Source organism: Artemia franciscana, unplaced genomic scaffold, assembly GCF_032884065.1.
Source record: "Artemia franciscana unplaced genomic scaffold, ASM3288406v1 Scaffold_1852, whole genome shotgun sequence".
Lineage (NCBI taxonomy): Eukaryota > Metazoa > Arthropoda > Branchiopoda > Anostraca > Artemiidae > Artemia > Artemia franciscana.
The window spans coordinates 1-57,748 of NW_027062985.1; the positions used below are offsets into that span (position 1 = coordinate 1).

Below are 57,748 nucleotides of genomic sequence, written 5' to 3' on the forward strand. Positions count from 1 at the left end.
AACGGAAAAGGTTTCATTTTATTGGTTAAAAACTAATTTTAGTTTTTAATATTAATATCTAATTATACGATGTCAGTTCTTCAAAACAGCTACCTAACTACTTTCAAATATAAGGACAAGAAAAAATGTTCGTTATATTTTTAAAAAGTTACGCTTTTACATTTTTTCCATCATCTATATAACTCTTTGGTTGCAGTTTTTTATACAAGATGAGCAATATCGCTAAGTTGATGACCATCAGCCCTGTCAATACTCCAAAGGTCCACTGAGATCCTCCGTATGTGTAAAGGTAAGAGACAAGAATTGGGCCCAAAACACGAGAAAAGGCTCCACTGGCCGATAAAAATCCCATCCATACATGCTGAAAGAGAATAAAAGATTCTTGAAACTTATAAAGCAAGATGTGATATACTGAAAAAGAATAAAACAGTCACAAAAATTATAAAGCAAAATGTGATACGTGCTGAAAAAGAATAAAATATTCATAAAAATTATAAAGCAAGATGTGATGCCTGTTGAAAAAGATTTATTAAGTAAGATGTGATGCATGCTGGAAAGGAATAAAACATTCATAAAATTGTAAAGCAAGATGTGATATTTGTTGAAAAAAAATAGAACATTCATAAGAATTATTAAGTAAGATCTGATACATGCTGAAAAAAAATCATTCATAAAATTATAAAGCAAGATGTGATAGTTGTTGAAAAGAATAAAAAATTCATAAGAATTATTAAGACGTGATATATACTGAAAAAGAATACAACATTCATAAAAGTTATTAAGCAAGATATGCCACGATAGAATAAATCTTATGAATAATTTTTTTTTAAGAAATTTTCTTTTCTCATTTTTTCCTTCTATGATTTTATTCGCACCTTCGTTCAGTGCCTTATTCTGCGTTTATTCTTGTTGGATTTGTTTTAAAATAAATAAATAATTGAAAAAGCCTCGACAGTTATCACTGACAATTCATGCACTGTGGTTCTCCGCCGCTGTGCAAAGTGAATTTGCTATAGCCACACCCCTAGGATACAGTATTTTTTTTTTACTGAGAACAAGCTCGATTGAATAGGATTTCAGATTTGCATTTGATGACAGCGGGCCCTAGTAATAACTGGGTTTGTTACAGAACGGGGCCCTTGCGATTAAGTTTCACTCGATGATGTTTTAGTATATTAGATAGGCAAAGCGGCATTATCGTCATTAGTAATGGCAGTGACAAAAGAGTATTATACACGGAATTGAAGTGTCACAAGGCTAGAAAATCTTCAGCAGACTAGCCTCATTTTTTGAGGCTAAGCTTGGAATATCAAACGCTAACCAAGTACATACGAGTGCCATTTATCGTATTTCAAAGAAATCTAGTCGACCAGAACCAGAGAGTATTCTGAGCCTCCTTCTGAGAAAGAAGGAGAAAGTTCTGATTCTGAGTATGATAACCAAATTTCATGCTGGAATTGTGTCGTCACCAATACTGGTGTGTCGTCACCAATGTAGATGCACCTATTTTGAAGGTAAGATTCAAACCATTATAGGGCTATCCCTCTCACTCCAATATGTTGCAGCTTACCCAGTAAGATTGTATGACCCATACTGTCAAATACTTACTTGATATCTGCAAATTGTGTGCAGATATCAAGACTATCTGCACAGATCTATATTCGACATACGCCAACAGTGAGGTCAGATTTTCCGCCTGACATCGTCTGTGCTAAGGCTTACAATACCCTACCGTTTGATCTGAGAGGTAGGAGCTCCCTTGGTTCTTTCAAAAAGAGAATAAAAAATTATCTTGTTTTTTAATTAGTTTAGTTTGAATAATGATTCTAAATAGAAAAGTGATTTTAGCCAATATTGAGTTTTTTTGTGTGGGGGTTGGATTGGTTTCCTCCTAGATGAAGAGGTGGGGACTTGTAAAAGATAAAAAAGATAAAAAAACAGCAGGGGCACAAAAACTAGAATAAAGACGGCATAGTCCGTTTCGGTAATACCGACCACGATTTGGTGAAATTTTCGCGTATCCAACCCGCATACTTTTCAGCACGTTGGACGTAATAGCGGAGCAAGTAGACGAAAGTGACGTGGAAAAAGAGAGACCCAACCATTTAATACTTGCTGAACGTGGTATAGTTGAAGAACCCAAGCAAAGAGGTGATGCTGGTGGAGGACTCCCAAAACACAAAAACTCACATTTGGAGGCATTAACTGAAAGGCCTACTGTGGATAGTGCGGCTGAAAGCCGGTAGAAGTTGGTAATTAGACTGTTTTTTGTCCGGCTAAGAAGCAGAACATCATCAGCATATGCAACGTGACTAATGCCTAAATTATCATTGTAAAAAATTGACGGTTGAAGACGTTGGAGACACGAAGCTAAAACACATTTAAAAATGCTCGGGGATAACACGGCACCTTGCCTAACGCCTTTTTTAACAGGAATATACTCCCCTGCCGTACCATTCCACTTCACCCTAACTGAAGAATTAGCATACCAATACTTAAGCACGGAAACAATAAAAAGGTTAACACCCGAGGCTGCTAGAGAAAACAAAGCATTTGAATGAATTACATTATCAAAAGCACTAGATATGTCAACAGTCAAACGATACAGGGGACTTTTTTGAGCAACAGCTTGTTTCATTAGCCGACCCACAATATGGTGAGCTTGAAAACAGCCCATACCTTTTCTAAAACCAAGCTGGAAGGGTGTAAAATTGCACTTGGAGTTAATGGCCGGTAGCAGTACATATTCAAATAGCTTACTAACAAAACAAGACACAGTGATAGGACGATAATTAGAGCAAGCACTGGGGTCCTTACCCCTCTTGACTATGGGAGATATACAACCGGACAAAAAACTATCTGGCACAACGGACTGTGCCAAACACATCTGAAACAATAATTGCAAATGCTTCAGCAGTTCAGGACAATCATAAGCAAAAAACTTGAAGCAAAGACCATCACTATCGAGAGACTCAGACTTATTCACTTGCATAAGAGCTCGGAGTATAGCACCAGATTTCACCGACAACACTTGAGATTGGTTGATACGAATTGGGAGGATTGAGTTTACAAGCCTTGTAAAATGATTTTGGAGATTAATATTAAACGACAGCAAAATATTTTTATAATGAGAAACGAAGTCACATAGCCGAAGAGACGAATTAATTGGAGGTGAACACTTAACACTGTTTATAACACGATCCCAGGATTTCTTGTCACAAGCACCATCCCAGGCATTCAGTCTCGCTCTACGCAGGGAATATTTGTACTCTCGTTTGGTTTTCTGTTTTATTTGATGTACTGAACCAGAAGAAGGACGATTACAGGCTATCCACATACGGAGCCAGAACTTAGCTTTTTGTTTAGCTATCTTCACTTTAGGATCAACTTTCCAAAAGGTATTGCGAGTAACCGTTCGCACGCACTCGGAGGGTACAGCTGTTTTAGCGGCAGAATTTAGACAGAACACTATTTGCTGATAATACGAGTTGATATCTATCCGCGTTGAAGTTGTAGATACAGATGTTTGCAATAAGTGGAAAGGCACTTTAACAGATGATAATAACTGGGACAATGTCAATACATAAAGTGGAACATTGGTATTTTCCCAATTTAACTTTGAGAACCACTTGGGAGAGTTACGTTGTACAGAGGTCGTCATGGAGCAAGATAGTTTGCACGTGATTGGTAAATGATCGTCGTTGATTTTAGAGTCTTCCACATGAACTATTGATGAAAGTAGAGTTGAATCTGACACAACTACATGATCAAGGTTGGAAGTAAGACCACCACGATTGTAAATATAAGTAAATAGAAGATCTTTATCAGCAAGATGGAATCCTCCAGGTGGTGAATCGAGAAAGATTTCAGATCGGTCGGAATTAGATAATAAGTCAGTGTTCATGTCACCGGCGAGAACCCATTTGGTATTTTGTTTTGAAAGGTCGCTAAGTAGTGTTCGTAGGCGATTACATGCTTGTGAAAAACTAGACAATGACTGCACAGTCTTTTTATTACAGAGGAAATAAATGTTTATAAATGCAGTATCACCACATTTTATCGCTAATATGTTAGCGTCGCTTTGCAATAATATCGGCTGAGTCTTGTGTCTGAAATAGATGGCCAGACCTCCTGATGGTCTTCCATGGTTTTTTTGGGCGGCTCTCAAGAAGGTATAATGGGTCCGAGAACGCTTTAGGCTATCAACATTCACTTTAGAGAGAAGGTGCTCCTGTAGAAACACAATATCATTTTCCAGTAGCTCACTTATCAGTAGATCCTTGTCTTTTGTACCATTAATATTAAGGGAAACAAAGCTAAACGGAGTTTGAGCATTCATTTATTAGCGTTGTTGAGAGCCGATCGGAGAACTTTGCATTTCAGGCTAAAACTTACGTGTTCCATAGTGCAATTTGCACATTTTGGTGAGGCTTGGCAAGGGTTTTCCTTGGAATTCACATGAGGGCCAGAACATCTGGAACACTTGGGATGTGCTGGTGAGCTGGGACAAGCTCCAATCAGGTGATCAGTACTTTGAGAGCGAAAGCATCGACGCGGAATGGATTGAAAGGGCTTAGCGCGAAAAATTTCATATCCAATACGGATTCCCGACTCCAGAACCACATTCAGAGCGGTTTTGTCGACGAACTCGAGGCGAAAAGTACGAGAGTCGCCGATTTGACTAGCACTAATAAGTCCTTCCACTGAGGCCTCCAAATCAGCTCTTGAATAATTATGGGGTATATCCCGGACCACAGCTAAAGGCTTTTTATCAATCACTCTGGCTCCAACGTTAGGGATGGAGCTAGTAACAGCTTCAGCAAGCGAGTCGGCTGAGCGCTTATCGCGTACCATCACAACCCAGCTTTTGCTATGTGGCTTAGATTTTAGACTTATGATTCCGTCGTGACCATCCAACGTTTTGAGCTTCTTCATGCAAAGGATAGGGTCGCTGAGCTCCGGGGGTGGGTTTCTTACAACGACAGCGTAGGACGGTTTTTTCGTATTTTGAGTAGGGGCTACAAGCTTAGACTGTCCCTCTGTAACCTTGGACGCAATATCACGCAGCTGTTCAAGGCAAGAATTCACCGTGGCACTGAGGGTACTGAAGGCACCGACAGGGATCATTGGCACTTCGCTGGGACATTTGATAACAAAGTCAGGAAGCCTTATGTTCTGGGAATCGCACTTTACAAGCGAAGAAATAATGTCCGAAGCACAGTTTAATGCAGCATTGGCTCCTACGCGCTTCGATGGGACTTCATTCGTAAAAAGATTAAAAAAAGCAATTTACGGGTCTCACCAAGAGAAGAAGACTCGAAGAAATCGGCCAAGTACTCTTTTATCTTATCGGGCGAAACTCCTTTAGCAAGATTTTTCTGTACAAAGCACAGGATAGGATTGTAGAAAAGTTCATTTTCGCACCAATTGCCAATTCCCATTTTCTCTAGATTGAAGGTTCACTTGCGAGAGAAGTAAGGGAAGCGTTGGAGGCTGCCTACCTTGTCCCCGCAATTTAAGGGACAAGCCCGGCGGGTACCACGGCTCTTGCAAACAGCTCTCCCCCACCCTTCTGCTTACTTTTCTCCTCTCACCTTAATCGTAACGCAATCGTCTATAATATCGGAAATTATAATTATTTTCGCAACTGCTTAATCCTGACCTATATCATATATAGATCATGAAAAAATCGATAAGAGAAATCACTGTTCCCAAGGGAATTTTCACTCAAGTCTGAAAATAATCCGCTTATTTATAATTCTTTGGACACTGAATTAATTATTATGAAAATATTGGCTATATGTCAGGTAGAGACGATAATCCTGTACCAAATATTAGTGATAGGTTCAATCCAAATATAGGTCCAAACAAGCACAAAATGAGCAGGGGACCACACCGCAATCAACATTTATATGGAACAGAAGAATGATATGCTCAAGCAAGAGGTCAGTGCCATGCCTCAGGTTATCCGGCCAAATACTATTGGGACAAGATACGTTTCCGCGTTTTAATTTGCAAACTGTTTTAGCTACAGCTGATATAGATATTACAAAAGTATTTCGCATTTTTATTAAGGTTTTCAGTTTTTCGTTAAAGCATTTATCCCGTTAAATATCCCGTTACAGCTTGGGTTCTTTGGAACCAAACACAGTAGAGCAATACCTTAACCACTCCTCTTCCAGAATTTCAGATGAGCACGTTTTTCCACTCAACTGGGATCTCTAGAAGAACTTCCACATCTCTGTTGGGTTTTTGGGGCTTACTCTGAAACCTTATCAGCTTCTTCGCTTTTCAGTCTGCCGTTAGATTTAGGCAGTTCTTCTTTGTGCTCCAAAATAGTTGGAGGATCACTACATATCTGGGCTTATCGGATTCTTTCCATATTATTGTACCCCGATTTAGCAGGTTTTTTTTTATTGCTTGACCAGGGGACACTTGTCCCAACCTGGCTTTGAGAACCAGAATGGACCTTACAACAGGGGACGGCTAACTTTTCCAAGGTTTTCATGGCGTGGCAAATTTACTCACAAAAGATGTTTAAAGCGACCAAATTTCGGACACCCTGAACTAGTAGCTAGTAGGGCACTTTAACCTTTCTCAGGATTTTGCTACAAGTGTGTTGATTCGGCACCGTATCAATTTTTTCTCACTCAGTTTTGATAAGGTTTTTGGTTGCGCGGTTGGCAGTATATTGAAAATGGACACTGATAGGACCTAAATATAGACCTAAATAGTCGGTAGAGGTATGGCTGGAATCTATGCTTATAATTTTATGAGTGGAAAGTTTGTCATCACATGGTCAATGTTACTCGTAGAGCGACTATTGTGTATATATTTAAACTGCTGATCTTTGTCACAAAAGGATATCCAGTCCGGGAGTGCTGATAGAAGGATGTCTTTTAGTTTCCCAGGTAAGCACGGCTTGCACTGAAAGTCTCCACAATTCATATGGCGTCTGTTACCATTTCTAAACAACAGTCTGCTTAAACGGATACACACTTTGGCTGAGCGTTTCTCAGAATGATCGTTATTCAGGTCTGTTGAAAGATATACATTGATGAAGAAAAAGCTAGTTGGTCCAACAAATTCCACAGAAGAGTAGAAGTCGCACCACTCGTACAGCTTACAGAGGATATTTACAGTTGTCGACTATAAAACCAATGCTACCGCTAGGTCTTCCACGCGTAAATTGTTGTTTGGCTTCATGTATAAAAATTGATTTGCGTGGAAAGACTGGAACAGAGCAAAATTGTCCTTAATATGTAGGTGTTCTTGCATTCAGATTATATTCAAATTGTAACAAATTCCATTACGGTAGCCTATTTTCACAGCGTTTTGTCCGTATATATTTCGGAAAAAGACCTTTAAATTGTTCATTTTTGTGTTTGTCCTTTTTGTTCATGGCTTTTTTTATGACTGGGCAGATCAGGCTATAGCTTTGGTGATTGTGGTTCCCGTTGGAACAGAGGGCGCACATGACACTGTTTGATCGACATGGTATTTCCATTGTCGATTTATGGGGCCTGCACAACGGGGGCAGCAGGGTTGACTGCTGCTGTCTCGAGCCAGATGTTCAAAAGACTTGCACCTAAAGCACTTTTTTGGGATTTCCTTGAATGTCGTTGCTTTGAGGTGAGTGTATTCAACATAAATACCTTGCCGGATAGCCTTGTCACGTTATGATGCATCTGCAAAAACAAGTCGAACTATTTGTGAAGTGCCATATCTTTTAGCTTCTGTGACATGGATGTTACCTGCTATTGTCTCTTCTCGGGTAGTACCTGGCGGGACGAATTTTGCAACAGCCATGAACTTTTCTCTCTGCTATTTCACTTTAATGTCAGGCATCTTAGATAACGACTAGCTTAGGGCTTGGGCAGCAGAGTCCGTTTTGATATCAGCCACAAGGCCAGACTTCGTCTGCTGAATCTTATGCACACACTCAGGGGTTATAAACTCCTCGATAAACTGTTTCTGATTTGAACAAGACTCAGTCTTTTCTGGGGCTAGACCACTAATGAAGACCTGATGACCGGTTTTACAGGTGCTGGGAGTAGGGGGCCATTCGCAAGTCTAGGGTAGAGCAGCTTTGCATTGTTCAATTATTATTTCTAGCTTTTCGACACACTCATCTACGCGGACGGTCATGGATGTGTTCACATTCTATGCGATACGGGGAATCTAAGAGATTTTCCATATCATGAACCTGATTTTAAACTCGCTTTTATTGAGTAGAGTGTTCATCAAATCACACATATCGCTGAACAGTACATAACGGCCAATTTGAGACTTTTTTTCTTTCGACAGATTTTCATTACATGTATTCACAATATTATTCAGCTCATCATGGGCTTCACGAATTTCTTCATGAGTAAAGAACTTAACGCCAGTGTTGATTACTGAATCATTCGTAATATACTGGTGCCTCAAGCATGTTTTCACGAAGTTAGTACCGGTGAATATATGTACCGATAAATTGCCATCGTCAACAAATCACGCAAGTAAATCCAATATCACCAAAGAACAAGGGAAGTGTAAGGACCCCCTCACCTATTCCTCGCAATTCGCAGGTAACTGAATACCGGTGGGCACTGTACGGCATTTACGGGGGGTTTCTTCCCCTCTTCTGCTTATAACCAATAAAATCAGAAGCACCTTAATAATATGGTAACGAAGATGGTGCTATATGAAATTGGAAAAATAGGTGGCTTGCTAAGCTATATGAGAAAAAAGATAACAATGATGAAAATACCCAGAGAGAAAGACCTATACTAGGAATTGCAGAAGGTCTCTCAGATACTACTTAGCTTAAAATCTACCTTTAGAGTTAGTAAATCAGTATGGAAATAACCTCAAAGTAATGTAAAAGCTTTACCCCATTAAGGGCGAAGAACCAAACTAAGCCAAAATAACTCTGGATGTAATATAGATGACTTACGGTAACGGTGCCATTTTCAAGAGTCAAAATTGATTTGAGAGCAACCAACCTCCCCCCCTTCCACTCTCATCATTTCTCTAGAGACTTCCAATCTAAATTTTGAGATGGCAAATTTGTTCATTGTAGTCTAAGGGTCCGGAAATTATTTCTTTGAAGAATACACTCCCGCTCGCATAGCTCTCAGGGCAAGGGTTGTAATTTATGCCCCTTTGGAAGGTTCTTATAGAAAGTGTGGTCGTGTATACTTCAGAGGGGACTCATTGGTTTGGAAATCTGAATTTGTCCTTTTTGAAGTGTCCTTTTTAAGAATCAAAGTGATCTGAGCGTAGCAATCCCCCTCCCCGTAAAAAGAACTTTGTGTTTTCCCTAAATACATCGAATAAAGCATTTTGAGACGGTCATTTCTTTGATTTTATTCAATGCTCCAAAGATTATATAACAAGAGTTATGAGCTTGATAAAAACCACCAGACCATGAGGGCGGGGGTTCTAAGTTAAGCCGCGGGTTACTTAAGGCTTTTCTTATTGAAGTGATAATTGTTTAACTTTAGAAGAGGCACATTCGATGAAAATTGGAAGTTCTAGTTCCTTTTAAATTCATGGCCTTCCAGATTCCATCACTTAAAAGAGAATCAAAAGCTGTAATACAATCTATGAATAGGGACACTGTCTGTTTCTGGTGCTTTGCCCTGTGTTCAAGGTCTGTCTTCAGGCAAATTATGGGCCTTGATTCCACGTTGTGCTAGATACAAAAATAATTATTTGTGGATGAGAGAGATCCCAAGATATTGCTGCATTTTGTCTTTAGTCCTTTTTTGAAGATCAAAGGGATGACAGAGTCTCCCCAATTATGTGGAACCATCTCTTCTTCCTATACACAACAGGTTAGTTTATGTAGCCTATCGAAAAGTGCTGTCCCTCCATACTTTTAAGGTTCAGCCGAAATAAACATCAGGACCAGGGGCTTCATTGTTTTTCAGACAATGGATGGCTTGTCAGACTCCATGCAACGTGTAGGGAGTCACGTTCACTTCTTTGCAAATACTGCTGGGTTAGTTTGGCTCCTGCAGGTCATCAGGGCTGCAACATTGATTATAGGGACGCTGATCATGATCTATTGCTGCGGTTAGCTACTGCTGGTTAAGTAGTTTGTGAAAGTGCTCCTTTCAGCGGTTTGTTATTTCAGAATTATTTGAAAGTAACTTGCCGTTTTCATCTTCGATGAACGTACTAGTTTCACTCTACCAATCTCTTGAACGCTATGTGGTTCTATGGCTGGGCTTGTGTTTGAACAAGGTATCGGCAATGACCAAATCATTTGTCATGGCAAGATGAAGAAGTCTTGATCCCCTGCTACATCTAGCTCTAAGACTTAAGCAGACTCAGCACTGGATCCTTTCCCCCCGATTCTGGCGTTAAAGTCGCCTCCAATAAAGATGAGATCTCGTTTCGTAACCTTCTTAAGTGTACATGTTGGAAGCTGGTCAAAAAGATCTGCTTCACTCTCCGGTACATCTCTGGTTAGAGCATAAACCACAACAAATGATATGTTGAATAGTTTACCTTTGAATTGCACCCTTGCTGCTCTGTGTGAGAAAGGTTCCCACTCTGGAAGTCACCTCGATGCGAGGGAGCTTATTATGACACCCACTCCACCATACGCAGATCCATCCAGGGATCCGGAACTGAAACGAAGAAAGAAAATCTTTGAGCCTTCCACAAAGCCGATGATTCGAGTTTCTATAGCGCACGTGATGTCTATGTTGTAGTACAATAATTTTCAATCGATAAACGACTGGTTGCCAGGTATTTCAAAGAACCCTATACTGAGGGGTTGTCTATGTTTCTGAAGAAGTATCTCAACTTGCCAATTTTTCAGAAAAGGCACTGGTGAAACCTTCAACGCATTACTTGCCAGGGATGCTGTAGCATGGGCTTGCCAACTTTTTGGAGAAGGTGCCACTGAGACCTTCAACGCATCGCTTGCCAGGAATACCGTAGCATGGGTTGGACTCTTTACATTGAATGTGTTTCGTGGAAACACATTTAACCATGCAGGTCTCCACTCTCTGAAGGCACCCTCTGCGGTTTGGCCTAGCAAGAATTGGGATAGGTAATTCCGGCCGCTTCTGCCTGACTACCACGATGAGGAGACCATGGTCAGATTTCTCCTATGCTTAACTAGGAACAGAAACCTAGGCTATACTGATGGGGGGGCGCACCTTCTGAACCATCAGGACCATCCAGTCTTTTTAAAGCCAGCCTAGTTAACATGAGCTTTAACCAGGAGTTGTAGCCATTACAATAAATGACCGAGGTCAAATTCAAAACGAGCAGAAAATAACATGAGTCGGGCTCAAAACCCCTATGCCGTCCCAAGGCCAGAACATAATTTGCACTTAACTGAAAAAAATTGTAAGGTTTTCACTTTTATAAGTCTAATAAATCAAACATTATTAGTGTTTTAATCAATAAATATCAGTATGTGTACATTGTGCTGACAATGCACATTCATTTGTATTTCTTTCAGTAAAGTGCAAATTATGTTCTGACCTTGGGAAGCCATAGAGGTTTTGAGCCCTAACTTCAAACTCTTATCTACACAACAGCCGAATTTTGACCTAGGGGAAAGATCACGGATGCCTGTTTATTTGTGTTTTTTCCAGAGATAATCGTATCAAACCAGCGATACTAGAATATGGAAAGAGGGCTTATTTGGACACTAATTAAAAGCTAAAGAAGGGGCACCATTTGGGGAGGGGGGCAGGGGTGGGCATTTGCCCACCCCAGATTTTCCAGGGGGCCCAAGCTGCCACCAAAAAGGGTCCTTTGCCGGCCATAATAATAGCACTATTTGCTATTAACCATTGTAAACTTTGAAAGCAGGCTAAATACATAATCTAATTCTGAAGTTCTGTCAAATTCCCGTTTCCTAAATGATTATATTAATATTATAAATTCTGAATATTTGGAGTAATTCCTCTAAGTTGATAGACTAAAATAGGTCAGTTCCTGGCCTATCATGATGGAAATGTTCCTTGTTATCTTCCAATCGCACTACATAGAAGCAATTACGCGAGCAACAAAATCGCTGTCTCAGCAACTCCATGCCGTCACCGTCGACTTGGTTATTTCTCGATTGCGCACCCTGATTCAGACCACAAGAAGCAAACTCACCGACCTAAGTTCAGATGCTTCATTTAATCGCTTTTCAAGAAGGCTAAAGAGTTTGCAACAGAACTCGAAATTGAAGTACCTTCTGTGAATGGACCCGCGACTAGACCCTCCTCTGTTGGTCAGAAAGGACGACCTTGAAGAATTCAAAAGATCACCAAGCATCGGAAACAATTTGTGACAACTTTGACGCTAGGAAAGAATTTCATCAAATCTAGAAATTGGACTACTACTCTGGCGGATGAAATGAAGCAAGAATACTTCAAAACCTTTGACTGTATACTAGCCGAATTTGACAGAAGGTTCACAGATAATTTGCCAGTGCTGAGTACGCTCAAAGCCTTGGATCCAAGCTCAACCAAGTTTATGGACACAGAGCTGCTCAAGATTTTCTCTTCTCTTTACGGCGAGCTGGATATCGACAGCATTCTTCTCGAATCTCAAGCTGGCATTGCCAAGTGTCTCTTGCTCAATGAGGAGAAAAAGCCGGAAAACTTCCTAAACATTGTCGACCATCCTCAGGGATTACCAGTGGCTTAATCAGAAGTAATTAAAGTACTTGGTATTGCTGCCACACTTCCCGAGACAACAGCGAGCAATGAGCGTTTGTTTTCTAGCCTAGAAAGAGTGAAAAACTACCTGTGGTCTACAACAGGAGATGAGCATCTTAGTCAACTCCTTTTGATATTTGCAGAGAAGGATTTAGTAAAAATTTGGGCTACAGCCAGCTTGTTGACGATTTTGCAAAGATGAAAGCTCAGTGGTTCCCCTTGTTACCTTGAATGTTGTTATATTTTTTTTCTTGTTATGTTTTTCCTTTTTGTAAATACATTTGATTGAATTAATTATGCAGATCTGTAGATAAAATAGACTCCAATGAAATAATAAGGAAATACAAATGCATACATACACGCATATACGCATATAAAAATAAATAAAATAATTTCTAAGAAGCCAATGAATTTTTAATAATTTTTTTGAACAAACCGAATGAGTGGCACCTTCGAGCTGATTCGGGCACCTTATTCCATACAATATAACTCGCAATTAAAGGATTAAAGTCTGACCTTACACAAGGAGTAAAACATGCACACGAAAGAATATACAGTGGCTCGAGATCAAGTAATGGGATAACTCTTGAACGGTTAGTTTCCTTAATGAGGTTTTCTAGCTTTATTATAAACCTTAGAAAGTAGTTTTAACAGTGAAGGAAAGGTTGACATCCATACTATTGGACAGTAGGAAACGTAAGATCGGATCAAGGAGTGAAAAAGGATTTCCAAAATTCATCCAGGGAAAATATGTTTGAGTTTCCTTAAAATATCGAGACTCCTGCATATCTTCATTTTAATCAAATCAATGTGACGCTTGAAAGACAAGTTTTCATCAACAAGAATGCCCAAAAAACGAACATATCGATCTTTAGATCTGTGAATTATCCCATTTGGCTGATAAGTTTCTGATAAGTTGGGATAAATCTGAGAAACATGCGAAAATATCAAAAAATTGGACTTTGAATAATTTAGGGTAAGAAAATTAGCATCAAGCCATGAAATTACTCTCTCAAACAAGTATTCCAAGTTTAATCGAAGCTCGGATTCACAGTTCCCCGAAGTGCCGAGTGTGCTATCATCAGCAAAACAAACAAGGACATCAGAAGATGGCGAACTATAGCTGGCACTATGGGCAAGGGAAGGTTTAGGATGACAGAGTCTACAGCAATGAATAGGTTTCTGCTTTTTTACTGCGTAAAAAAGATCATTTATATAAATAAAAAATAACACTGGCCCTAAAACTGATCCCTGAGGGACGCCAAAATTCACTTGTGATTGACAGAAATTAAATTGTGGATTAACAGAAATTAATATTATTCAAATAAGATTGAAACCAAGAAAATACATTACCCCTAATGCCAAAATGAGACATCTTCGATAGAAGAATTTCATGGGTTAAGGAATCGAATGCCTTGCGAATATCCAGGAATATAGCAGCCAGAATTAATCCCGAATCCAATTCAGAATGTATAAAATTCAAAAGGGTCATACAGGCATGCTCAGTGGAGTGCTTCATTCGGAAACCAAATTGAAAATCATGAAGAAACTCTTTAGATTTTAGAAATTTAAGCAGACGAGAAAGCATAGCCTTTTCGAAGATTTTACTAAATACTGATAAAATTAAAATTAGTCGATAATTTGCTGGATCATTCCTTGGTCCACCTTTATACAGAACAATAACTCGAGCACGCTTGAGAGGATCCGGAAAAACCCCATATTTAAATGAAAGATTAACAAGTTTGGTAAGAGGCACAACTATTGAAGGAAGAATAGATTTAACTACCTTAGTAGGAATAGAATCTGGCCCAGCTGAAGATGAGTCTTTCAAGCCATTAACAATTTTAGTAATTTCAATTTCTGTTACTGGCTCAGGAAACATGGACTTAACACAAGACGGCCCGAGGTAAGATCTAAAGTCCGACTTAGACCGAGATAAAGTAGCTGTGGAAGCGATATTATTACCAATACTAGCGAAAAATGAAGTAAATGCTTCTTGGACATTAAGCTCACCCTCTACAGTCTCATCACCAGTGACCAGACTCATAGGTAAAGAGCTATATTGAGAACCAGGTTTAAGCACAGGATTTATTACCTTCCAAGTTTTACGAATATCCTTATTACACGCAGCAAAATTATTTAGATAATAGAGAGATTTGGCTTTCCTACACAAGGAATTATATATATTCCGGTAAATCTTGAATTGACAAAGACGAATAGCACTCGTTGAAAGCGTAGCGCATTTATAATACCTCAAGAGATTATTTTTCCTTCTCCAGCTTTTGAGAAGTCCGGATGTCATCCATGGGTTTAGAGGAATAATCCTTTTAGACCTGCGATTAGAAGGTGGTACTTCACAGATGCAAAGAATAGCCTCTTTTATGGTTCCATAAAACGACTCAAATAAACAAGAAAAATCCTTGTCATTATCAAATAAGCTCCACGAATTTTTCGCTAATTTAGAACCAAGAAGAGATAACTCATTCTCACCAAACCTAATAGAATAGGAATCAATCACTTGAGTCCGGTTATTCCTTCCCCGATTAAAACTGAACCGAGAATATATGGGAAAATGATCGAAGATATCAGTAACTAAAATTGAGTTTTCCTTCAAGCAAAGCATAGAGAAGATATTGTCAATCAAAGAAGCTGTAACATTAGTTACTCGTGTGGGAATGGATGTAGCTGGTAGAATTCCTGCGGCAAGCATGGTTGAAAGAAAATCAACTGAAGCCGAAGAATTTGAATCCATCAAATTTATATTAAAGTCACCCATTATGATTAACTGACACGGACGTTTCAATATTGTGTCAAGTATTTCCTCAAGATTCCGAAGAAACAACGAAACCGCGCCACTAGGAGAACAATAAATATTGCCTATGATTAGATCAATACCATTAACTCTAATTTCTATAAATTGTGACTCAAAGATACCTTCAAAATTCCTTGATAAGTCATCCCGTAAGCAATAATACAAATTACTAGATATATACATGGCAAGACCTCCTTTAGCCATCTTGCAGCAGTTTATATGTTCCACTTTGTAGCCATGGATATCCAATAGGGTTTCATTGCCAGAATCCAAAAATGTCTCGCACAAACCAACAACATCAGGCTGTCCATCCGAAACTATTTGTCTTAAATTATCTATTGACGAGGAAAGACCCTGAATGTTAAGCTGAAGTGCAGTCAGAGAATAATTTCTTTTGGTAACCTCCTCTCCCCCCAATTCCGAAACATATTTACTATTACAAACAGGGTTTATATTAGTCAGGCTTTGATTAACCTGACCCACAGAATTATTCACAATACTAATTAGATCAAAAGGATTATTTTCAAGCTCGCAAAGGCGTCTCTCACGACTTAAAATATTGACAAAAGCAGGTTTAACTTGGAGTCCATTTAAGTCACCAGATGAACAAAAAAGACATCTTTACCTAAATCTATTAAGAAAGAAAAACCTGTCAAAGGATTTTAAACACATAAATAATTAATAGCACAGAAGGTACTATCGGGATGAACCATGAGCATGGAAAAAAAATGAAACGAAATAAAAAGAAACTGTAAAAAAGAATGACTTAGGAAAGGATACGCATCAAGAAAATATTAACCAGTCACATACTAATACATTCATGCAAATAATTTATTTTGCGTATACGAGTTTCACCAGGAACTTTGGCTAGAATTTGACCATGATCAGACCAAACACTTCTTGGGCCAAAGGTGCTACGAGCCGCGTTTAATAGATCCCGAGGCTTTTTAGTTAGGTTTTCTAAAACAAATACACCTGACTTTGCCAACTTACTTTTTGCTGCAAACACTTTACGAGCAGTATCTAAGCTTGAAAATTTTACTAGAACTGGGGCGATTTTCACATTCTCAGTTTGATTAGCAGGCATGCGGAATCGATTAGCCTTTAAGAGGTCCATTTCTTTAAAATCTTGCAAGCCCATTATTTGTGTTATTACTCCATTAAGATTTTCTCTCAGTTCCACATTGGGGTTTGGTTTCACACCGTAGAAAATTAGGCTATCAAGTAAGGCATCCTGCTCTAGTTGGTCAAACTTCTCTTCTAATTTAGAAATTTTATTTTCAAGCAAGTTCACTGCATTATAAAGTTTTTCTTCCCTTTTTTTCCCCTTTTCTTTCTCTTCATCAATGACCTTTAGCTTCCTACCTTTATCAGTGGGCAAACACGCAGGTGGATCCCTGACTCTCTCGACTCCCCAAATTCCTACCCGGGTTGGTTTTCCATCAATTTTCAATATGATACGCCTCTTTTTTTGTGTTTTCGAATTTTGACCCCTTCTCTTCGAATATCTATTGGCTGTTAATATCCTGTTTATTTGTTGTCTATAATACTATAGATAATTTACTAGAAACTGGTGAAAGTGGCTTAACAAAAATCAATTTTACCTGAGAAATGGGACCGAGGAGCTTGGCATACAAACTGTTCACCATTGCAATTCCGAATGGATACCCTATTGAGGTAAACATGTATCCAATGTAGAATTGCTCAACTTTGACCGCTGGCGTAAACTCGCACCAAGGTTGCTCGTCATATGGACATCCTATAAGTAAAAAAAAAAAAAAAAAACAAAATCAAATTTTTTTTTGAGTGTAGCCTATTTGGTCCCGTTGTTGAAGTCAGCAAGAGAAACTCGCAGAAACATAGCAGACCCCATAACGCCATCCAGGCGTTATTCATGCAAATGTAGATTTGAAGTCAAGGAGGGCATTTTATTTTTGATGGCAGAAAATTTAAGAAATTTTCCATTCTAGTGAAGAAAAACTCGTCTTGAAAAGCAAAAACAATTTTTGTCCCAGGGAGGGCAATTTTATGGATTACGGGGTTCGCTGTCTTAAAGAAAAAAAAAAGAACAAACAAGTGAATGAAAAGTGCACTTCACAAGTGCATTTATTCCATTTATTAACCACCTTATATATATATATACGTACATACACGCACATACGCACATATGCTAGGTGAATATATATATATATATATATATATATATATATATATATATATATATATATATATATATATATATATATATATATATATATGTATCTACTTTTTTAGGGATCTACTTTTTATTGAATTTAAATTGCGTAAACTATTCCAACTTCGAAATTAAATATCAAGAGTAATTGCTGTAAGGATACCTATATGACTGTTAACAGAGAGGAAAAAATTCAATAAAAGGTATTCAATATTGGTCAAAATCTTGGGCGAGCGTATTGAACCCATGGTGGTAGAAAATTTAACACACACACTTATATTGTGAACTTCATGAACTTTCAAACAGTTCGTGGTAACGAACTGTAGTAAGGAGCGACCCGGCTCAATAGAAACCAAAACTCTAAAAAATGGAATTTTGATACCAATAGCTACATTAAGAGATGCTGATTTTAAATATATAAGTTTCATCAAGTTTAGTATTACGCACCAAAAGTTACGAGCCTGAGAAAATTTGTGTTATTTTAGAAAATAGGGAGAAACACCCCCTAAAAGTCATAGAACCTTAACGAAAATTACACCATCAGATTCAGCGTATCAGAGAACCCTACTGTAGAAGTTTCAAGCTCCTATCTACAAAAATGTGGAATTTTGTATTTTTTGCCAGAAGGCAGATCACGGATGCGTGTTTATTTGTTTGTTTTTTTTTCTTTTTTCTTTTTCCTAGGGGTGATCGTATCGACCCAGTTGTCCTAGAATGTTGCGAGAGGGCTCATTCTAACGGAAATGAAAAGTTATAGTGCCCTTTTTAAGTGACCAAAAAACTGGAGGGCACCTAGGCCCCCTCCCACGCTAATTATTTTCCCAAAGTCAACGGATCAAAATTCTGAGATGACCATTTTATTCAGCGTATTCGAAAAACCTTATAACTATGTCTTTGGGGACGACTTACTCCTCCACAGTCCCCGTGGGAGGGGCTACAAGTTACAAACTTTGACCAGTGCTTACATATAGTAATGGTTATTGGGAAGTGTACAGGTGTTTTCAGCAGGATTTTTTGGTTGGGGGGAGGGGTTGAAAAGAGGGGGATATACTGGGGGAACTTTCCATCGAGGAATTTGTCATGGGGGAAGAAAATTTCCATGAAGGGAGCGCAGGATTTACTAGCATTATTTTAAAAAAAAACAATGAAAAAATAAATATGAAAAATTTTTTTCAGCTGGAAGTAAGGAGCAGCATTAAAACTTAAAACGAACAGAAATTATTACCCATATGAGGGGCTCACCTCCTCCTAATACCTCGCTCTTTACGCTAAAATATTTTTAGTAATGTCAACTATTTATTCTACGGCTTTTGTGATTCAGGGGTCATTCTTAATGAATTGGGCCAAAATTTAAGATTTATTGTAAAGAGAGAGGTACTGACGAGGGGGCGAACCCTCTCATATGTGTATAAAAACATGAGAATAAAAAATTTTTTACGTAAGCTAGTTTATAAGTTACGTATATCTTTTACTAATAAAAAGATTCGTAAAAAATTAAAAGTTCTAGTTGCCTTTTTTATTAACCAAAAAATTGGAGGGCAACTAGGCTTCCTCCCCCACTCTTTTTTCTCAAAATCATTTTCTCAAAATTATGAGAAAGCCATTTAGCCAAAAAAAAACAAAAATATGCAAATTTCGTTTTAATCATTTCTCTGCGGAGAGCCAAAATCAAAACATGCATTGATTCAAAAACGTTCAGAAATTAAATAAAAAAAAACACGTTTTTTCAGCTGAAAGTAAGGAGCGGCATTAAAACTTAAAACGAACAGAAATTACTTCGTATATGAAAGGGGCTGCTTCCTCATCAACGCCCCGCTCTTTACGCTAAAGGTTTTTACTGTTTTAAAAAGAAGAGTTGAGAGAAAGAGTCAAACTATAGCGTAAAGACCGGGGCGTTGATGAGGAAGCAGCCCCTTTCATATACGAACTAATTTCTGTTCGTTTTAAGTTTTAATGTCGCTCCTTACTTTCAGTTGAAAAAACTTGTTTTTTTCATTTATTATGAATTGTGAGAAAAACCGGTCTTCTTTAGTGTGACGAAAATAACGAATTCAGTTACTTTGAAAAGGATTATTTTGAAACTAATTTAATTGGATGAGAGGTCAGCTGTTTGACAGCATGGTGAGTAATAAACTGATTTGATTTTGGACTTTGGCTAATTGTCCATATTTGTTAGTTATACCATTATGACGGAATATGTACATTCGTCGGTGTTGAATTTCGTGCAATCAAATCTTAAAAAAGGCGTAAGTGATGAAATTATTGCTAACCATGATGTTGGTTTTTTCGATGAGAAGTCTATTATGGCGGCTAAAATAGAACTTTGGTCTCATGTTTACGAGGGTGAACGTGTGCAAAGACGCCAAGGCGATCAAGCTAATTACTGTCTCATTAAGGACATGATGGAAATCTTCCAGAAATGCGACAGCGAAAATTTGTCTTTGCCTACATACGTGATTATTTTACCTACCGAGGTTCCTGTTATTCCTGCTGTGGCTTATTCTAGCTTCGCCTTAAGGCTTGTAAGCATTGATTCGGAACTTAAGCAAATTCGTGAGAAGATTTCGTCGTATGATCTTAAATTCCCCCCTCTTAGCAGCCCTGGTGCTCAATCATTGAATCCCGATCTGACGACCGTTGTTATTTCTAAAGTCCCATCAGAATTAGATAATCCTGCCAAGAGTCGCGAAATAATAGACTCTATTCCAAGTCATGAATGTATTCATAGCATTAAGCCTTCTGGCGATAAGCTAGTGGTACGAATTGACAAGATTGCTGCAAGGGACTTTTGCAATGCCGTTCCAACTGTAATGAGAGATTGTGACGTCAAAGTAAAAGAAACGAAATATATTGGAATCATTAAAGGTATACCGACGAATTTTGATGAGGGAATGTTAATTGATTGCAACAATATTACTCATGCGAAACGAATAGGCAATTCTTTGGCTGTTAGAGTGTTTTTTGAAAACGCTGTTGCGCTCGCTAATGCACTTCGGCTTGGTATAAAGATTGGGTATGAGGTATATCGAGTTTACGAATACCAACACCCACCCAAATGCTGTTATAATTGCCAATCACCAAATCGCTTAAAATCAAATTGTGATAAAGAAAAATGCTGCTCCCGTTGCGCAGGGCAACATGAATCCTCGCCTGATTCTCCGTGCCAGGCTACACCAAAATGTGCGAACTGTCAAGGCAATCATGTGTCAGTCTCAATGAAATGCCGAATTCTTCGCGAACTTCTGTCGAAACGATCGTCCTATACTAGAAAATGAGTGCTAAGACTAACTTCACTCTATGTTCGTTCAATATTAACGGTACTAAGGATAAAGACGTTTCTTTAGATCAGAAATTAGAAAATTTTGATGTTTTATTCCTCCAGGAGCATCTCCTACCTTTAGTAAGCTTAAACTCCCTACAGAGAAGTAACGAACACTCAGTTTTTTCTAAAAGTGCACGCAAAACCTCTGACAGACCATCAGGTGGCCTAGCATGTTTAATAAAAAAGACGCTGTTTTCACCACCCCCTTTATGCTATCACGAGAGTGATTGTTATATTGCTATTCGTCTTGCCAACCTTGTCCTCATTAATGTTTATCTCCCCTGCGACCAGAAATCCCTCCGAAGTTTAACTATATTTACAAAATCTTGCGCATTAATAAAAAGTCTTTTGAATGGCATTGAGAGTTATGGACTGGATTGGCTATTAATTAGTGATATGAACTGTAATATTAACTCTTCATCAGTGCGGAATGAGCTTCTTTTAGATTCCCTACCGAATAGTTACAAAATTTTGAAGAAAGATGCCTCCCATTCCTATATCCATAATAGTGGCTCACTTTCGGACATTGACCATTGTATCATTTCTTCTGGTCTCATCTGTGGCGAAGTCCATGTTGATCAGGATGAGCGTGATTACGACCATCTCCCCCTATCACTCACTGTTACCCTTACTGCTACTGCTGAGAAGAACCTTCGTCCCAATTCTAGAAAATGGATTTCTAAAAGAGAATGGAACAAAGCTGACTGGCCTCTTTATTTTTCTACGCTTGTTAGCCTCCTATCAACGATTAAAGTCCCTTTTAATCTGTTGTGTACTAGCGTTGGGTCCCCACAAGCCAGAATTCAGCTTAATATTTATTATAGCCACATTGTATCGTGCTTAAAGAGGTCTGAAGAGGTAGCTGTTCCCCTATGTCGCTTTAGAGCACAAACAAGAAGTTCAATTTGGAAGAATGACCCAGAGCTCAAAACAATAAAAAATCGGGCTAAATTGTGGCTAAAAATTTGGATAGCTTGCGGCCGCCCTTTAAGGGGTAATGTTTTCGATATTAAACAAAGAACTAAGCTTGATTTTAAACGCTATCTTCGAAAAATTAGGTACAATGGTGCCGAATTTCCTAAGTCTCCTAGCCAGTGGAAAAAAGTGATTAATGTCGCGAAGTTTGATAGATCGCCTACGGCCGACCGAATCCCTAATGTATCATGGATCAATCATTGTAGTAACATTTTCGATACAGTGATATATGCGGCTCATTTTCGTTTTGCCAAGCTCTGTTCTAATCTGTTACCAAAGAAAATCATTCAAGGTCATGTACCTCCCGTTAGTGTTGACCGTGTCAAAAGAAGTGTAGAGAGACTTAAATCGAAATCTTATGATATAGACGGCATCAGTGCTTTTCACCTCAACACCGATTCGGAGGAATTAGTTTATCACTTGCAGTTACTTTTTCAGATGTGTTTATGCTCTTCTTTAGTCCCTGATTCTTTTTTGTTGGTAACATTACGTCAATTTTGAAACGTGGTAAGGACCCAACTAGTTGCGCTTCATATAGGCCTATTACGGTTGCTTGTACTTTAAGTAAAGTATTTGAATATGTTTTGCTCCCTGATCTCCTGTCTAATGTAGATTATATGTCTAATCAGTTTGGCTTCAAGCCGTATATAGGATGCCAACATGCTCATCGTGCTATAGTTTCGCTATTACTTGAAGCGCATAAAAATGGTTTTGAGGGTTCATTTTTGTGCACTCGATGTTTCAAAAGCTTTTGATTCAATATGCCATAGCCAACTTTGGTATGCGATTGTTTTTTGGTATTTCTTTGGGAAACCTGTTTTACCACTTTTCTTATGATTGCTGTAGCCAGCTCTTCAAACAATTTGAAAGTTTCCAAATGCTGAAAACTTGTAGGAATTTCGAGTTTCAAAAACTGTCTCTAGTTTAAGCTTTTAAAATATTACACCGAACAAAATATTTTTGCTTTTTCATCCGCCTTTTTAATTTCTTCCTTTTAAGCATCCTTTAGTTTCTGTTTTGAAGTAAGACATTAGAATAGGCAGTTAAATAGTCCCTTTTTTATTATTATAAAAATAATTAAGCTAATGTAAAAGCGTCCGGAACCTAAACATTTTGGGTTCCGCTTAAAAATATTCAGAAAAACAAAGCGTTCTGGCGCTAAGTAGCTGACTTATAAAAGTGACACTAGAAGTTAGCATGCTGGTAGGAGGTTATTATATCGCATCAGTTTTTACCTGGACTGACGGTTTCATTGCTTCCGCCGCAGCCTCCACTTCCACCGGCTTTCAGATGGAAAAATTCTGGCATAGACTGAGATTCTCCATAGAGCATCAGCATGGTTGGTACATCGTAGGCACGGTCGTGATGCACTTCGCTGATTATATCGTCTTGAACAAAAGTGATTGGAATAAATAAATAGAATAAGCTATATATAAGGGATGGGCAGACGCACCATTTTCAATCTGGCTTTTTAAAAGGAAAGGGGTTGTATAGTCTTGATAAGTTATTTTCACTTCGTAAACTGAAAAAAGATAATTAGCTTGGCTCAGATATCAAGTGGCACATTAATTGATATTCCGTGAGCTTAAACCTTTATTTATAAATATGTCTCTCATTTTGGAACCTCCAAAAAGATTGTAAAAAGAACTGAATTCTATAAAAATTACATATTTATAATATATATTTTATATATAATTATGTTATATATTATTTTAATTATAATTATATTATATTATAATTCATACTTTTATCGCACCAGTATGGTGGATGTTTCTGTCTTTCTTTTTCGGGAACTTTGCATCCCCCGTTTCTTCTATGGGAAAACTAGGTGTTTTGCCTCTTTTTCCAATTTATAAATTTTTATTTCATTTTTCAATGGCTTATGTTTTGTTCTGGGATATAAGGACACTCTGCCATTTTTTTGAAAGTCATAAGCCTGACTTTTCTACCCCAGCAAAGCCCTTCTTCCACATGCTATATAACTGGGGTTTTCGGGGATCCTTCCTTTCATTCCATTTCAGAACGTTTTAACGACGAGACTCCTGGTCGCCTTTCTTTTATATAGACCTTTTCCCTTGCATTTTATACTTTTTTGCGTTATAATTGAAATAAATTTGTTTGTCCCATATTAATTTTGACTTAATCACTCGGTAAGCTCGTTTTCCCTCGATCGAATTTTTTTCTTTTTCGGCATTTTTGTTGATATAGCTGTGGATTTACGTTATGGTACCTGGTTTCATTTTAAATGAAACACCTGGGTCCAAGTGTATGGAATGAACTACCAGTGAGCATTAGGGTGGCAGAACACGTACCTCAGTTTAAAAAGAAATTAAAATATTATTTTTTGGGAAAATATGTTTGGGGAAAGGGTGGGCGTAGGAGGGGGTAGTTGACTTTTAATCACTTTTGGCTACTAAATGAGGAGCTAGCCCCTTCAGTTTCCGATCGATTGAGCCTTTTTCAAAGTTTATACGACAACAAACGGCCATCTTAAAATTTATTTCAGATTCATTTTAGGAAAATACGAGGTGTGAGTGTGCGGGGGGGTATCCACCCTCCAATCACTTTGAATCTTAAAATGGCTACTATATCTTCTGATTACCAATCCAATTAACCCTCTCCGAGTTTATACAACCACTCTTTCTATACAAATTCTTGATGCCCCAGGGCATAACTTACAGCCCTTCCCCTGAGGGCTGTGGGGGATTGTCATCCTCAAGGACGCCATTTCTGGACCTTTTAACAACACTGAAAAAAATGGCTATATCACAATTTTGACTGGATGTGCTTGGGGAAATGGTAGGCTTGGGAGGGGGCTAGTTGCGCTCTAATCACTTTTTACTATTAAAAGAAGCACTAGTCCCTTTGGTTTCCAATTAAATTATCCTTTTTAGAAGTTTCTAAGACAACAAATGGTCGTATCAAAATACCTATGAGATGCATATTGGGACATACGAGATTGGGGGGGGGGATCAGACACTCCTCTGAATCCCAAAGAGGCACTAGAACTTCTGATTACCAATCCAATGAACCCCCTTTGAAATTTTTACGATCACCATTTGTGTAAAAGCCTTAAATACTCCCAGGGCATAATTTAAAACCTCCGACCTGAATGCTCTGGGGGGTGGATGGTCCTAAAAGACATAACTCTCAGACTTTTCAACTACGCTGAGCAAAATGGTTATCCTCGAAATGTCTATCTCAAAGAGCCTTTTTACAAGTTTCTAAGACAACAAATGGTCATCTCAAAATGCCTGTCAGATGCATTTTGGGAAATACGATGTCAGGGGGAGGGTATTCACACTCCGATCACTCCGAATCTTAAAGAGGCGTTCTATCCAATGATCCCCCTCCGAAGTTTATTCGATCACCCTTTCTATGTAAATCTTAAATGCCCCCAGGGCAACCCTTGCCCTGGGGGCTGTGGGGGAGGAGGGTGGGAGGATCACCATTTCTATATAAATTTTAAATGCCTCCAGGTCATAAATTACAAACCTTGTCATGAGGGTTGTGGTGGTGGTGGGGGGGGGTGATCCTAACAGAGATAGCTTTAGGACTTTTCAACTACGTTGAAAAAAAAATTGCTATCTTGAAATTGGGGTGATTGTATGTGGTTGGGGAAAGGGTGGGCGTGGAAGGGGATTTAGTTGCCCTCTAATCACTTCCTACTATTAAAACAGGCAATAGCCCCTTCAATTTCCAATCAAAACGACTTTTTTAGGAGTTTCTACGACAACAAATTGTCATCTCAAATTTCTATCAGATGTATTTCAGGAAAATACGAGGTGTAGGGGGGGAGGTATCCGCCCTCCTATTACTTTGAATCTTAAAAAGGTACTAGATCTTTTGATTACCAATCCAATGTGCTCCCTCCGAAGTTAAACGACCAACCTCTCTATAAACCCTTTATATGCCCCCAGGGCATGACTTAGAAGCCTTGCTCAAAAACATAATTTCCTGAATTTTTGACTATGCCGAACAACATGGCTGCTTAAAATTTTTATTGGACGTGCACAGGGAAATTATGGGAGTGAGAGGAGCGTTAGTTGCCCTCTAATCACTCTCAACTATAAAAAGAGACACTAGCCCCTTCAGTTTCCAATCGACTGATCATTTCCAAAAGTCTCTACGACAAGAAATGGTCATCTCAAGACTTCTATTCGATGGATTTTGGAAAATATGAGGTGGTGGTGTGTCCATCCTTCAATCACTCTGAATCTTAAAAAGGGCACTAGTACTTCTGATTTCTAATCCGACGAGCCCCCCTCCAAAGTTTATACGATCACCCTTTCTATATAAACCTTAAATCCTCCCAGGGTATAACTAACAACCCTTGCCCTGAGGGCTGTGGGGCAAGGCTGTGATCCTAAAAGACATAATTTTCGGACTTTTTAAATATATTGAATAAAATGGCTGTCTCAAAATTTTAATTGGATGGGTTTTGGGAAATGGTGGACGTCATAGGGGGTTAGTTGCCCTCCAATCCCTTTCGAATATTAAAAAAGGCACTAGCCCTTTGAATTTCGAGTCGAATGAACACTTCGCAGTTTCTATGACAACTTCTTTGATACGAACTGCCCTGGTTTAAAACCACCACCCCCCCCCAATTGTGCCCACATCGCTCTTTCTGATTCTTTACTTAGGCAGCTTATTTTCTTATATACCTATAAGAAAGAGAGTGGAGCATCTACATAGGATTCGAGGTCGGAAAAAAGAGGTTGGAAGCTCTACTTAGGATTTGGGGTCAGAAAACAAGAGCTAAGAGCTCATATGGCACTTGTGACGAGGCGAGAAGAGCTAAGAGCCAAGAGATCATATGGTATGAGCTCTAACAAAATTCTATGAATCAATAGATTGATTTAAAAAGGAAAATAAGAGGCTTAATTCCGGTCAAGATTTAAAATAAGAGCTCTGAGTCACAAAGTCCTTCTAAATATCAAAATTCATTAAGATCCGATCACCCACTCGTAAGTTACAAATACCTATTTTTTCTAATTTTTCCTCTCCCTTTTGCCCCACAGATGGTTGAATCTGGGAAAACGACTTTATCAGGTCAAATTGTGCAGCTCCCTGACACGCCTACCAATTTTCATCGCCCTAGCACGTCCAGAAGCACCGAACTCGCCAAATCACTGAACCCCTCCCCCCAACTCCCCCAAAGAGAGCGAATCCAGTACGATTCTGTCAATGACGTATCAAGGACATTTGTTTATTCTATCCACCAAGCTTCATCCCGATTCCTCCACTCCAAGTGTTTTTCCAAGATTTCCCCCTCCAACTCCCCCCAATGTCAAAAGATCTGGTCGAGATTTGAAATAAGAGCTCTGAGACATGAATTCCTTCTAAAAATCAAATTTCATTACGATCCGATCATCTATTCGTAAGATAAAAATACCCCAATTTTCATGTTTTCCAAGAATTCCGGTTTCCCCCTCCAACTCCTCCGAATGTAACAGGATCTGGTCGGAATTTGAAATTAGAACTTTAAAGCACAAGATCCTTCTAAATATCAAATTTCATTAAGATCTGGTCACCCTTTCGTAAGTTACAAATACATCAATTTTCAAAATTAACCCCCCCCCCCGCCAAATTCCTCCAAAGAGAGCAGATCCGGTCCAGTTATGTCAGTCACGTATCAAAGACAGGTTTCTATTCTTCCCATCCAGTTTCATCCTGATCTCACCGCTTTAAGTATTTTCTAAGATTTCCGGTCCCCCCAACTGCCCCCCCCCCCAATTACGCTTGATCCGGTTGAGATTTAAATTAAGATATCTGAGTTACGAGATCCTTCTAAATATGAAATTTCATGAAGATCCGATCACTCCTTCGTAAGTTAAAAATACGTCATTTTTTCTTATTTTTCAGAATTACCCCCCCCCCCCAATTGAGCGGATCCGTTCCAATTATGTAAATCACATATGCAAGACTTCTGCTTATTTTTCCCACCAAGTTTTATCCCAATCCCTCCAATCTAAGCATTTTCCATCATTTCAGGTTTCCCCACCCCAAACTTCTTTCAATGTCACCAGATCCGGTCAGGATTTAAAATAAGAGCTTTGAGACACGATATCCTTCTAAATATCAAATTTCATGGAGATCCAATCACCCGTTCGTAAGTTAAAAATACCTCATTTTTTCTAATTTTTCAGAATTAACCCCCCCCCCCCCCAACTACCCCAAAGAGAGCGGATCCGTTCTGGTTATGTCAATCATGTATCTAGGACTCGTGTTTTTTTCCAATCAAGTTTCATCCCGATCCCTCCACTCTAAGTGTTTTCTAAGTTTTAGGTTTCCCCCTCCCAACTCCCCCCCAATGTCACCAGATCCGGTAGGGTTTAAAATAAGAGCTCTGAGCCACGATATCCTTCTAAATATCAAATTTCATTGAGATCCGATCACCCGTTCGTAAGTTAAAAATACCTCATTTTTTTTAATTTTTCAGAAATACCCCCCCCCCAACTACCCCAAAGAGAGCGGATCCGTTCCGTTTATGTCAATCATCTATCTAGGACTTGTGTTTATTCTTCCAACCATGTTTCATCCCGATCCCTCCACTCTAAGTGTTTTCCAAGTTTTAGGTTTCCCCCTCCCAACTCCCCGCCCCCGTCACCAGATCCGGTCAGGATTTAAAATAAGCTCTAAGACACGATATCCTTCTAAACATCAAATTTCATTGAGATCCGATCACCCGTTCGTAAGTTGAAAATACCTCATTTTTTCTAATTTTTAAGAATTACCCCCCCCCCCCGACTACCCCAAAGAGAGCGAATCAGTTCCGATTATGTCAATCATGTATCTGGGACTTGCGCTTATTTTTCCATCAAGTTTCATCCCGATCCCTCCACTCTAAGTGTTTTCCAAGATTTTAGGTTCCCCTTCCAACTCCCCCCAATGTCATCAGATGCAGCCGGGATTTAAAATAAGAGCTCTGAAACACAATATCATTCCAAACATCAAATTTCATTAAGATCTAATCACCCGCTCATAAGTTAAAAATACTTCATTTTTTCTATTTTTTCCAAATTAACCGGCCCCCCACTCACCCCCAGATGATCAAGTCGGGAAAACGACTAATTCTAATTTAATTTGGTCCGGTCCCTGATAGGCTTGCCAAATTTCATCGTCCTAACTTACCTGGAAGTGCCTAAAGTAGCAAAACCGGGACTTTAGGTTTCCCCCCTCCAACTCCACCCAATGTCATCAGATCCGGTCGGGATTTAAAATAAGAGCTCTGAGACACAATATCATTCCAAACATCAAATTTCATTAAGATCCAATCACCCGCTCATAAGTTAACAATACTTCATTTTTTTCTATTTTTTGCGAATTAACCGGCCCCTCACTCCCCCCCAGATGGTCAAATCGGGAAAACGACTATTTCTAATTTAATCTGGTCCGGTCCCTGATACGCTTGCCAAATTTCATCGTCCTAGCTTACCTGGAAGTGCCTAAAGTAGCAAAACCGGGACCGACAGACCGACAGACAGACAGACCGACAGACAGACAGACCGACAGAATTGGCGATTGCTATATGTCACTTGGTTAATACCAAGTGCCATAAAAAGAGAGTAGGTTCTACGTAGGTACGAATACACCTCACCCCTCCTACTGCAATGCCTTGCTTAAGAAATGGCTGAGGAATTTTTCTCGGTCCTTTTCTCGCCCCTTTTTGGACCCTGTTTTGCCGTTTCCCCTCTTTCTTACAATTTCCCCTCTGCGTTGGGGTGGTCTTAGCACAAAGATGTGTCGATTCGGTCGACTATTTTTTAAGGCCACTTTCTTCGGCATTTTATTTTGGATGGGGCAGTGAAAGGAAAAATTTCTTTGTATATTTAGCTCCCCTTTACCCAAGGGCTTACGAGTTGCCCGATTTTCGGCCCCCTATCTCCTTTCACGACAAAATGCTTAATTCTTTAGAACTTGAGTCCTTTTATCCCTTTACATATTTATTGGACCTTTTGACAATTTTGAATAAAACAGTTGCCTAAAATTTTGACTGGATGCCTTCTAGTGCTATGGAGAAACCGGATAGCAAAAAAAAGCACGAATGGGGTCAATAACTACTCTTCAGTCACTTTCGAATACGAAAACGGGCACTATAACTTTCATTTAAAGTCAAATGGGCCCCTTCCATAGCTTATATGGCCACCCCGACCATTTGATCTTGTGGAAGGAGCAAAAAAAAAACATTCCATTCATACGGTTTTTTATAGACATTTTACCATAAAAACAGCGAGTGATCCTGAAAAAAGTTCAGCCAACAAGAAAAAAATATTTCGCAAAACAGAATTAAGAAATTCTGAATTGAACAAAATGAATTAAGAAAAATCCAAAGATGTTTTTTTTTTAGTTTGGGTCTTATGAAGTACAAGTTGATCGACTAATAATATAAACCAGGTGGCGTTATTTTATCAAAATGAATGGAGGGAAGGCATGATACAAAATCTAGGGAGGAGAGCCATTTTGATGAGTTTTTTGTTATAGTTTTTCCATAATAACACAAAAAAAAACTTTCATTCAATAAAAATACTGTACCAAAAAATTATCTAAAGAATCTAAGGGGGAGAGGGGTAAGAAAATAAAAAGCAAATGCCCCAAGTCAATAAGGGCAAGTGTCCCCAATTTACATGCCTAGGAAAAAATACGGTTTTAACAGTATTTTCTACACGTTGCCACAGTAATCTTTTGACAGACTTTATAGAGGCAACCCCCTTTTTGCTGTCTATTATGTCAAAATTAAACAAAGTAAATTACCAGAAACGAGGTGACTGCTGGCCATAGAAACAGTGTCATTTTCCCAAGGGGTGGTTAAAACTGAATAAACGGTTGTAAGAATTGGTGCTTCTGTAACATTCGAGCCATTATTGCCTCTTTCAACAGGGGGAGGTCCAGAGTACGGGAAATACGCGAATCCTGCAGCTATAAGTGGTATAAAGCCACAGAGGATCATTACGTTCCGTTCACCAATCCTAAGGAGTATAGCAAAAATTTAGTATATTTATTTGTCAATAGTAGTCTTCAACTTCTTTTTTCACCTAGCTAATTTCAGTTGTAAAAGACTGGCATTGAACCCAACCTCAGAAAAAACAACAAACACCAGAAAATTAGTCACTTAATTCTGGGAGCGTATATCGTTTCTATTTAGATCAATTTCTATTTTATTTGGATTTTGTAAAGGTAAATAAAATAGAATTTTTTTCTACAAAAAAAAGAAGTTATGACTCTTTTTTTTTACTAGACCCTTGCACCTCAAACAAAAACAAGTTGCTAAATCATTGTTATTCTAAGCGAAACGGCATGTATACACAAGGGGGATGGGAAACTTTTCACCCCTCAAAAAAAAAAAAAAATCCCAGTAAACGAAGCTGGACCTTAGCGAGTAGTGTGAGAAAACATAAGATAAGAAACTGATATGTTACTGCACATTAAGGCGGTAGCCATTTGACACATACTCCACCTACTTTAAATATCCAAACTATCTAAGGTTTCTTATATATTTTCGTATAAGCTACCTTAAGGGTTTCTGGGCTCGTATCCCCCTTCCCTATGGAAAAAATTGAAGACCCTTCAAGAAGAATTCTGACATGTCAAGTTACTCAGTTTGGTATTGACACTTTTTAGAATGTATTTTTTTAAAGAAGGTTTGGGTAACTCAATTGATGACGACTATTTTTTCCAAGGTGATCGAGTTCCCGAGCAGCCAGGGTCAGGGCAGATCTAGAGAAAAATTTTGGCTGGCTTAACCAAGGGCCCCAATATGACTCGAGGCGGGCACCTAATTAAAAAGTTTATCTTAAAAAAGATTAAAAAAAGAAAAAAGAACGGAATAAGTGTGCCAGAAACGTCTTAGGAGGAGGGTCCCCCCTCCGACCTCATGTATCTGTTCCTGGCCTACATTGCTTTTAATTCTTTCATTCATCTAATTTCGACCAAATTAGCTATTTAGTTAAAATAAATAGATAGATAAATTTATTCACACGAAAGCCCTATTGGGCTATTGGTTATTTAATTGGTCACAAAACTAAAGTTAAGGATTTTTTGAGGGTGGAGGGGGTTTATTATTAATCAAAACTTACCATTCAAATTCCGGGTATTTTCGGATATTTTACCAAAATATCCGGAAATATCCTTCAATCCCCTAGCACATTCAGCTATCAGTCTCTGTCTCTTATCCATTCTATGCTCCTGTCCAGATTTCAATTTTTATCCATTTTAAACTTTTAGCTACAAGCCTACCATTCAATATGTCAATCTGAACAGACAAACAGCTATATAACTATGCTACTACGTTTATGAAACGTCTTAAAAGATATCACTTTTATTTTCAAACAGGTTTTCGTGAAATGGGGGAAATTTCCATGTTCATAGAACAATCTTTGCAGCATTCAAAGATTTTTATGCAAATTTGGCAGATATATTCTGAACCAGCTGGAGATAAATAATTTTAATTCGTTTTAAGTTTCAACTTTGCTCTTTACATTCATAGGAAAGCTTTGTTTTTAGTTGTTAATTGGGTAAATCACCTACGAATAATTGATCCAATTGACAAGTATACCTAAAAAAAGAGTAAAAAAAGAAAAATGGACGGAATGTAGATGAGGGCGACCCCCTGGATCCGTTCCTGGCCAGGATAATGGGCTGCATCACTATTGGGACCCCTAAAAGCACGGGCATTATAGATTAGCATTGACAGTGAATACACCACGAAATTTATGCTATAGGACTTTTGTAATAGGTTAGATAAGTAGTTAGAAAGAGGGAAAGACTGGTAGAGTTGAAGATATCAAAATTCACCATATTTTAGAAAATATACAAGTACAAGAGGAAAGCAACTTTCAAAGCATTCCCACGCCTTAGAACCTTTGATTAGGAGTCTGTAGGGGGGTTGATTTGGAGTAACAGATAAGGATTTTATAAGGTATTGGCTACCTAGAGTATTTACTATGATTATAATAGCATTTTTTACAGGCACATCCCAAATATATGGCTTTGAGGGTAGTTGCGAGGGTTGGTGAAAGTATATCACGGGTCGTAAAGATCAGGCTTGGAGTGAAACAGTGATACACTTTGTCTATTAAGCTTTTATCGCTGAATATTAATGATACTAAGGAAAATGAGTAGGAAAAGTAGAAAATGAGTCCAAGTGTCAACTTACTAACCGTGAATACTGCTCAGAACTGGGGGGGGGAATAAAAAAGGAACAGCGTTAGAAAGGATTCAGCTTAGGAGTCTTAAGAGATTGTTAGGCTTAAACGATAGGTCTAATTGTCTAGTAATAAGAGGAGAACTTAGGAATGAAAGACCAATGGTACCGGTTAAGTTTTCGGAAAGGGTTGTATTGTTGCCAGGGGATAGACTTCTAGAGCTAGTATTTATAAAATGATATTTAATAATGGGATAGAGTTTAGCCAAAACAAATTCTAAAATTATTGAATGATTGTTATATGTCAGGAATTCGGAACCAGTGGATAGACATAGGAGGAGAATTAGGGCTGGTTGCTGTGGTGCGAACTTATAAAATGCTGAGGGCGAGGAAATGTATTTAAAAAAAAAATAGGAGGGGAAATTTTTCCGAATTTTTCCAACTAAAATACAACAAAGTATAGATTACAGCAGATGGGTTGAGCCATGTGGCAGTCTTTTGGTGTTTACATTAAGACGAAGCAGCCATTAAGAGAGGGGACTGTTACCTTGACGTGGGGATAATAAGGAGGATGTAACATGAGTAGCTTCTGAAAGGGGTAAATTTTGAAACCCTTGGAGAAAGAAGGAAGCGTTTGGGAAGGCTTAAGTCATGGAATGGTAAATAATTAAATCCAATGTATATGTTAAATGGGGGTGGGTATAATGAAAATATAGAGCATCTTATCCAAAATTTTAAAGATCTGGAAGATGTGAAATTGCAGAGATTGTGGTAGTAGGGAAGGTACAGATATTCAAAATTTTAAAGAGAAATTGTCAGCTAGATATAAAAATATGGGAGATATAGTTGCGTGACAATGCATCACGGATAGTTTTATGGAGAAAGGAGGATCGGCAGAATAAGGGAAGATAATTTGAAACGAATAAGCACATGTTAAACGGGGGTGGAGTTATTGTATTGTGGTTTTTCTGTTTTGTTTTCCGTTTATGTAACCATGGCCCATGTTGCTCTTGCATTGAATATATCACATTGTATCATTTTCTATTTCTTTTAATTATCAAAATTTCAGGAGCATAGAACTTACTTTCGAGCAATCGGGCCAGCAAAGAGGAAACACACAGAGCTAATTATACCACCAACAAAAAGCATAATACCAACTTTCGCAACTGCTTCCGTCTCGGTCCAGGCGAAGTTATCAATAGCCATCGGAGTTGCTAGGCTGCAAAAGATACAACTGCTTTTTAGTAATTTTTGTTAAAGAAAGAGGAAAGAAATTGAAAGTAGATTGATATAGAGGCAAAACTTCAGGTGAAGTACATTTAAACCATTAAAGTAATAATGGTTTATAAAAATTTATTTTCAAAAATTTTAATGCAACAAAATACAGACGCAACAAATGCAACTCGGAACGATTTTTTGAAAGTTAGTAAGTGTAAGAGTCGTTGTTTTCTTTGCCAAGATTATTTTATCCCACGGACATCTGTTAAGAGTACTTTGTATAATAAAAATTTTGCATGCAAGTTACGTGGTAATGTTAATTGTAAAACAACTAATGTAATTTACCTATTAGAATGTAATAAATGCTGCCTACAATACGTGGGGAAACAACTAATAATATATATATATAAGATTTTCTGGACACAAGACAACAGTTAATAAAGAAAAAACTAATAACTATCTAGTTCGACATTGTAATAATGGTACGTGTTCCATATCAGATATAACTGTCACAATTTTAGAAAATTTAGAGTTAGAAAATTTAAATAAAGAAGAGAAGAATAATAGACTACGTAAACAGGAGGATTTCTGGATCCATACTCTTGGTACAGCTTATCCTTTTGGGCTAAATGATCGTGTAGCAAAATATGGTGACATGTCTCATGTTGTTGTTAAATGTTTTGATGGTTTTATGGACCATCTCTCTTTTACTTGTCCTACTAAACGCAAAAAACGATCGAGAGGACATAGGACAAATAATAGAAAAGATGAATTAGATTTACATATGCTTTCTATAGATTTATGCCAGCTACTTGAATCTAGGGGTATGATTTCTGTAATAAAATGTCTAAATAATTTATCCAAGAGGAATTTAATCAAACTTTTCTGGATTGTTAAGAATAATACAGCTCTTGAATATAATTTTAAAGTAATATGCGATACAATTTGCATTCTAACTAAAACGAAATTTATTTTAAAAAAGAAAAAGTTTGATAAGATTGGTAATAAGGACAACAGATTATATTTATCTATTAATTTTACTTGTAAGCAGATTGAAGATATTAATATACCGGAAATTTTAAATCAGCGGGATGTGAAACAGGCCCTTCCTAGTAATTTGAATTTTAATGATAGTCCAGTTTTAACTTATAAATTTTCAAAAACTAGTTGGCAAATGATTTTTTAATTATAATTTAATACTTAAAAGATTAGATAGTGATATAAATTGGAAACCGGTTTGTAACTGTAAGCAACTTGGCCCATTTGTAAATCCCACTTACAAACATGTTATAACAGGTGACTTGTCAATAATAAAACAAGATGATCTTCAAATTATAATGAATAAAGGGGCTAATTTCCGTCTTTCTCATCATCTGAAACCATCGAGTGTTCTTGATGGCTTGGAAAATGATTTTGATTTATTTATTAATAAGTGGTGTAAGAAAGAGAATAAAAATAAAGAGAGTTTTCAAAGTTGGAAGAATTTAATTATTAGTAGAATACGAAATAAAATATATTCTAACTTAAAAAATAGTAACACTAAATCATTATTTTATAATGCTAAGATAAAACAAGCAATTGCTAATCTACAGAATGGATTTATAATTGTGCCGGTGGATAAAGCTAATAATAATTTTGCCATAATTTGTCAGAAGCTGTATTGTGATATCTTAAAAAAGGAGTTATGCACAACTAATGTTTACGAAAAGGTAAATTTAGAGGATGAGAATTTAATTGAAAAGACTGAAGAAATACATTTTAAAAATTTTAATATTAAAATAAATGACAATGAAAAAAGTTCTCTTTCCTATATTGGACTGTAAAATTTCATAAGAATCCCCCTAAACCACGGTTTATTGCTGGAGCAGCTAAATGTCCAACCCGCATTGCTGCTACTGACCTCTCTTTAATTTTAAAGGAAATTATAAATAAACTTAAAACCTATTCTTCTGGTATTAAAAAATTTTCGAATTTTAATCCATATTGGAGTGATAATAATTCACTGCAGGTGATAGATTCCTTAACAATGGTTTCAGCTAAAAGAATTGAGTCTTTCAATTTTGCGATAATGTATACTAATTTATCACACAATGTAGTGTTAGATAATTTAAAAACGGTTATAAAAAAATCTTTCCTCTTATCTAGTAAGAGGTTCTTAAAAATAGACACTTATAATAAAAAAGCTATATGGACAAATTGCTTTAAGGCTACAGTTAACTTGAGATGTTACAGGTTGGATATGATTTTTGATTTATTAGAATTTGTTTTATATAATACTTATATAAGATTTAATGGTAATTTGTACAAGCAAATCGTGGCAATTCCCATGGGGGGGGGATGCCAGCCCATTTATAGCTGACATGATTTTAAGTCAACTAGAATATAATTATATGATGGAAAAGAATAATCCAAATAATTTAAAACATGTTTTGTCAAATAATAAAAGATATTTAGATGATATTTTGATCTTAAATTGTAAGGATTTCATTGGCATTTCTAAAAAATATATATCCGGCGTTTTTCTCACAGTTACTTCGATATGCAAGGATTTGTAGTAATTATATTGATTTTAAAAATAGATGTTTACGGTTAAGAATAAAATATTTCGAAATTTAATATTTTACGGTTGATTGCATATTTATTCGATTGAAAATACAACAAAACAAGAGGTTTGGGACACATTTTTAAAGAAAAATAAATTTCTACTTAACTCTTTAGTTTTTATATTTGGAATTTTTCGTTAATATGAAGTCACTATGTGTAAAACTGTAATTTTTTATTGCTATTGAAAAGGATTATCGAAGTTGCGTGTTTTCTTGTTTATCAAGCCAATGATCGCAGGGTATGGATGTCACGGAGATCAATTGATGTAAAATCTAAGCTCTACTGCCCTTTTTAAGTAAAAAACACACACAAAATAACTACAAAAACAGCAAACGAAAATCCTGAAACAGTCAATCGATTATATAGGCTCGGGGTTGGTACTTGATACCCCATTTATTGCTGAACATATAGTTAGTCAGAGGCAGCGCTATAGTGTTGCTTACAGTAGAAGTAATAAGGCTTCAATGTTTTATGTTTTATTTTTTTCTGTGGCACTTCATAGTGAAGGGATAGTCGTAGGGGAGACCAGGGTATTGTGGACACTTTTCCACAGGGTTGTAAATAATTTGTCAGTAACACTCTTTTTTTGCACATCCGTTTCTACCAACATATATTCAATGGGGTGGCTATATTTGACCTATGTATGACAAACTTGTACCTCTTACCAGGTTCTCATGGGAAGGATGATAAAACAAAAATCACCAAAAGTGTCCATATACCAGGATCATCGAGTAATACTGGTCACTTGGTATGGGTAATTTGGACGCAGATGTCCATTATACCCTGAGTTGCTAAAGTCAGAAATAAAATCTTAGAAATCAGAAGTACAAAAAGGAGAGTAAAAGGGAACCATAAAAAATCGGAAAGAGAAGAGTTTGTCGTTTATTAAAAATGTGTCGAATATATATAACAACTAGACATGCAGTGACAACTTAGGCAATATTCAGCTGCAAACCCCACATGATACTTTAAGCAATCACAGCAACTTGAGGTCAAATTGGGATAAGTTCACTGGAAAAACAGGCTATTCTTCTTGTTGTGTAGTGCCACCAGTAAATGAGGGAGGTCATATGTCCATTTTAATGCCTGATCTGTCGAATGTAAAATCTGATCTGCCCTCGTAAACTTCGTGAAAGGCACAAGTCTTTTCAAATAGAGTACCTCGTATTTGTCTTCCTCCTGTGAAATTATCTTGCCAATTGGGGGGGGATTTTCCCTATTTCCCCTCTGAAAAACTTCTTTTTAGGAAAGTTTTATATTAATTACTCATGGCTGCAGCAGTTGCTACAAATTAGGAGCTAGAGGTAAATCTTTATTTAGGGCATGTAGTTGCCTAGGGTATTCTAAATCAACATCATAAATTGCTCCCACATTAAAAATTCTGTTGCATATTTTTCTAACTGTTTGAAGAAAGTAAAACAGTTCAAAATAGGGATGATACCTTTTTATTGACAGTGAATAGATATAAAATTATTTAACTGGATATTTCGAACACATATACAGTGTTCATCATCAGCAGTAAAACTTTTGTGTTTTACTGCTGATAATGAACACTGTATATGTGTTCGAAATATCCAGTTAAATAATTTTATATCTATTCACTGTCAATAAAAAGGTATCATCCCTGTTTTGAACTGTTTACTTTCGTCATGGAAAGGCAGTGTGGTCTTTGAAGTTATCTAACTGTTTGAAATATAAAAAATATTAGATTTGCGCGTTTTGGACTTCGGAAAAATCCCGTTCACCTGTCACTGACCTTGGAGAAAAACCCTAAAAATTTTTGTTCGTATGTCTCTGACTTTTGAAAAATCCCCTTTACTACTACCTGTCTACCTGTCTCTGACTCTTAAAAAATCCCTTTTTATGTGTCTTTGACTCTTGACAAATCCCATTAACGTGTCTCTGAATTTAAAAAAAGAAAAATATAGGTGCGTAGATATTTTTGTTTTAAGTGGGAAAATCCTGGTTTGGAAATGATTTTTAAACACCTGAATTTTTCTTAATTTATGCTGATTCCACCATCTAAAGAAGAATTAGGATATTTCGGTTGACATTACTGTAAAACAGGGAGAAAAAAGCTGATGTCTGTAAATAGGGTACTTTGCGGACTTTTCTAAATCAACCATCGCTCATCAGCTCGGACCTTCGGCACTCAAAAAAGCGCTCACTTGGTATGATAATTGCCTCATTCTAGTATGAGTATCGCGCATTTTTTGGAGGGGATGGTATTGTTATTAAAGAATAAAAAAAAACGAGATAAAAGTAACGTTACGAGCTAACGTTATATACTGAGAACGTAGGTTAAAGCATTACCAAACGAAGCACCATAGATAGCATAAGGAATATCATATTATAAAAACCATAGTGTGCATGGATTAAAAGAAAGATATAAAACTAGCGTTGGAAACAAAATGTAATTATTGAAAACGTAAATTAAACGTAAAATATTACCAAACATTGCACCACAATGAAACTTTCGTGTAAAAAGCATAGTCATAAAAATAAAAAACCTTTTGCGAGATGAATGCTTTAATTCCACTGAAACTTGAGGTCCTTTTAAAACCACAACAAAGGATTTGCATAATTCTTTGTGGGATTTTTGAAAATAATGGGAATGTATTGCTAAGAACAACTTATAGCAGCTATGGTATCCAGACGGTGCCAGGTGGGGAATGACACTATCCTATGCCCACCACGGTATAAGAACGGCATCTTTTCAGGGAGCCTGCTATCTCACAGTTCAAAATAAAGCAGTGAGACACATGTGGATGGGGGGGGGCCTCCGGTTTAAAGAAAATAAACCAGGGAAACATATTTGGAAAAGCTGAACATTCTTTGGCTTGTAAGACCATCGTATTTGTTAGAAATTTTGAGGGGGCTAATAAATCACGTCTCGACCCATGGAATGGTAAAGAAGAAAATTATAGTCCCATAGGACCATCTGAATGCCTCTACTTTCGCTCTAGCCGTATTAACGAAGCCCTTATGTCCTGTGGCCACATCCTAAAACCTTCGGCCCTTCTGTCCTATTTCTAGATCCTTGAAGCTTATGCCCTTATGTCCTATGGCCATACCACAAAAGATTGAGGGGTATTACTAATTACCTATTTGTACAAATTTGCATTTTACCGATTCGAGCAGTCAGATTCTTTTTTCACCGTACTTAATATTTTATACTTTTTTCACTTTTTTTACCATAACGCGTAGCGCTAGCACATTTAGTCTCTAATTTATATTCCTGAATTATACGATCATTCAAGTTTCTAAAACCGGTCATTCTAGTTTCTTGTCCGATCGAATGGGGAAGAAGTTGTTGGTATTAAGGCTTGATCGCGAAATATTTACAAATGTAAATGACAAAGGAAAATCAATGTTTTTTTTTCTTTGTGCCCTGTAGTTTCCACCCCTTGGTTTCCTCTCATTTACTTTATGCCTACACATACCCCCCTTTCTCTCCTTTTCAAAATGTTTCTTTAAATCTATTCAACATGTATTTGCCCCCTTTAAGCATGGATAACCTGTTTAGTCTAGGTTAGACCGATTCACTCAAAAGAGAAAAATCAGCAGAACTTCAACCTTCAAGAATTGAGTAGGGCTGCAGCCCCTAGTGATTTATCACTGTTTCTAGTATTATTTTTTTGTATTTCCAAAAACAAGAATCACTAAATCGACACGTAAATCACTTAATTATTGAATAAAATCCCTAAATCAACCAAAAACCCACTAAAATTGAGTGATTTTTTTCACCGAGTGGCAACCCAGATCTGGAGAGACCTAAAAGACAAATCAAAATGCGTTATCAGATAATTAACTTCCAATAAGCATTTTTCTTTTACAAACAGAACACTTATTGTCAATGGTTAAGCTATAATGGTTAACCATAATGGTAATCTTATTGTAATGATTCAGTCTTCATTTAGTCTTGCAAGTGCGAACACCTCTTTCGATCTATTGGATTTTAAAGCCTGTTTTGGACTTTTATTAATTCAGTGCTGTGAACTTGAATTAATCCAGTGACCGCAGGTAATTCAGTTGTTATTTCATAATATTAAATTAAATAAAAAGCTAGTTTTTTTAACTGAAAGTAAGGAGCGACATTAAAACGATATGAAGTGGGTTGTCCCCTCCGAAATCCCTCGCTCTTTACGCTAAAGTTTTTATTTGTTTTAAAAAGTAGGATTGTGGCAAAGAGCCAAACTTCAGCGTAAAGAGCGAGGGATTGCGGAGGGGACAACCCATTTCATATATGGAGTAATTTCTGTTCGTTTTAAGTTTTAATGTCGCTCCTTACTTTCAGTTAAAAAAACTAGTTTTTTATTTAATTTCTGAACATTTTTGAATTAATGCATGTTTAATTTTGGCTCTCCGTACATAAATTATTAAAATGAAATTTGCATATTAATTCTTTTTTTGGCTAAATGGCTTTCTCTTAGTTTTGATCAGACGATTTTGAGAAATAAGGGGTGGGGAAGGAGGCCTAGTTACCCTCCAATTTTTCGGTTACTTAAAAAGGCAACTAGAACTTTTAATTTTTAACCAACGTGTTTATTAGTAAAAAATATACGTAACTTAAGAATTAACTTACGTAACAAACTTTTATATTCTTATATTTTTTATTATATATATGAGGGGGTTTGTCCCCTCGTTAATACCTCGCTCTTCACACTAAATCTTAAGTTTTTTCCCAATTCTTTAAGAATGAATTAGTAAGGCCGTAGAATAAATAGTTGAAATTACTAAAAATACTTTAGCATAAAGAGCGAAGTATTTATCTCCTCCTAAATACCTCGCTCTTTATGCTAAAGTATTTTTAGAACCCCTCATATGCGTAATAATCTATGTTCGTTTTAAGTTTTAATGCTACTCCTTACTTTCAATTGAAAAAACTTTTTCATGTTTATATTTTCATTGTTTTTTTTTAATAGTAATGCTAGAAAATCCTGCGCCCTTTTCATTGAATTTCTCTTCCCCCATGAAATATTCCTCCAAGGAAAGATCCTCCCACATAACCCCCTCCCCTCAACCCCACACCCAAAACAAAAAAATCCCCCTGAAAACGTCGGAACTCTTCCCAATAACCATTACTGTATGTAAACATTGGTCAAAGTTTGTAACTTGCAGCCCCTCCTCCAGGGACTGTGGGGGAGTAAGTGATCCCCAAAGACATAGTTATTATGGTTTTCGACTATGCGGAAAAAAATGGCTATATCAAAATTTAGATCTGTTGACTTTGGGAAAAAATGAGCGTGGGAGGGGGCCTAGGTGCCCACCAATTTTTTTGTCACTTAAAGAGGGCTCTAGAACTTTTCATTTCCGTTATAATGAGCCCTCTTGCAACACTCTAGAGCCACTTGGTCGATACCATGACCCCTGGAAAAAAAAACAAACAAACAAAACAAATAAACACGCACCCGTGATCTGTCTTCTGGCAAAAAATACAAAATTCCACATTTTTGTAGATTGGACCTTGAAAGTTTTTCTATAGGGTTCTCTGATACGCTGAATGCGATGGTGTGATTTTCGTTAAGATCCTATGAATTTTTAGGGGGTGTTTCCCCCTGTTTTTCCAAAATAAGGCAAATTTTCTCAGGCTCTTAACTTTTGATGACAAGCACTAAATTTGATGAAACTTATATATTTAAAATCAGCATAAAAATCCAATTTTTTTATATATCTTTTAGCATCGAAGTTCCGTTTTTAGAGTTTCGTTTACTATTGAGCCGGGTCGCTCCTTGCTACAGTTATTTACCACGAACTGTTTGATTTGCTATGGCTCAACTTGAACTAGATTCAGAGTGAGTATATTTTTTTGGATTTTTAACCTGCATTAATTCAGTGGTTTAAACTCGGATTATTTCAGTGACCATAGATAATTTTTGATTTCATATAATTAAGAAGCGTACTGGGAACAAGCAGAAGAGGGGAAGGAGCCTCCCGTAAGTGACGTATAGAGGGGGTACTTAACTTCCCTTGTTCCTAGGTTCCTTCATTCATTGTGAATCATCCCTGTGAGATAATTTATTCTGAATTAACTGACGCTTGACTACGAGCTTGGCTCGCCCCTGCACTGATTTTCGGACTGGTTACTGCGGCCTGATTAGCAGCAAAAATGGATAAAAATAATATCGTTTGGAATGCGGTATTTAACTTTGTGTCGAGGTCAATGCTCGCTGGCATAAAACACCAGCTGATTGTAAGCCGTGCTTTGGAATTCTTCAGTAGAGATGACATTCTAAGTACAAAAGAACTGTTGCTGTTAAAATCTGGTCTACCGGACCCTTTCGCAAGTCTCTGAAAGATGATGAAAATGTTTTGGATATAGCCAAATTCTTTGTCAAGTCACCAAAGGAAAATCGTGCCTTGCCTACCTTCGTTATTTCTGAACCTACAGAAGTGCCGGCTTGTATGGAGGAGATAAATACATGTATAACTACTAAAGTAAACGACATGTGTCGTCGTTTTACACCACTGGAACGAAAAAACACCACTGGAACGAAAGAACTTTATCGAATCTGCATGTGGCGAAGCTTTAGACGCCACCCAAGTTGAACTAAGGCCTAAAAGGAACGGTTGGCGCATGGCTGTAGCTCACAAGGCTACGGCGGAAAAAATAGCACTAGCGATCAAAAATAAAAATTCAGAATCCGATGCCAAAGTAAAAACCTCTTTGTACATAGGACTGATTAAAGGGATTCCTGAACCCCTTGACGCAGAGGTCATTCAAAGTCTAGTTTCTGGATGTGAGAAAGCTGAACAATGTGGAAAATCACGCGCATTCAAGCTTTATTTTCAAAGTCGTGAATCCCTTGATACAGCCATAAAACTGTCAATGAAAGTGGGCTTTGAAAGTTTCAAAATTCAAAAATTCGTCTTTCTTCCGAAACGTTGCTACAACTGCCATGAATCTGGCCACATAGCGGCCCAGTGTAAAAACGTATCGAAGTGTGCCCATTGTGCTCAAAATAACCATGGTGCCACGAAAGAAAATCCCTGCCAGAATGCGATGCGGTGCCTAAGCTGTACAAGCACCCGACACACATACTACCACGCTAGCTGCCCATCTAACAAGTCAGCGAAGTCAATGACCTCAAACGCCCAAAATGAATGAATTTTCTATTGAAAAGCGTTTCGCCTCCTGGAATATAAATGGTAGTCATAGTACCAAAATTACCGTGCTTGAACAGCTCTGCCTCACCGAAGAAATTATTTGTCTCCAAGAACACTTTCTGTCAAACGACAGTAGAAATATATTCGATGCCTTACCCTCACACATGGTCCATTTTGTACCAGCGAAAAAACCTAAGACACGAGGGCGCCCCTCGGGTGGACTTGCTACGCTAATAAGTGGGCATATCAACACCGAACTGTTCGCTAGTTCCGACCATTTCTTAGAAGTTAGAGTTGGCGAGACTGTTATAATAAATGTGTACCTGCCCACCGACTACAGAGGCGATTGCTCCGAAATGAAGTTTGCTCTAGCCTGCAAAGAACTGGGGAAATGTATGAATAAAATTAGTGCTTCTCATCTCCATTGGATTTTATTGGGGGACTTTAATTGTGATATATCCAAAAGTGAAAGCTCGCGTTCAGCTCTTCTGCTTAGTCTGATTCCAAATGAAAGTGCTCTTGTGCCGAAAGCGGGTGACTTCACGTACATTCACCCTACCGGATCAGTTTCTAACCTTGATCATGTCCTTGTATCTAGTGATATTTTTAGTAGCTCATTAACAGTAGAAGTGCTCCGTGAATTTTTGTTTCTGACCATTTACCGCTATCGTTCCGAATCAGTGCACCATTTAATCGAATGCGCGCAAATCGACCTCTAAATGGAGAACAATCATGGAGTAAAACCGATTTGACTCAGTATCAGTACTGGCTTGATAATCTACTTTCGAAGATAAAAATACCTTTTGACTTGCTCCAAAACTCAGTAACTATTCCCACGTCTGATATTCGTCTAAAACTAAATGTGTACTCGTCACTTATTTCGCATGCGCTACTACAAGCGGAATCGCACTTTGTCCCTCGATCCAGAGTCCGTGCTGGTCACAAGTTAAGGGCTGGTCCTGGAACCCATCCCTTGTTGAAGCCTGCCAGAAGGCCAAATTTTGGCTAGGCATATGGATAGAATGCGGGAGACCCAAGAACGGCATAGTGAACCAAATACGGATTTCCACAAAGCGCCACTTTTCCCAAAGAACTGCAAAAACATAGAGCCGCTATTCGTTCTGATTTTTCAGAAAAGATAATGAGTAATCCGACGCTTCTGTGGAAAAGTTTGACCCGCAACCAGAGCGAAAGAAACACTCCGTCAGCTCATATCTCTGCTGAGGCCTGGCAACAGCATTTTTTGAAAGAGTTTTCAGAACCTGATTCCAAAGTAGAATATCCCCTTAACTGTGATCTCAATTGGATACTGTCAAAAAAGACTGTACCCACGTTTATTGTTTCACTGTCTGATATTATGAATTCTGCGCCAAAAATTAAGAAACCTTTTTCGAGGGGTACAGATAATATTTGTGCTAAACACATTCATCTTGGAAGTCCCCTAGTATTTTGTCACCTTGATCTCATGTTCCAAATGGTGTTCACAACTGGAATAGATTCAACCTCGTTCTCTTCTGGTCGTCTTACTCCTGTTCCAAAAAAAAAATCGCTGAATGAGTGTTCTTCACATCGCCCTATTACAGTTGCTACTACTTTCTGCAAGATTTTTTAAACACTCGTAAGTACCAGAACTTACAGATAAATGCTACATGCCGCCATATCAGTTTGGTTTCAAAAAAGGCCTAGGGTGTGCCCACGCGCCTACTGCACTATCGTTAATACTTATAGATGCTGATAAGTCTGGTGATTCGCTCGTCCTAGGGAGTCATGATGTAAGCCATGCTTTCGACTCTCTGATTTACGCACAAATTCTCCTTGAGCTATATAAATGGGGAGTTGACACTTTTGCCATTCGTGCTTTGTATGATATGTATAACCATCTTGCTGTTGTAATCAGGCTACCTGATAGGACCATAACACGTTTCGTTATTCCAGTCCGTCGAGGCGTCAGACAGGGTGCCCTTACCTCTCCAGTTGCCTTTAATAACTGTAACCTGAACGCTGAATCCAGTGCAGTTCCTTCGTGTATTTTAAAAGGGATTGATGTGTCACTTATCGCTTATACAGATGATATTTGTAACCCCAGTCGAACAGTACAGTCGTTCGAAAGAAATTTTGCTATTTTTAGTAAAGAATATGCTAATCAAACAGTTCGTGGTAACGAACTGTAGTAAGGAGCGATCCGGCTTAATAGTAACCAAAACTCTAAAAAATTGAATTTTGATATCAATAGCTACATCAAAAGAATTGCATTTTAATGCTGATTTTAAATATATAAGTTTCATCAAGTTTAGTCTTAGCCATCAAAAGTTACGAGCCTGAGAAAATTTGCCTTATTTAGGAAAATAGGGGGAAACACCCCCTAAAAGTCGTAGGATCTTAACGAAAATGACACCATCAGATTCAGCGTATCAGAGAACTCTACTATAGAAGTTTCAAGCTCCTATCTACAAAAATGTGGAATTTTGCATTTTTTGCCAGAAGACAAATCACGGGTGCGTGTTTATTTGTTTGTTTTTTTTTTTGTTTTTTTTTTTTTTCTTTTCCCCAGGGGTCATCGTATCGACCAAGTGGTCCTAGAATATCGCAAGAGGGCTCATTCTAACGGAAATGAAAAGTTCTAGTGCCCTTTTTAAGTGACCAAAAAAATTGGAGGGCATCTAGGCCCCCTCCCACGCTCATTTTTTTCCCAAAGTCAACGGATCAAAATTTTGAGATAGCCATTTTATTTAGCATAGTCGAAAATCATAATAACTATGTTTTTGGTGATGACTTACTCCCCCACAGTCCCTGGGGGAGGGGTTGCAAGTTACAAACTTCAACCAGTGTTTACATATAATAATGGTTATTGGGAAGTGTACAGACGTTTTCAGGGGGGATTTTTTTGGTTTTGGGGGTAGGGTTGAGGGAGGGGGCTATGTGGGAGGATATTTCCTTGGAGAAATATGCCATGGGGGGAAAAATTCAATGAAAAGGGCGCAGGACGAATCTGGTCACGTTAGAAAAAAACGTCAAATTAAGAGTTTAATATACAATGCTGGGTGTTCGGAGCCTCTCTATTATGGAGTATAATTCGAAAATAACACAACTATACGAGCGATAAAACATATATACCACAACCATAACTCAACTAACGAAAGAACTGCTAAGAGATAACACAACTATAAAGCGAAAACAGGTGAAAACTAACGGGAAAATAAACGAACTAAGAGGTGGAAGGGGCCCAGAGAAAAAATATAATCCTTTTTCAATTTTGAGCCTAACTTCCGCAAAGGAGTAATAATGTCAGAAGCCCCGAAATACCGAATTATTTTCTTTTCAAACAGTTCGTGGTAAGGAACTGTAGTAAGGGGCGACCCGGCTCAATAGTAAACGGAACTCCAAAAAACGGAATTTTGATGCTAAAAGATACATCAAAAGAATTGAATTTTTACGCTGATTCTAAATATATAAGTTTACCCTACTATAGAAGTTTCAAGCTCCTATCTACAAATACCGAATTATTTTCTTTTCAAACAGTTCGTGGTAAGGAACTGTAGTAAGGGGCGACCCGGCTCAATAGTAAACGGAACTCCAAAAAACGGAATTTTGATGCTAAAAGATACATCAAAAGAATTGAATTTTTACGCTGATTCTAAATATATAACTTAACCCTACTATAGAAGTTTCAAGCTCCTATCTACAAGCCTGAGAAAATTTGCCCTATTTTGGAAAAAAGGGGGAAACATCCCCTAAAAGTCATAGAATCTTAACGAAAATCACACTATCGCATTTGGTATATCAGAGGACTCTATAGCAAAAATTTCAAGCTCCTATCATAAAAATGTGGAATTTTGTATTTTTTGCCAGAAGACAAATCACGGGTGCGTGTTTATTTGTTTGTTTGTTTTTTTTTTTGTTTTTTTTTCCCAGGGGTCACCTTATCGACCAAGTGGTCCTTGAATGTCGCGAGAGGGCTCATTCTAACGGAAATGAAAAGTTCTAGTGCCCTTTTTAAGTGACCAAAAAAATTGGAGGGCAAATAGGCCCCCTCCCATGCTCATTTTTTCCAAAAGTCAACAGATTAAAGTTTTAAGATAGCCATTTTGTTCAACATAGTCGAAAACCATAATAACTATGTCTTTGGGAATGACTTACTCCTCCACGATCCCTGAGCGAGGGGCTGCAAGTTACAAACTTTGACCAGTGTTTACATATAGTAATGGTTATTGGGAAGTGTACAGACGTTTTCATGGGGATTTTTTGGTTTGGGGGGTGGGGTTGATGGGAGAGGGCTTTGTGGGAGGATCTTTCCTTTGAGGAATATGTCATGGGGGAAGAAAAATTCAATGAAAAGGGCGCAGGATTTTCTAGCATTACTATAAAAAAAACAATGAAAAAATAAACATGAAAACGTTTTTTCAAATGAAAGTAAGGAATAGCATTGAAATTTAAAACGAACAGAGATTATTACGCATATGAGGGGTTCTAAAAATACTTTAGCGTAAAGAGCGAGTTATTTAGGAGGAGATAAATACCTCGCTCTTTATGCTAAAATATTTTTAGTTATTTCAACTATTTATTCTACGGCCTTTTTGATTCAGGGGTCATTCTTAAAGAATTGGGACAAAACTTACGATTTAGTGTAAAGAGCGAGGTATTAACGAGGGTACAAACCCCCTCGTACACATAATAAAAATATAAGAATATAAAAGTTTGTTACGTAAGTTAATTCTTAAGGTACGTATATTTTTTACTAATAAAAACGTTCGTTGAATATTAAAAGTTCTAGTAGCCTTTTTAAGTAACCGAAAAATTGGAGGGCAGCTAGGCCTCCTTCCCCACTCCTTATTTCTCAAAATCGTCTGATCAAAACTAAGAGAAAGCCATTTAGCCAAAAAAAAAATTAATATACTAATTTCATTTCAATAATTTATGTGCGGAGAGCCCAAATCAAACATGCATTAATTCAAAAACGTTCAGAAATTAAATAAAAAAAAACTAGTTTTTTGTACTGAAAGTAAGGAGCGACATTAAAACTTAAAACGAACAGAAATTACTCCGTATATGAAATGGGTTGTCCCCTTCGCAGTCCCTTGCTCTTTACGCTAAAGTTTTTAATTGTTTTAAAAAGTAGAATTGTGGCAAAGAGTCAAACTTTAGCGTAAAGAGCGAGGGACTGCGGAGGGGACAACCCATTTCATATACGGAGTAATTTCTGTTCGTTTTAAGTTTTAATGTCGCTCCTTACTTTCAGTACAAAAAACTAGTTTTTTTTTATTTAATTCAATACAGAAAAATCGGACGTGGTTCTGTTCAACTGGGTTGAAACTCGAGCAGTATTATTAATCTTGACGTCGCGCCAGTTTCCCCAAAATCACTAGTGAAATATTTAGGGCTTCCTATCGGTGACACTCTTAAAGCAACTAGAAGGCTCTTGAACATTCATTTCCAACGTCGAACAGCAACTGCATACGGAAGCTTGGTAGCAAACAAACTTTGACTCAACCGCAAACTGCTAGCGAAACTTTATAATGCTTCGGCGAATCTTTTTCCGGTATGACAAATACCTGCTTGCCCTTCCACCTTGGTCAAGCAACTCCTGGGTCATTAAAAGATACGGTATCATAGACCCGAATGCTTCTATCAGAAAAAGTATAGAAGCTTATAATAGTAGAATTGATCGGCACCTATGGAGCGCTGATTCAATTAATGTTTTGCTTTTGTATGTTTTAAGTGTTTTTAAGTAAGGTGAAATGTTGCAAAGTTTTTTGTTTAGTTTTTTAGGTCATTTTCTTTTTCTTTTTCCTCTTTTCTTTTATTCACATTATACTCCGTTTTTCATGTGTATTATAACGGGTTATAAATAAATTCAATTCAATAAACCTAACTATTCCGTAAGAATTTAGAGTCCTTTAACAGACTCAGTCTAAGACCCTAACTGAGTTTACTGATGGCGATTTAGGATTATTCTAATTTATATTTTACTCAAATATTCGCTCCACCTCACGACTATGATGTAAATTATTGGTACTTACGTCTCAGTAAAGATGAAGTTGAAGATAATGATGGCAAATGTAACTAAGCACACACCAACAGCAACGTAATCAGGCTTCATATCTGATAAATCTGCTCTATCTATAATTAAAAAACAGGTAAAGTAATTCAAATAAGTTAAAATTAGAGATTAACACTTTTATAAACAAAGGAGCATGAGAAACTAACAAGGGAGGAAACTGATGTTCGTCTCTGGTAGAAAAAAAAATCAAAGCCATCTGGCGTTACCCAGCGAAATCACAGAGGTAATTATAAAAACTTAAATAAAGATATTCGCTATATTTATTTTGCAACTTTTTTTGCATTTATAACTTAAAAAACAATATTTTCTAGTGGAAGTAAAGAGCGAAGCTGAAACTTTAAGCAACAAAAAACCTGCTTCTTAGCGTGTGTAAGATTTTGTGTAAGTAAGTGTAAGAAACTGACTCACGTTATTCAACATTTTTATAGGATTTTGAGAAACTTGGTCTTTTCTCAAACATGAAACAATATATTCCCTTTGTATAGAAGAAACTTAAAGCATTTAGCATGTTTTTAAACAGTAGAAAAACTAAGTATGCTAGAATTGTTTTTATATGATTTGAATTCGCTTGTCTTGTATGACTTGCAGCTTGTTATTTTTAAACAGATACTATACAGATGGTACGATACAGATACGACACAGATGGTACGATACAAATGATACGATACAGATACGATACAGATGGTACGATACAGATACGATACAGATGGTACGATACAGATACAGATACAGATGGCATCTTGTTAGTGTTGAAATTGTAGACTACCCTCAGAAATCTGCATCATAGCTAGAAATTCTACGCATAATAGAAAGAAACAACTGGATTTCTGGAATTTTCCTGATGGTTTAGTAGTTTTTGGTTTACCAGCTATGGATTTATACTGCTAGCTATAGATTATACGGCTGGTAGGACCATTGATTCACCTTATCAATCCAAACATCCTGTTTGTACGCTCTTATGACTTCACATTGACCAAAATAAAATTCCTTTGTTTGCTTGAGTTTCCAAGAGAATTAAAGTTGCATACTATAAGTTGTGGATATAATGGCTAGTAAGATCTTGTTGATAACTTTAAATACAAAACTTTTAATTTCTGCAGGCCATGAGAGAACTTTTCTGCTCATTAGTCAAAATCGTGTCCTTTTTTGTGGTTTTTGTGTTTTCAGTATAATGCTAGTTTTTCAAAATTCTGCAAATACAGGGAAATATGACAGGCTGATAATCTGAGGTAGTCTTACAGACATACCTTGTACATATTACGAATCAATAATTTTAGTTTGTTTTATTTTTAGATTTCACTCTTTTATCTGTCAGATTTTTTTTTTACTTCAAATCCATTTTCACTAGTTTCTACTCTGCTAGTTTTGCTAAAAATTATTTATTTTTTGAAATATTAAGATTTCGGAAAAAAATCATGGCTCCTGCAACATAATGAATATGCATCTAGGGCCAATTTTTCGGGAATAATGCCAATTTACTGTTTTTGTGTCTAGAAACTTAAAGTAACTGGTAACTAGTTCCTCTATATGTCAGTTTTGACGGTGTAGTTTTTATGAAGATTATGTCATTTTATGAGGTGTTTAACCCCTTTTCTTTTGCTAATAAATTTTGGAAGGCAACTTTAAATTTAATGGATTATATATAGATGTTCGGAATCACCATACAAATCTTATCTTTTTTTTATGTATTTACGGTTTAAGTCTCCAGACTTTTTTTTTATGCATATTTGATCCAGGGTCTTTAAAAAGGCTTAGGGTATTAAAGTGAAAGTTTAAGGAAATGTTGCGAGAGATACCGAATACAATCAAAACACACTATGTGCTTACTACGGTTGCCAAAGGGGAATATCAGCATTATATAAGGAACGGTTGAGAGTATTAAGTTGAAACTTTCAAGGTATGTTGATAGATGTTGAAGAGCCATTAAAGGGTAGCGAGCTAAAAAAGTACTCGCCCTTTCTAGGCCCCCCTTTGCTCCATACAAATTGAAATTTGGAATGAAATTCGCCATGTATAAACGTCTTGTCAACGTCTTGTTAAAATTGTTATTTTGTTCAAACTAGTCAGAAGGTCTAATAAATATAACTTCAGGAATGCCATGCCCCCCACAGCCTCAGGACAGGGACTGTGCAATTCGCACACTGTTTACATGCCGGATTTATCATTAGGAAAGAGGAAATGTTTGATTATGGGTGCATCCGAAAAGTCTAAGGGTGTTAAGACGTAATTGTGGAGAATGTTGAGGGGCAAGTCAAATAAAATCAAAAGGCACCATATGCCTCCAGTTTAAATTAAAACTTTCAGGGCATGTTGAGGAGGACATCGAAAAGCGGTTATAGGGCTGTCACTCTCCCTTTCTATGCTAAAGGCAAATAGCTATGCCTATGGGGATGGCGTAACACCCCACAGTTTCTGAGAGGGCTGTCAAACACAATTAAAACACACCATATATATGCTGGCTGCTGAAAGAGCTTATCAACAATATATAAGGAACGCCTGAGGGTATTAAGTTTAAACTTTCAGAGAATGCTGAGAGAGATGTTGAAGAGTGATAAAAAAGCAACCAGCCTTCCTTGCCCTTTTTGATGCCCCTCAACACCGATCAAAATTTTGAAAACAATTTTGTTCAAAACAGTCAAAACGTCTAGTAACTACACATCCGGAGATGCAAAGCTCCCCACAGAGCCCCAGGAAAAGGATTGTAAATTATGCATTTCGCCTTCTTTTATATGCAGGATTTATTGTTTGGAAAAGGGGAGATGTTTGATTCTGGGTGTGTTCGAAAAGGCTAAGGCTATTAAGGTAGTAACGGGTAAGAGTCTTAGTTTAATACTTTCAGGGCTAATATTACTACTACTACTGCAGCTGCAACCATACGACTGGCTGCACCTGCGACTGTGACTGCTTTCGATTGCTACAACTTGCAACTGTGACTGCGATTACTTACAACTGCTACTACATAAACTTTTGATTACTTTCAGGGAATGTTAAGGGGAATGAAGAACAAAGTCAAAATATTTTTCTGTATGCTAATTGTCAAAAGGGGGCGTCATCAACATCTCAGAAATGGCTGTGGGTAATAATCTGAAACTATCAGGGTATGTTGAACAGTGCTGGGAGGACAAATGACCCCTTGTTCTTTTTACACCCCCTTAGAACTGGTCAAGATTATAAAATAGCTACTTTGTTTTTAAATTAGTCAATAGGTCTAATTACCATGCCTCTGGAACGGATGTTAAAAAAAATAAAATCCACAACATACGTTCTGGTTGTCAAAACGATATGTTCGCAATATCTTAGGAACAGGGGAGGGTGTTAAGATGAAACTTTTGGAGAGTGTTGAGCGGGGTATTGACTTTAATTAATATACAACAGTGTGCATTCTGGTTGTCAAAAAGGACATACATTAGATGCAAAAAAGCAGGTTGGGCTAAGGGTATTTGGTTGAACCTTCCAGGGGATTTTGATCTAAATATAAAGATTCTGTGTGCATCCATCTTGTTAAAATGATGTATACAATACGTGGAATAAACCATTTTTTAATTACTATTTTTCTATTAGATTTTTTTGCTTCTTATACTTTTATAGGTTTTTATTCAGGTTATTAATGAATAAAGACTATGATACTCTGTAAGAATAGTTAAGGCTTGGGCAATCCTCGTCCATTTTGTTGTATAGGGCATATAAAAATAAGAAAAGATGAAAAAGGCTAAATAATTGGACAAAGTTTTTAAGATAAAGTGTTACATATTAACTTAAAAAATAACCAAACTAGTCTATTTCGTCGACGTGGGTACTACTAAAATGCTTACTGGGGTTTCATTCCAAAGAAACTATTTGGTTTCTAAATTGAATTTAAGTCTGGACATACTTAAGGGAGACTCCTTTAATCTTCCCTTGCTAGTCCCTTGAATAAACTAGAAAATACTGTGTACCAATAAATATCTTTACAGGGATAGTAGAAACCTTTTCACTTTCCGTTTCAATGGAGCTATTCGATTTTGGAATCAAATCCAACTTGGACCATATTTAGAGAAAACCCGCTCTAACGCTCCCCTTTGCTAGTCCCAAGGAAAATGAGAAAACCTTAAATGTTTCTGGAAATACATAATATACTCAGAGTACTTACTTTCATCTCTAGCTTTCTTTGACATCATTGCTCTTTCTTTTTCAGCAATATTGTATTCAGTAAAGATTCCAGGTAGAAGAACAATCATATTGAGGACACCGAGACATGCAGCAATCCACGCTGCCGCTGTGTACATGTTGAAGCTTAGATCACCAATTCCCATACTAATCCCTTCACATCCTATGCCTGTCAGTGCAGACTGTATTACTGCAATAAAAGGTATATCATTTAGCTAAGCTATGATAACTTTCAAAGGGAAGAAGGGGCATCAATTCATACAAATTTAGAGGGGGACAAAATATACTTGTCTACATCGAGGGAGGGCGAATTTGTTGATTTTCAACTAGTTTAAACTGAGATACGACAAAGGTTTATCAGGTTTTTGCATTAAATCAGGAGTTAAGCAGGGTTGTGTTCTAGTAGAATTCTCCTAGACTTAGATTATGCTAATGATGAAAGTGTGAGTAATATGAATGAACTTTTAGAGGTTTTGCGAGTTCAGGGTGCTAGAATAGGTTGCAAAATTAATGTCGAAAACACGAAGTCGCTTAGGCTAGGAATAAGCGAAGATGAAAAGGTGACGTTGGGTAACGAAAAGATTGATCAAGTTTATAGCTTCACTTACCTTGGTAGTATTATTAGTGAAGAAAATAGATACCTTAAAGACGTTGAAAGCAGAATAGCTAAGGTTCAGGGTGTTTTTTCACGCTTGAAAAAATTTGGAAGGATAAGAAGATAAGACTCTGAAGCAAGATTAGAATATTGGAAGCTACAGTGAGGTCATTGGTCAAAAATGGACCTGAAACGTGGAAGCTCTGAAAAACGGAGGAACATTTGCTATATGTTTTTCAGAGAAATCACCAACGTATTATTTTGGGTACCCGACTGGCTGACCACATTTCAAACAGTAGGCTGTACAGTGTAACTCAATCCCGCTTTCTAAGGCTATAATCAGAGACAGGTTGAAGGGATTGGGGCACTTTCTGAAGATGAAGGATGACAGATTGCAAAAGATTGTCGTTTTCAGCTAACCTTCTAGGGCTAAACAAAAAGCAGGTCATCCCTGGTTGAGGTGAGAAGATGTCATAGAGAAAAATTGAAGGGAAATGGCAACTTTCTTGGAATGTGTAAAAAGGAGGGTTTACGATGAGTTGTTAGTAGAATAAAGAACCATAACACCATTACAAAACTTCCAATATATATTACACTCAACCACTAATTATAGATTTAAACCACTATATATATATATATATATATATATATATATATATATATATATATATATATATATTATATATATATATATATATATATATATATATATATATATATATATATATATATATATATATATATATATATATATATATATATATATATATATATATATATATATTATGTTTATATATATAAACAAAAATTGTTTTGATATTTAATTTCTGATCATTTTTTCAATAATGCAAGGAAATATGGCCCCACCTCCACGGAGAAATCCCTATCCCCACGGAAATATCCTCTATACAGTTCAATCTTGGTGAAACCGGACGATTACCCTTAACAACTCCACGCGTAAAATTGAGACGGAAAAGTGAAAGCAAGACACATAAATCGAAATTTGTATAGGAATTTTGGCAAATTCCCCCAGTGTATAATTTCTTTTGACAAGTCCACCCACTGGAAATTTGCCTCCCCATGGAAAATTCCCCCGTGGAAAAACACCCAGGAAGAAATTTCTCACCAACCTTCGCCCGAAAATGTATGTATGCTTCCCAATAACATATACTATGCGTAAACAATGGACAAATTTTATAACTTAAAGTCCTTGCCCCTGTAGCTATGGGGGGATCATATTATATCCAAAGGTATAGTTATTGGACCTCTCAACTATGATGAACAAAACGTCTATCTTAAAATTTTGATCAGACAATTTTGGAAAAAGGGGGGCGGGAAGGGGGTCTAGTTGCCCTCCAATCTTTTTGGTCACTTAAAAGGGAGCTAGAACTTTTAATTTCCGTTCGAATGAGCTCTCTCACAATATTCTAGGAGCAGCTGGTCGATACGATCACCCCTTAAAAAAAACACGCGTGCGTGATCTTTCGTCTGGTAAAAGATACAAAATTCCGCTTTTTCGCAGATAGGAGCTTGAAACCTCTACAACAGGGTTTTCTGATACGCTGAATCTGATGGTGTGAATTTATTTCGGATTATACGACTTTTAGGGGATGCTTACCTCTTTCTTTGAAAATCAGGCAAATTTTCAGGCTCGTAGCGTTTGATGGGTAAATCTAAACTTAATGAAGCTTATATATTTGAAATCAGCATAATAATCTAATTTTTTTAATCTAATTCTCTAAAAATTCCTTTCTATAGAGTTTTGATTACTATTGAGCCGGGTCACTCCTTACTTACAGTTCGTTACTACGATCTGTTGGTTTTCTATGGTGATATATTTATTTAAGAACAACAACAATCTACATACAAAAATCAAGATGATTCACCCCCAAACCAAACAGTTGACGTGGGGTGAATCTACACTACTCTTCACTACTTTGTTAATTTTCCTAAGCAACGAAATGAGAAATTGGCCGACACCAATTTTAGATACCTTCGCATTTTCTGGGCTACGATATTAGCAAGCTGCTGCCCCGGCTTTAGGTTGGTAGAAGCCCAACCAGGATACCTAAGAGTCAAGCATGTTTCACCATAAATTCATAAAAGATAAGCTTTTTGAACGTAACAAAATTACCCAGACAATTACATCTTCAATTTTTTAGATAAAAATAAGTTGTATTTTATATTTAAATAAAGCTATGTAAAATTGTTTACTTTCTACCCTGATAAGACATTATTAAAACAAGTCGGTCAGCAAAAAGAGCGAAAGTATATTTTTCACAATATGCTTATGAATAAATTTTACTTCAATATCTTTGTTAAAACTTTTTCTTAAATTTTACAAAATATACTAATCTACTTCAAGAATAATCAGTCAAGAATAATCTACTTCAAGAATATTCAGTCTATTTCCACTTCGTGTTGATTTCTTGGGGGGAGAGAACAGCAGAGAGGAGCTATTTTTAACTAATTTGCAAATTAGCTCATTACTTGGTGCATGCTTCTTTATTAAACATTTCCATTATGAAGGAGGGGTCTGGTATTCGTTATTTCTAAGGCTCTTTTTTGAATATTAGTATTAGAATATGTATTTGCCTTCTACTGGAAAATTTAAATGACATGTCACAAAAAATTGTGTTCTGTTCACGTGTTAGTAGTCATGTCCCTCTGCTTTTAAACCAGCCCACAGGGGGTGTGCAATTGGAGCTACTAGGCCCTCAAGGCGCTATTACGCACACCTGAGTCTTACAAAATACTACAACGCACCTGTAACGGTAGAGTACACCTGTATGTTACGTAATAAAGACTGTTTTTTACTTTTGTTGTTACATAGTAGAATTTTTACTTTTGGTTGTTACGTAGCAGGGAATGTTTTCTTTGGGTGAGGTGTAATAGAGAATGTTTATCTGTGT

The 57,748-nt window shown here is 37.2% G+C and overlaps 1 protein-coding gene across 1 annotated transcript; it reads right to left on the bottom strand.

Moving 5' to 3' along the window:
* Positions 1–114: 114 nt before the first annotated feature.
* Positions 115–54,441, bottom strand: LOC136042718 (major facilitator superfamily domain-containing protein 8-like). The gene is made up of 7 exons (XM_065727679.1): positions 54,225–54,441; positions 50,055–50,154; positions 34,193–34,327; positions 30,720–30,934; positions 23,201–23,353; positions 17,079–17,233; positions 115–361 (listed from the first exon to the last, which is right to left on the bottom strand). The coding sequence occupies exons 1-7, from the start codon at positions 54,385–54,387 to the stop codon at positions 149–151; spliced, it is 1,134 nt and encodes a 377-aa protein (XP_065583751.1). The 5' UTR covers positions 54,388–54,441; the 3' UTR covers positions 115–148.
* Between the last annotated feature and the right edge of the window lie 3,307 nt (positions 54,442–57,748).

Excerpts from the sequence above, each read along its gene's own strand:
- LOC136042718 (XM_065727679.1), bottom strand. The coding sequence starts at position 54,387 with ATGGGAATTGGTGATCTAAGCTTCAACATGTACACAGCGGCAGCGTGG. Across the intron at positions 30,935-34,192 it reads GCTGGCCCGATTGCTCGAAA|GATTGGTGAACGGAACGTAA; the intron begins GTAAGTTCTATG and ends TATACTCCTTAG. Across the intron at positions 23,354-30,719 it reads CAGCAGTCACCTCGTTTCTG|ACGATATAATCAGCGAAGTG; the intron begins GTAATTTACTTT and ends CTTTTGTTCAAG.